A 72,089-nucleotide genomic window follows, 5' to 3' on the forward strand; every position below is an offset into this window, starting at 1 on the left:
ACTTTAATTTCATTTTTAGATAAAAATGAATAAGTCGGAAGTTTGGAATAGTTTCAAAAAGTTCGGGATAGACAAGGCAATCTGCAATCATTGTAATAAAATCTTGAGCTGCAAAGGATCATCTACGAGCAATCTACATAATCATTTGAAATCAGTTCATAAAATAATTATTGGAAAGAAGATCGTCGGAGAAGAAATGCCTGGATATTCCTCTTCTTCAAGCAAACAAACAAATATTTTGAATTTTATGAAAGTGAAATGGAGTAGTTTAGAAGAAATCATATCAAAACTTGCAGGAATGGATGATTTTTCTTTTAATAGCATTACAAATAGTTCATTCATACGAGAGTCTCTTCAACAACAAGGATATTTATTACCAAGAAACAACTCTAGAGTAATGGATCTCTTTCATGCGTTTTATAACAATGCTAAACGTGAAACTATTATTGAATTAGATTCAATAAAAAATTATAGGAAAAAATTCTCTATAACTTTAGACGAGTGGACTAGCAAAAGAAATCATAGATATTTAAACATTAATGTACACTACTTGGCAGAAGATTTCAGTTTGGGATTAGTGCCAATAGCTGGTTCCTCTGATACTCAGAGAACATTAGAATTAGTATCTGAAAGGCTACAAAATTTCAACTTGAATCTAGAAACTAGCATAATTGCAGCAACAAATGATGGTGCCGTTGTTATGAAACAATTTGGCAAATTATCACCTATAATTAATCAACTATGCTATTCACACGCCATCTATTTAGCAGTTACTGATGTGTTATATAAACATCGGACAAACTCACCGCATTGAGTTCATAGTCGGCCGATCAAAAATCGGAAACAAAATGAACCTATCACCTTGTCGATATCTTATTCATTTGTTAGCGTGTCGGTTATATGTCAAGTAATACAAATTATAAGCTGAATGAACGACATTTGAAACAGATGTCTGAAAATCGGCGAACTTAAGATACTGGGCATCCATTGCATTCAGTTCTTAGTTGGTCTATCAAAAATTGTCCGCAAAATGCATCATATTATCGACCTACCACTCCATAGATTATTTTGCCAAATAGTCAAAACATCTTAATCGTTACTTGGATATTTCGACTGTTTAGAATATAATAACTTCAAGGCTATTTTTAAATAATCATATTCGTTAATACTCATCTCTCTACAACCATCCTGAAGTGGTAAACGCTTTTACCGACGAAATTCTGAATTTCTCGCCGACGGGGGGGGGCAAGACGCTGCCGACAGGGGGGCAATTCCCGCCCCTTGCCCCCCTGCTACCGCCGCCTCTGGTCATGAACCTTTTTTTATTCAATTTTAAATGGATATTCACTCAATGCTTAGCAATGATAATCAAATGAATGTATCTGTCATCTTCTTTGATTTATTTAATAAATAATAATGTTTATAAATAATAATCATGTTTCAAGAAAAAGTTTGTAATTAGATATTTGTATATCAACTGCATGCTAACAATTAACCACCAAAGATCACCTTCTAATAAGTTATTTCATAAATAAAACTTGACTATATTTGCCAACTGCATGCAGTTAATATGCAAATACCGTATATTATATGTAGAGTTTACACAATAATTGGTAAGTAAATCAATATTTTTATATAATATGCAGTTTTATGCTATAGTTATAATTTATTTCATCATAAAATTGTTTGGGACATATTTAAAAAGAGAGTGCATCTTATATTTTAATGAATAATTAGTTTATGTCAATCAGAAAGATTGCTTATAACACTTTCTAGAGATCGACCAGATCGTGACTATAGACTATAACACATAATATAGGCCTGTGTGTTATAATAAAAATGTGAATGCAAAACTTGAAAGATTTCATTTTGAAATAACTATTTTGTTAAACTTCAGTTCATGGTAACGTCTTCTGCTGCACAGGAAAATGCCCCAAAGAAGAAGTATGAAGGAAGCAAACACATACATAATGTAAATTGGGAGTACCCATTTTGTAAAAGTTGTAATGTGTATAAAGTAATATCCTACGAATTGGATAAAAGCAAAGTAAGGTATATGATAATTTGCAACAGTTCTCAAGAAGAAAGATTTATGGCAAATGTACATTAAATATGACTATTTAACATATTTATCACATGTGTATAATAAATAAGATTAAGAATGATCAATTTTTAACATTATTTTTCTCACTGCATAATGTACACTGCATGGTAACGCCTATAAAAATATGTTGCTAAATTTTCTAAAATGAATAAAGTTCAAAGTAAGTTATTAGAAACTCAAAGTAAGCACAGTAGGAAACATCTAGTTTACTGTTGCTTATTTTACATAAGTACATTTTAGAATCAATATTATCAATCAATTATATTTACCGAGTTATCTCTGACTCAAACTTTTGATGAATCTATTCTGCTTTTACATTAATTCAAATAGTAATTATGTCTTACTTTTTAATAAATCCTAATTTTACTTTTCCATAACATTGCAAGACATAAAAAACAGTATTTATCATTTTTCTTTTTTAAAAAAGATTTTGTGTGTATTATTTGCTTTTGCTTTATCAAGCATAATGTATTGTAATCAGCTTATTTTCTAATGATTTTAATAAAAAATATTCTATTGTTAAGTTTTGATGTTCTATTCGTATTTACTTCAGCAGTATTTATGCACTTTTTTCCCCTGTAACTATTTATACGTAATATTGATTTCTTTTTTCATCAATCTTTCATAGTAAACTTATTATGTAAAACTCTTTTGAATTCAACAAAATATAATATGTAATCGTTACATGATTTATAATAATTATATTAAAAAGTTGTGTACTGTCTTTAGATTTTGAGCCACATATTTAGCTTTCATTTTTTCTTTTATTATATCATTTTATTTGTGTTTTTCCAGGGATTGTATCTACATTTTCTACATATATCATGTTCGCTACAAAAATGAATACATGTATTTATGTTTAATACTTATAAAATATCTTCAATAATTACTATGTATGTGATATGAGAGAATACTGTAATTGCGCATATTTACATAGAAAGTTTCGAAAGCATATTTACAACGAGAAAACGAAATCTGAATTAATTACATTGGAGCGGAGTTGAGTTGCAACTGGTATGACGCTTACAATATTGTTCAACTTGGGAACACTGGATAAGAAACTTGTTACAGAGACAAACGAAAATCCAGCCAGATCTGTGACAGACTAGATGATCTATTCATCTGTGATAGCAGTTATTTACTTGCATCACATTTGTGATAGATCTTCTTGAATGGATATGCCTGTAAACTATTCACATGCATCTTAGTGCTCTTGCTTATATATACTGCTCTTGATTTTGAATTTAGACTGTTAGTACTCCTCCCCACAAATATCTTTTTTTTTTAAATCTCAATTATTGCCATTTTTATCTATATATTCTATTTTATTAGCAAGAGAAAAATGAAATGCAATTATTTGATTTATTAAAAACTAATTCCAGAAATTTCAAGTATGCACAATATTTTGGCTAAACTTGAAAATTTATTAGGTTCCAAGATATGAAATTTTGTCTAATTTCTAACAATAGATTACATTGGTGTCCTGAAGTTCAAATTGTTTTCATAGTTTTATAAACTCCCTGACACAGAAGAAGGGAGGATTTAATTTATAAAGCTGTATTATTTATATATATGTTTCAAAGCTATTTTATTACTATGCAAAGAAAGTATTTCCTATAAGAAGAAAAAAAAAAGTTTCAACATTTAAATACATAAATATTTTTTATCAAGTTTTTTAAATTTAGAAAACAATTATATATCTTATATCTACATAACCTTTTGCTTTCTACAATTCTCCTTAAAAGAATAATGCAAATTGATAAATTGAAATATCAACAGCTTTTTAAAGTTAGGAAGCTGGAAATTTCAGTTGAAAATTTTTGCCTCAGCTAAGTGTTTCCTAGTCATGTAATTTCTCATCTTTTTGAATGAATTGAAACATTAACAGCTTTTTAAAGTTAGGAAGCTGGAGATTTCAATTGAAAGTTTTTCCCTCAGCTAAGTGTTTCCTAGTCATGTAATTTCTCATATTTTTGAATGACAATGATATAAATAAGTCTAAAATTTACTATAGACTGCCATACACAACTTCTTATATACTCCTTGGAGAAAAAAAAGGGGGAGGGGAAATGGAAAAAAATTCATTTGTATAAAATATTTTTGTTTCAGCAATTTTAAAAAAGCATTGACAATCATCGTTTTAACAAAAACAGAATTCCAAATATTCTGAATGTTATATTCTGAAAGAAGTTATTGTTTTCTTTGTCACAATATAATTATTTCTTGAGTACTAATGTGAAAATACTATAATATCTGATTTAAGGAATACCACTGATACTTTTGAGAAATGGTTTTGATGTGATTTATTGAAATTATAGTATCTTTTGCATAAGAAAAAATTATATATTTATACTTTTATTAAAAATGATTTTAATACACAAGCTTTATTTCAATTAAGTGGACACATGATTCTGTTTAAAACTATACCAATATAGAATAGTTAAGGATTTCTACAAGAAATTCACTTGAAAATATTATTTGTTTAAAATTTGCCCAGAGCATTATCTGGATATTTGAAAAAGCCAGATTAGTTCAATAGTGAAATTTATAATACAAATCTTTTTGCACATATACATATTGATTATTTATAAACTGAACATAAATATAGAAAATTTATATCAATATAGAATGTTTGTTTCAAGACAACTTAGATTATCAGCCAATTTAACTACAAACAAGAAATGACTTGAAATGAATTCTACAGTATTTTAAAAATTAATCACTAAAAGAAAGAATTCTACAGAAAATTTGTCACTAGAAGAAAGAACAGGATATGTATATAGAATACTGTGAATTATTATTATAGTACAAACCCTTCATTTGAGCTGATAAAAAAATTAATTTTATTAATCTACATGTAGGAAATAATAAAAGAAACAAAAAGAAAGTAAGTGCATGGTTTATTTCTATTCTGATTTAATATTACAAGCAGTATTCTACACAAATCATAATTATTGTGATGTTATTTTCAAATATATATACATGTAGTAATTTTCTTTTATGGATAGTATGTAATTTCTTTTTTGATAATTGTTCAAATAATTATTTAGCAAGATAACTTTATCTGTTTATTTTTAATATAAGTACAGCTACAAATCTGTTTATTTTTAATACAACTACAGCTACAAATCTGTTTATTTTTAATACAACTGACATATTTCAGTAACTTTTATAATAATAAAATATTATTATATAAAAATATTAAAAATAAATATTATATTCAGAAATAATTTCTTCTATCAGAAAATCATTGTAAGGAAAATTTTCAAAATACTGAGGGGAAAAAAAAAATAATAATAAACACTCAATATATGAATGCACTGTCAACTAAATTTTAAGAAAAAAAAATCCTTAAAAAAAAATCAGTTTAATTATAATTATGCCCTATAGTACACACACTAACTTCTTTATGAAGCAAAATTGAAGAGTAATAAATCTGTTAAACAGTGCAGGATCTTTATGTAAATTTTAGTTAATTCCTTTAATGATTGGTATGAAACACAAACTATTATTTCTATTTTCTACTGACCAATATTTATTTCATGAGAATTTTGAATATTTAGAAGTTACAGCAATTATTTTCTCTTTTTGTTCACTGAATTTTTTTCTGTTTTAATAATTTTAGAATTAAAAATTATTTAAAACAAAAATTTAATATTTCTTTTTGTTAGCATTAATTAAAATTATTTATTGATTATAAATTCAACTATTATTAATGAATATCTAAATTCAGCACTAAAATTAGATGAACATTAATTGCAATAAAATATAAAATACTTAAAAGCATGAGTGTTGGTCAAAAAAAAGTTAAGATAATTAGAGTGAATTATTCGTAAAAAAAATCCCTAAATTAAATAACTTTTTAAAACAAGCATAAATTTAATGGGAATTTTTTTTAATTACTACACAGTATTAATTATTACTAAATAAATAATTGCAATTGTTTTCTTAAAACCTTTTCGAAAGCTAGGAATACAGTAGCATTCATAACTTATTCTGAACTCGTTGTTTATATTCACTAAAATATTTTCTAAAATTTTCATAGACAATATGAAAATAATTTAAAAAAATGCCTGTTACGGCATTAAAGGTTCGAAAGAATGAGGGAAAAAAACATTTTCATTTCCCATCTCAAACTTATATAGGCAAACAGAAATTTAATAATACAAATTCCCCTCTTTATTTTCCATCTTTAATGTAAATAAACACGTAATTCTCTAACCAATCACAATCCACGAAACAGACGGAGAAAGAAAGCCAATGATTGGACTGAAAAAGGTTGACATACAAAGAGTCGATTTCTAGATTGTGTTTCTTTCGCCATCGATTGTGTTTCTTTCGCCATCGATTGTGTTTCTTTCGCCATCTATTAGCAGTCTATAAAACTAAAATCACAAAGTTGAAGTAAATATAATTACTATATTTTCTAAAATTATTTCCTTAAAAATTTTTTTGTTGTACATATTAATAATTTTTTTTAAAAATTAAAAATGTGAATAAAATAATAGTTATTTTCAATAAGCGTTTAAATATAAGAATAGCAAAAAGTATTTGTTATTCAGAAAAACAGGGATTAAACATCTCTACTTCCGTGTATGTTTTCTTTACCATCTGATTTGACATTTACCGGATTGTGGAGTTATCCATAAGGAAAATAAATATTTTTCTCAAATACAAACGATCGTCAAAATTTTCATATTTCATTACCTTTCACCTTAAAAATCATTTCTTGTTATAGGATTTTAATTTGTAAATACTGAGATTTATATAATTTTCTGGAAGATCAATGGAAGAGAAAAAATCGGCGGAAAAGAAGAACTCGATGGAAGAGAAACACTCGATGGATGATAAAAACTCGAAAGAGAAAAACTCGATGGAAGAGAAAAACTCGATGGCTGAGAAGAGCTCGATGGATGAGGAAAACTCGATGGATGAGGAAAACTCGATTTATGAGAGAAACTCGAATTTGCTATTGACACCGGTGCCAAAGGAAGACTGCACATTTAAAAAGGAATATCCTTTTCCGATCGTAACACCTGAATGTAAACCAAATGAATCTGATCCTGACTGGAAAATTCACGAGGGTTATCTAGAAGGTGATTACGTACTGGTTCATGAGGAGCGAAGCATAAAAATGTTGTATACTATGGTACAGTATTTTTTTTTACCATATAATTTTCGTATTTTAATTTTTTTTATAGTGCTGTTAATTATTTCGTTACATATTTCACATTTCTACAGTAAAAACGAAATACCATTGTATGGGATTTAGTAAATTTCAAAATCTCTTGAGATTGTACTACAGTTTGTCAGCGTTTCATTCTTTAAATTCTCGAAAAACTATTAGTAATGTATGGAAATCATGTAAAATTGACATAAAGTGCTAATTTTAAAAAATTCATTTAAATGCTTTATTACATGTTTTTAATTTTGATGCCTTTTTATTTTAAATTAGAATATCTTGCTTAAAACTGTTAAGCAAGAGCAGCTATAAAATTTCGTTATTTTTTGTACATAAATGATGCCAGCCTTGAATTCCTAGGTGTTCTGATTTTACTGTAGTAGATAAGCAGCAGGAAAAATTGGTTAGGTTTTTATTTTGGTGAATTTTATTACTTAAACCTTAAAATATGAGGCATTTTAAATGATTTCATTATTTCCCGTCATGCTGTTGTAATTCCAGTCCTTTTGTTGTGGTTAATATGAAAATCCCATTTTGGTTTGTAGAGAAATGCAGTTTTATGTTGAAACTTTTATTAAATTCCACAGATAAAAGTATAGTGTTATTTTATTGAATGTATAGAGTTATTATTAAAGTATAGTGTTATTTTATTAAGTTGATGATTATGTCATATTAGTTTAATAGTGAGCATATTTCTGTGTTCAAAATATTTTATGCTGTCCTAGTTGATCTATTACTGAGAAATTTTTAAGAAAGTTTTTTAAAGTATTTTAGTGGTGTCATAATATTCGAATGAATTTTGTTTATTGTAAGGATGTATTTAAAAATCTGTTTGAAAAAAATTACATTTGAAAGCTAATTGATGAGTAGAATTATATTTTTAAGAAACTGACTTTATGAATTTAGGTTTCTCTTTAGAAATTCTAATAATCAGAAAAATTATGTTTGAAAGTATATTGCGTACTTGCATATTAAATACATGCCATTGGAGAGCTTTAATATTAACTGCTTGCCATTGGCAAACTTGTTAAATTTTAAATATGAAAAAACCTATTGGCATGTGATCTTTAGTGATTGATAGCTGGCATTCAGTTAATACACAAATTGAAATTTTGTTTTAGGAAACTGGCTTAATGAATTTATTTTTCTCTTTAAAAATTCATTCCTTTTTAATTTCAAGTTAATTTGTTGTGCATTTTAAGTTTTACAAAATTTTTTATTTTAAAATAATTTTCTACTATAGATCATTTTCTGGAGTTTGGACTGATCGTGAGATACTGAAGCTTTGAGAACTTTCATAATGTCTACTTCTTTAAGGATGTTTAGTGTTTAAATGCAAATGCAGTTAAAAGAATAATTTTAATATAAGATATTTTATTACTTGTAAAAATTATTTTAATTCAATAATTATTTATCACAAATTTGCATGTTATTTTCCTATTTTGAGATTAAAATAGAATTCTTCAGAGTAAAATGATATTGTAAATGTTTCTACTCGTAGTAAAGGGATTTTGGATGTGAAAGAGTTTAAGAATCTCTGATAAAACCAAAACTATAATGGATATTATGTACCTTTTAAAAAACTTTTCTTGAGTTTTTTAGAGTTTTAATTCAATATTTTGATCATTGATAATATGGTTTTCTTCAACATAAGTTTTTATTTTGTCTCTGACATTATATTTTCATCCTGAAATTAAATCATTTTCCAGCATGATAGAACTGTATATAACATTAATATTTTTAGTTGGCATTTCATCTTAAAATCAACAAACAATTGAAGAAATTGTGAAATAGATTACATAATCTGTTTGAAAACCATAGATGGGATTTTCTTAGCCCAGTTTTAAATAAAAAACTTTACCCAATCATTATATTCAAAGATATATGTTGTCTTATTATTTGAGTTTTAAGTATTTTATCTCTTGTATTAAACATTATTATCCAATCTCTGCTCGTCTAAGATTTTAATATGTCATTCCATGCCAAATTAACCAGTCCTCAACCTGACTATTTTCAATTTACATGAAAATTTCAGAGATCATTCTCTCCAGTGATATAAATGAGAATGTATTTTTAGAATTTTTTTTTTGTCTTATTGGATTTTGGTATTAATTTTTAAATTTTGGTGACATGCATTAACTTTTCAAATCTGGAATTACTTAATTTCTATTATGTCTAGAGGGTTGTTTACCTTTTATTTTAAAGGGAATTTCTTAAGTTTTAAGATGATGATTTACTTAAATATACTTGATAAAAAAAATATTTCTTTTCAGTTTTGAAAAGAATTTTTTTTATGGTGTTTTGTAAAAAAAAAAAAAAAAAAAAAAAAATATGTATATGTTTTTTGCTATTTTATATGCTATAAATCCTGAAATTTACGGAGTGGGTTTTCAACGATATCAGGAGATATGACAATAATAAGTTTATTAAAATAATAATGAAAAAGAATATAAAGTGCTTTTAAAGATTTTTCATATATATATATGTATATATACTACAGTATTTTAAATCCTCAAATTTTTGAAGTAGATCTTAATGGGAATCTATGGTTAACATGATGAGAAAGTATGGGGATGCTTTTAAAAATCTATAAAAATCGGTAAATAAAAAAGAAAAAAACAACAACATAGGATAAGAAGTTACCTTTTTATATTATGACATATTACAAATAATTATTTACTTATCTTATATAAAAATTAAAAGTAGCATATGTCAGTGTGAGTAAACCATTTGATAATCACAACTATTCTGTTTATCTACAAGAAGCATGTGAAGACTTATCTAGACTTTCTTTTGCAGAAATGTGACTTATGCGTAGTCTAGTTCTTCCTTTGCTTAGTTTCATCTCATCTCAGTGGGTAAACAATTAGTTGGCAGAAATGTTGCTTAAAATTTTCACTTACAAGCATTTTTTTAAGTGAAAAAAATGTTTTTTATTTGTTAAGTAATTAAAACATTTTGTTATGTCATTGTTCTGATATATAAAATATCTCTTCTGCTGTCAGTTCAATTTAGTTTTTTAAGTCTATTACTGTGTGTTATTTTCTTATTATGTATGAAATAACAATTGGATGAAGACATTTTTACTTATCATTTAAAATTTTAATTTTGTTCTTGTTTAATTTTGTGACAACATGGAAAAACCAAGTATATCAAAACAATAATTGCTATATTGTTGTTATCCATTTTAGAAGCCTAGTCATGATTATCTTAAGAGGACTTTGAGATCTGTGAATGGAAATAGTTTCATACATAATGCCAGTTTAAATGAAGGTTTCTAGATATGTAATGTGTGTTGTGTAGTTTTACCAAACTACACTAAAGCTTCCTGAGATTTTAACTTGTCAAGGAGATTGGCATTCAGACAGCTTAGAATTGTAAAATGATTTGAATTTTCCTGAAATATCATCAATTTCAGAGAAAATAAAGGCAGTTGAAGCTTTGAAAAAAATCTGCCTACTATCTAAGAAATGGTTATTAAAAGAAAACATTTAATTGAAAAACATGCTTCAGAAACAAAAATTGGAAAGCTTATGTAAACTTAAAAAAAAAAAAAAAAAAAAAAAAAAAAAACTAAATTTAAGTCCCAATATCTCTAAATCTGACACTGTAAAAAATTATGACTGTGAAATTATTGACCAATTGAAAGAAAAGTGCAATCATACTACAAACAAAAGTATTAGAACACTTATTATAACTAGGCTTCTCAAAAGCTAGACTTTTAAAAAAAAATATTATTAAATTAAAATGGTATAATATTGTGTCCAAACCCAAAACCTGGGAGAATATTAGATCCTGCAATTGTAGACTTAGTCAAAGATTTCTATCAAAATGAATATAGTCATCCGATACATGGTAAACCAAAACTTTGTTTCTGTAAAAAATAATAAAAATAAATAAATAAATACAAAAGATGGCAAGCATTTACAGGTTCAATGGCATTTACTTTTAAGTACATTAAGAGATATATATTATTTAAGGAGTATTACCATCAGCAGACAATTGGATTTTCTAAATTTTGTGAGCTTCAATCCAAATATTGTATCCTTTTTGGATTCAATGGAATACATTCTGTGTATGTTTGCACAATATGTCAGAATGCCAAATTGATGATAGCTCAGTGTAAAATACAAGAACTGACAAATGGTGAGCTGCCAATTCAAACATACAAAGATATGACAAGCAGCATAATTTGTTTTAGTCAAAACCTATTCATTTTCCCAGGAATCGGCTGTAAAAAAAATAGTTGATCTCAGCCATGATGACTTGGACATTGATGACGTTGTTAGCTTTGTTTCTTGCCAATATTTAAATAAGTGTTGGTTAATTATCCATCTTTCAAGTATCCTCAATTTCCTGATATACTAGTTGTGCTTAAAAAGAAGGTTTTAATAAAAGTTGATCCTATAACAGCTACAGGAAGAGTTTATTGACTTAGAGATTTAAAAACAAATAAGGGAAACAGGAAATTATCTGTCAAATTTAAGAAAAAGTAAGAGGTTGCTCTTTAGTATATTATATATATATATATATATATATATATATATATATATATATATATATATATATATATATATATATATATATATATATATATATATATATATATATATATATATATATATAGTAAGAAAAAGTTTGAAGTTCCCTGCCTGAGGGTGACCCTTGAAAAAGTCTTCAGGCCGGATTCTTTTTTTTATATATATTTTTTTAGTTCAATTTTTATTTCGTTTTTTTATTTTCCTATTAACTTGATTTTAATACTTTTGTGTATATATATATATATATTTAATGATATTTTTAAATCTAAATTATGTCCTAATTAATTTGTCTTAATTCAGCAAATATTAACTTCATTCTAAAATATTCTCTTATTTCCTGATCTCATTCACTTTTTCTATTTAATTAATTCAACTGAAGCTTTGTAAAAATGTTTAAGTCTGCGGTTCCCACACTCCGAGTGAAGGGTTAAAAAATTGTCTAGCTATGCAAATTCTTCTAAACGGTACTTAGTTTCCCCTATCGAAATCGACATGTGTAAAGAAATCCCTATCAGAATCTCATAGTATATAAACATTGGGAAAAAATATTCTCGCTCTCTTGCCCCTTTTTTGCTGTCTTCAGCTCTTGTGCCGAACCGTGAGCCGACGTGTTTTGTCCGTGCTGCTTGCACATAAATCATGCCTCCTGGGATAGAATGAAACGAAGTTAAAAATTTGGAATTGTCTTCGGCCATGACTCTGCTCCAGAAATTATGTGTTACATATATAAAAACTTTTATAAATAAACCTATCTTCTCTCTTTTTATATTTGATTATGTAATAGTATACACAAAGATTTTAAAATTAAATCTCTGTTGATGTGCACTTATAATAAAATCGGAATTGTAATCCATTATTAGTTATGTAATAAACTTGAACTTATTTTCCATATCTTCTGATGCCAATGAGACCCCACTCTGTAAATTTCAGGATATTAGTAAATTCAGGATATTCAGAATCAGGATAAATAACATATTTTTTTAAAGCACCATCTTTAATTTTTTTTAAAAATTGAAAATTATAAAGAAATATTTTTTTTTTGCCAAGCATATTTGAATAGCATATCATATGAATTTCTCTTTAAAATGAGGGATCAAATATCCTTTTAGGTTTAAAAATTCAATTCAAGTAATTCAAGATTTAAAAAGTTAATGCATGCCAAGAAATGACTATTTTTCAAAAACATAAAAAAATAAGTACATCAAAACCCAATAAGTGTTAAAAAATGTAAAAATATATTTTCATTTATTCCATTAAAGAGAATGATCTCAAAAAGTTTAATTCAGATTTGAAATTATCAGTTGGAATTTCGAAATTTTTTAGTTCATTTGTTTAGATTGACCCTAGTATCCCTTTATAAATATGTTTATTTGAAAATGCTTTATTTGTTCATATGCTGTTCTTTCATAATTTTAAAGAATTATTTAAAATTATGAAAGAATTAAGTTCTGTGTCTTAAATTAAGTTGAAAGCAGAAAAACAAATTTAAATATATGTATTGTTATCATAAGATTTTAAATTCTTCTCGCTTAAATATCAAAAAATATATTAATTGGGTTAAGTACTCATAACCTTTGCAATCTTAGCTATTTAGAAGGAAATAAAACAATTCTAAATACCCAAAAATAAATTATTAAATTGATACTTATTGAATAATGTTAAAGCTAACTTTTTTGCAATAGAAACAATTAAAATGACTTTCATAAGAAGATTAACAATTTTGAGGTAGCAGAATATTATCTTTGAATCACATCTATCTGTCAAAACTGTTTACAAGTTTAAATACTGGGAAAAAAATAAAGATTTTCTAGTTTACCTTCAAGTTCAAATAATTGAACATTAATATTAGGCAATAATAAATCTTTTATCATGCTGCTTTTAAAATACCATGCAAACTTAATTAACTTCTCTTATTGGGCCACACCAAATCTGATATGATGTAAATCTATGTTGAAAATCATATATCCTGTATAAAAAATGCTATAATTCAGAATAAACGAATAATAGTAAATAAAAAAACCTTCAAAAAATATGTAATGGTGAAAAAGTGAATTTATGGTTTCTGTTAATAATAAAACGAAATATAAATAATCTATTTTATATAAAATGATCTGATTTTATTTATAAGAATGTCTTCGATGTCACTGTAAGCATTGATTATTAAATATTAAGCATGTAGAATTTTGAGACGTAACTTGCAGCGACCCATTTTGTTCGTACATCAGTTTTGTATACTTGGCCTAAAATTGTATCATCGTGCAGTATTCATGTTCTTAATGTCATCCATGAAAACTAGAAATAACCTTTAGATATCTTACATTATTGTAAAAGATCATCAATAAAAGAACTGCAGAATTTATTAAACTTATAATCTTAAAGCCCCTTACAGCATAAATAAATACAAATGAGAGATGGGATTTGTGTAAGGGATGCAAAACAAAGATTGGTCTATGGTCAATAATTATATTCTTCATTCCCAATAGCTTGTAATTTGAGGCATGTAGTAGTGACATTTTTCTTGCACTGTATGTTCGTTAAGTTATGTTATTTTCAAGTCAATGGTATTTAAAAGAAATTCATATTGTCAAATAGTCATATTTCTAATTCTAGTACTTGTGTATTAATTGCATGTGAGTGATTAATCTTCTAAGGTGTCATGTTTATTGTAACTAACAATTAATCACTAAAAAAGTTACGTTTATTTATGAGCTATGTTTTTTCTATTATATATGTAGTTAAACCTAAAGTTTGCCGTTCGCATGTGATTAATATATATATATATATATATATATATAAGCATAAATTTTAAAGCAGAAGACAGTGTCGAAGACACTTTGCACTTTTAAGTTCGCTTTAATCCATCCCGGGAAGGTATAATTTATTTACAAGAGGCGCGGACAAGGCACGTCCGTTCACAGCATGGCACAGGAGCAGATTAGCGTAAAAAGAGAAAGAAATAAATTATCCCTGGTCTTATATAACATGAGATATTGATAGGGAAAATATTTTTTCACAGTGCTTATATACAATGAGATTTCGATAGGGAATTCTAACACGTCTCAATCACAAGCAAGGGGACACACAGGATCTTTTTTAAAAAGAATGTGTTTGCGGGACATTTTTCTATCCCTTCACGCGGAGTGTGTGAAAGTGCAAATGTAAGCATTTTTAAAAAACTTCTCTTGAATTAATTAAGTAGAAAAAGGGGAATGGGATCAGGAAATAAGAAAATATTTTAGAATGAAGATACTATAGTCTAAATTAAGGTAAAACTTTGGAAATTAATTTGAACTGAAGTTAGAGTTTAAAATATCATTACAATTCCCCCCCCCCCGTCGCAAGACGTGGAAGTGCATCTGGGTCCTTCGACACACAGCCATACCTTACATAGGTGACCAAGTAATAAATTAAAATTTAAAGGCATATTAAAAGTGATACCTAAGTCTCCCTTACCTTTACATTAATATAAAAATCATTTTGAACAAGATTATGTAAAATATAAAAAAGATATCTTTAGATAAACTTAATATTCAATGACACCAAAAATAATAATATTAAAATGTGCAATATAAGCATGATTTTCTGCAGAAACTCAGTCTGTAAGAGTGTTTCTATTTGGTGAGGAATGTCTCTAAAGAATACTTGCACACAGTGTCCTTTAATAGTAGAAGGCTCACCAAAATCATCAAATTGGATGTAAAATAATGGAATAATAAATTGAACTTGTATAATAATAAAATGTCAACATAATTCTGATTTTTGTATGTAACATTTGAATCTGAAAATAATAAATATGAGATTCAAAATATTATTATTATAAACATTAATACTCAAAACAGATGGCATAAAAATGTGTAATTTTAAAAGAAAAAACTTTTAACCCACTAGTTAGCCAATTAGTGGTGATTATTTAAACCTTGTCCACCAATTTCTTGTAGTGGGTGAAATTTAATGACCTAAAATTAGGACATCAAGAAGGGGGATGTAATTCTTATTCTCTTTCTACTCTCATCCAGGAATATTTGTTTCCAAAGATGAGAACAAAATATCCAGGATAAAAATAGAAAGATAGAAATGTATTGTGAGATTGACCCTATACTCAAATCTCAATAAGACTGCTGTATTTGAATTATGTTGTGATGGCACCTATCACATCATCATCATCATCATGAAGAAAAGAAAAGAACTAACTCTTACGAGTGGAGACAAGGGCCAACCTAAGTTGGGGTTTATGTGGAAGAAACATGGAAAACAAAAGGATTTTTTTTTAATTTAAATTATTATTCATGACTTAATTTTAATTTTTCTGGTGGGTAATATGTTCTTAACTTTGGTACATAGACAATATCAGTAGCCTTGTTTGTTAATGCATTTGGTTTAGTTATTTCATAATTTACATCTGAAAGTTTAATTACTATTTCATATGGACCCGAAAATACTGGAGATAATTTTCTATTTTGTTGTCATTATTGACGGTTATTTAGGTTTATATAATATTTTCACAAATATAATTCTTTGTCTTTTATGCTTCTAATATAAAATGATTAATGAGATTTCTGTATTAATGTAAAGATAAGGAAAACTTAAGTATCACTTTCAATATACTTTAAGTATTAACCTCTTACTTGGTCACCACTGTAGGGTATGGTTGTGTGTCAAAGGGCCCTGACGCACTTGCACGTCTTGCGGTAGGGGAAAAATTGTAATGATATTTTAAACTTTAATTTCAATTGTAATTAATTTCCAAAGTTTTATCCTAATACAGTCCATTCTAAAATATTCTCTTATTTCCTGATCCCATTCAACTTTCTCTACTTAATTAATTCAAGAGAAGTTTTGTAAAAATGCTTACATTTGCACTTTCATACGCTCTGCGTGAAGGGATAGAAAAATGTCCAGTAAGCATTCTGTTAAAAAAGATCCCCGTGTTTCCCTTATCAGAATCAACATGTATGAAAAATCTCTATCAGAATCTTAATAGTATGTAAGCATCGTGAAAAAATATTTTCCCTATCAATATCTCATGTTATATAAGACCATATATATATTTATTTCGCTCTCTTCTTATGCCGAGATGTAAGCGGACGTGCTTTATCCACGCCTCTTGTAAATAAATTATGCCTTCCCGGGATGGATTAAAGCGAACTTAAAATTTCAAAGTGTCTTTCTTGTCTTCGAAACTGCCTCTCTGCATTCAAAAATTATGCTTACATATGTGTGTGTGTGTGTATTGCAATGTCACATTAGGAAGAAAAAAAAATACTTGTTGATTTCTTAATCAATAGTTAATGTCTGTCGTCTCACAGACACGAAGAGAAATATATTAAAATTATTCGTAAAAAAACAAAATTGATTTAAAAAAAATCTTTCTGTGTTTCATTAAAAAAAAAAAAAAGAATACCACTTGATAAAGATTTTTTATTTTGACCATATACTTTTTTTTTCTCTTCTTTTTTTATATATATAAGTGTACATAAAAAGACTGCTTATTTTTACTTTAATTGTTTATCTGATTGATTATCGTTTTAAAGTAATATTAAATTAACAATTTCTATTTTCTGACAGGGATTTTATGGGATAGGAACTTTAACGGGAGGTGCCCCAAGAATTTGCTCCCAGGAGTCCACAGAATCAGGAAAGCAAATGTAAGTTATAAATTAAATGTACAAATTCCCATATCTTTTTAGCTTATTTTGTTATTATATAGTATATTAGGCTAGGGGAGGTAGTAACTAGTTGTAAAAATATTTGTAAAAAATAAATAAATAAAAATTATTTTTAAAAATATAAAAATTTCTTGATGGTAACTGCTTTTTTTTAATAACATAAATATTCATCCAAAAAGAAAACATTTGGCAATTTAAATGATTTTAAAACAATAAATATTTTTTTTTTTCAAAACTTACCAACTGTTAGTACTTGCCTTGGCCCTGGAACAAGTTGTAACAATAAAAACATTATTATTTAAAAATATTTTTTTCATTAATATTCTTTTATAAATTGAAATAAAAAAGACATTGCAAATTATTATTACACAGCATAGTGATAATGAATATCAAGTAGTTTATAGTCAAAGAATTGTAAAGTTTCTTAATCAATCAACAGAAAAGTCAGATTTTAGCAGAATTGTAAATGAAATAAACTAATGACAGATTGTTTCCTTTTACAGATTTGCATATTAAATATTACACACATTCTTCATCAGATTCGATAGAGGTATCTCCATATGACAAATAAAGCCATTTTTGTATTCCTGATTTTATATTTGAATTCAAAATCTTTTATTCCCTTCTATAATTTTTTCCCCCTTTTCTTCTTGCTTTTATTTCTTATTAATTATCCAGTCATATTCTTTTCCTGATATGTCATTCTTGGATGTGTTATTTAGGACAGCGAATTTAGGACTTTTGCATTGACCTTTGTTAGACTTTTTTCCTAGGTAAAGTCTGAGAGAGAGGTCTAAGCTTTCAGGGGGAAATGAACTTTCTGTTTTAGGTGTGTGATTTCGGTAGAATCTTCTCAGCAGATATTTCACTAATGATCTGGTTTGTGTTCTCAATAACACTTGTATTCAGTTCTGACACTGTCTGTAGCAGCTCAAGACTTGCAGTTGGCTCATGACCAGTTTGTTTTAAAATCATTTCTCCTATTGTATCTGCATTAAGATTTAGGTGAATAGTGACATAGGATGGTGCAAAGCAGGGATCTTGAAAGATGTCAGTATTTAAGGGCCATATACCATTTGCTTTGAATCTATTCATGAACTTGACAGTGTATATAGCCAGTAGCAAATAATCTTTCATTTGTTTGAAAAGTCATAAATAATCATGGTTTTACTTGGATTGCTGTTCATCCAGGCTGCCTGATTTCTGTTTAAGTAGTTTTTGAGTAGATTTTAAATTCCACATCCAAGGGCTGCAAGTGATAGGAGTAGTGTGGAAGAAAGGATAACATGATTATATGATTATCCTTATCTTTATTTATAACTGTAATGTATACATATGAGCTGTGATTATCAAGTAACCAAACGACAGTTTGTTCCTTTGTAGGTGTAGATGTTTGATGCAATGATCTATGAATTTTACAAATTATTTTTCAATCATCCATCTTGATGAAATGCGAGCTTAGTTGGACAAACTTAATCAAATAATTCCATATATTGGATCGTAGCAAACATGAACATTAGTGAAAAATTGTTAAATTTTTCCACAGCATTTACAGTGCAAACGAGTGAATAAGCATTCTTCTTTGTGGATGTAATAGCTCCAACTTTTTTTTGGCCATGTGCAATCATGATTCTTTTCCATTTTTGAGCAATTGTAATCCCTGTCTCATTCATGTTCCAAGTTTGGAAGGATGAAAAGTTATATTTTTTTAAAAAAATCATCACATTAGTTTAGTTGTATGATGTTATTGAACTTGTAGGTGTTGCTTCTGGTGTTTTGAAGGATAATTGTGGATTCCTTTTCACAAATTTACTAAGATCGTCTGGAGCAGACATTTTATTTTTGTGTCAAGAAGAAGGATATACTGAATGGCAAATAATTACAGCACTGTGATAAGCTAGTTTTCTTACTTTTAATGCAAATAATCTGAAGTAAATATCTGCACATTTCATTGAACAAGAAGATATTTTCTCTTCTGCAAATGTAAATTGTAACCTTCATTTAGTATATTTAGCACAAAGAAAAACATTTTGCTTTTCCTTTTTAATATATCTTGCAACTATATGTGATAAATATGAATAATTGAAATGTGTTTCCAATGCTTAAATCATATTCTTAGAATTTGATTATAGCCAGTTCATATACATCTTGATTCTTTATGATAAAATTGTTCAGACTGATATTTTGTTTTGTAAACTTTTTCATTTCCTCTATTACTTTCACCAGTATATGGTGTAATTATCTCTTTTCATTTGGCATGTTTTAATCTGATTAGATAATATCTACTTGATATGTATGTATATGTGCGTTTTCTTTCCACTCTGTCATCTTTTCAAGTAATTTTTTTTTCTTTATCTTTATCTGCAACCATTCTTACATTATTTTATGTAGAATAAAATATTTGGCATTAATAGAAGTAAGTCTAACTATAAAAATCAAAACACAACTTGCCCCAAGATTTTGTTGTAACTTGTCGCATCATATGGTTTTGAACATTTTTTATTGACTTAAAAAATATTATGATTAATAAAAAATTTAAAGCTTTATTTTAGAATCTGATAATAGACAAAATAAACAGGAAACAAAATTTTACAAAGTCAATTAATGTACCTTAAATCAAAATTTCTCAAATATATATTTTTTTCCCCATTAATGAGTTGAAATTGAGCTTGAACAGAGTTTTTCGCTATCCATTTCAGCAAGGCACTAATCGTGCCTATTTAATAGATGTAATCATACAAATCGTATTTGATAGAATTATTCATTAAAAGTGTTAAAAATCACTCAATAATTCGCCTGTTACAACTTAACCTCTGTTACGACTAGACAATCTCTCTTTTCTACTTGGTGTATTGGATTGTTATATTATTTATTTATAACTCATGCTCACCCTGTCTTAATCTCACCCATCATAGGTACTTGCAGTTAATAAGTTAAATCAACACTGCATAACCAAAGGTTGTTATGGCTAAGAAAGGATTAATAGGAAAAGAAAAATTTTGAAGATTATATTAATGAATTACTTTTTTTAGATGGGGGTGGTGGTGGATGTGAAGCTCATCATTGTCTCTGACAGAATATTACACTTATTAAAACTGAGACTGACAATAAATTACAGTTTTTAAGTAATTTTTTTAAAAAAATATTTTAATTGTTGGCTCAACAATTTTTTTAGTCAGAATATTTAATTATTTCATAGTTTATGATCACCATTAAGATTAACATTAAAAACATTGTCTGTCTGCTTTCTAAAGTTTTCTTACTTATAAACTTTTCTTTAGGTTAATTATTTTTTGGTGGATTATTATCATTCTAAATTATATTAAAACTAAATGTATATAATTGTTTCTATGTATGGGGAAATAAATGCATGCTGTTTTTCCCCCTTATATCTCATTAGTTGGAATTTTGATATTTATTAATCTTTTTCATAAACAGAAAATGAATGAAATAATTTATTTGTAGTAAACAGTTGTTGAAAGTATCATTTTACATGTAAATGGAGTGAAAATCTAACGTATTTAAACATAAAAAGAAACTGTGCTTTATAAATATATATATATATATATATATACATACTATACAATAAATAGATATTTAATAATTGCTCAGTTTTAAACATCTATCTCCACTGTAATAAAAAAATAGAGTCGGTTTTTAAAACTTACTTATAGAATGAGCCTTTTTTTTTACACGAATCTGCTTACATATTAGAAATGTGATAAAGAAGTTTTTATTAAATAAATAAAAGGGATTTTAAATTGGGTTACTGCAGACTTATGTAATGAATTTTAAATACTTACTTTAGGACAAGTTCTGCAGCTAGTCAAGTGGATGATGTAATAGATGTTGTTTCCAGTGGTGATGAAGGTTCAAAATCAAAAACAAGCAAAGAAGAAGAAGAAGATGATGATGTTTTAATTGCCGAGGATTCACCTGATATTGGAAAAGTGTATCCAAAACTACCTGATTTTGAAGAAAAGGAAAGTTTACAACTTAGTTTTGAGGAAGTAAGGATTTTTTTTTTTTTTTTTTTGTGACAAATTATTATTCTAACCATATTTAAAATTCTTAAAAATAGCAGCAAAAATTTCTGCGTAAGTTTTTTCAAAATGTTTTAAAAGGATAAGTTAATGTTCTAACTTCCTTATAGAATATTATTTACTTATTAGCTGTTTCATCATAAATTTACAGTTTTTTTTTTTTTTTTTTTTTTTTTTAAACTTTTGAAAAGGAATATCAGATTTATCTTTAAGAACTAATGTGAGATTTTTTGAAGATTACGCAGAAGATTATATTTTAAAAACAATTCTTTATGTATGCTATGTTATTTAGCACATATTTCAACATCCTTCTTATCTTTAACTTTATTGTATTGTTATTGAAATTGCTTGCTTTAAGTATATATGTTATATTAGTCAGTGTGACCCTCCTCCTCCTTTTTTCTTTTCAAGTAAATTCAATGTTTTCCATAATTGTATTAAAAGAATGTATATGGATTTTGCACAAGGAGAGAATATATCTTTTCCCCCTGATATATAATTTTATATATTTATTGCCTTTATTTTGAAATGTATAATGCTTAAAATTTTATAATAAATTTTTAAAAACTTCTTTACCTTTTTAATGTAAATAACTTTTTTAGGCATTTTTCTTATCATACGCTTTAGGATGCTTGATGGTCAAGGAAAGAAACCAGGTAAATAGTGAATGAATTCTTCTTATTAGTTTTTATGAAATTATTTTTTTACTTAAGATATTTTGTAGAGCTTATTACTTAATACACAAAACCTTACCGACATCTAAATATATTTGTGCATTACATTTCATTACTTTTACAAGACATTTTGAAAATAAAAATGTTTTGTTTAATGCACCAATTTTAACTGTTCTTGTTGAATCGCGAAATTTAGGATATTATCAGCATAAGATCATATTATTTTTCTGGTTTTGCTGACAGGTATACAACATGCATTTCAAGTAATTTCCCTTGTTAATTTGATCTTTTTATTTTTACTTGAACAACAATTAGTGTAACTTTGCAGGTGCTTAAAAGATAATTTCTCATTTATAAATGGCAATTATAAACAGGAGATTTTTTGTAAAAAGTCCTATGAAGTTTGCATACGATGTTGAAGTTCAGTTTGATCAGGTTATCGTGTTCTTTATCATGTTTTGACTAAATCACTCTTATCTGGCCGTATTCACCATACCAGTTGCTGAACGACAGATTGTTCAACCAATGATCAACGAAAGATCATCAGCCAATGATTATTGGTATGCACAAACGGTAGTTTTACGATCAAGCATCAAGCCAGCAGGTGGCGCTGATGTAGCCAACCAGCCTTTCCTGTGTTTTGCCCCTATAGTGGATCCTCATTGGTTCAAATATGTCACGTGATTATCCCAAAGTTGACGTTTTATCATGTTTTTGTTATTATACGCTGGCTATTTTTTTCGTTCATCGTTTCTATTTACAAGAAATTAAATTTCCATTTACAGTCGATTAATTGCACTAATGTCTAGTGACAATCCCATAGAAATGCTTGTATGATATCAGCTAGGCTTTTTTTGAGGAGTGTTTCTCTGACGTTATTTATTAAGCAGCCTCCAACAATTGACTGACTGGCTCCTGTGTCAACACAAACTGTTCCTGTAGCTTCATATACTTCAGTGGCAAGTAAGGCTACGGGAGAAGTAAAACAAGTAAACATATGTATGGCATTAACCTGAGCATTGTCTTTCTTTGAAGAACAATTTGGACATTTCGATTTGATAAATCAGGGATGGCCACAGTATAAAAATAAACAGAATTTTCCACATGTCGTTAATGACCTATAACTTGAGTCAGAAATAGTATTGTTGTGAGTACTCCAAGGATCTGTTTTCTCAAATTTAGTGAATTGGCATTTCTTGAAGTCCTGACCACCGGCATTTCTAGGGAATTTTGGTTTGTGAAATTCTTGCGATTTGGAAGTTTTGTTAATTTTTGATGAGGCGACTTTATACTTTCATACAAATCCAGCTTTTCAGCTAAGAGGACAGGATCATTGATGGTTTCCCATTTATCTAAATAGTGATTTTTATATTCTGGAGGACATGTTTTCTTAATTTGATTAACAAGGATTAGTTCTTTTAATTTGTTAAATGAACTAATTTCTAATTCATTGAGCCAACCTTCAATGTAAGTTCGAAGCTCGAAAAAGAAATCTTTCCATGTGGGATGATCACGTTTTTGATGTCGTCTAAAAAGAATTCTAAATCGGTCTGCTGTCAGCTTAAGTCTTTGTAACGATATAGCACGGATGTGGGTGTAGTTCTTAAACATTTCTTCGGATTCTCTGGCTGTTAATTTACTTATATCAATTGGAAGTACACCAATTAAATAGGATACCCAATAGTCATTAGATACATTTAAAAGCTTCATCTGTCTTTCAAACGTAGTTAAAAATAATGTCATGTCATCTGTACCAGGGTGAAACGTAGGTAAGACTGTTTGTAAATCAAATCGCCTTGGGGTAGAATCAATTTCATTAGGATTTGACAAATTTGTATTTTGGAGCGTAAGCTTTTCAAGCTCAAATGCTCTGTCCTGAGCTAGTTTTTCTGCTTCCAATTTCTTTACTTCTGCTTCTAACATTTTCCGTTCGTCAACAATATTATTGAACGTATCAGTCACAAACTGTTTGTTATCTGTAAAGAATGTAGATTTGGTTATTTTAACGTGTAGGTCAATTCTTTTTATCCTGGAATATAACATCTAGGCCTGATTCTAATGCCAAGTTATAAATATCAACTTTTTTCCGCCTTAGAGAGAAAAGCCCTTTTTTTTTTTTTTTTACGCAGTTTCTGAAATAAAATAGGAAGTTAAAGAAAAGAAAAAACTTGAATATGAATGATCAGTTACACACCTACCTTCTCTTTTGATTATACTAAAAAAAAGTAATCAATAAAGTAGGCAGAATACAAATTATTTAAATCTCCGTTTTTTATAAAGAATATATAATATTTTATATTAATATTTTTATAAAGAATGCAAAATAAATAAATCAAGTAGGAGATAAATATATATATTTCAGCAATGGAAAAAGAAATTAATGTTCAAAACAATTTTATGCGTTTATGTTTTAGTTAGATGAAAGCAAACATGAAGACAGAAATTAAATTCGAAAATATTTCAATTGTTAATTTTAACTGCAAGTATATATACACACTTTATAAAAGAAAAGAAGATGCCCAATTTTAATATAGCAAACAAATATTCGTAAGTACTGAAAAAGAATTTAGCTCTTCTTAACCTAAAAATAACATTCTGAGAATCAGAAATAACTTTGCACATTTTATACGATTAAAAAATGGTATATGCTGAATCATTGCTCTGAAAATAAAATAAATCTATTAGAACAGTTCTTTTATACCAAAATACCATACAGCTGAAAAAAATAAGACATATTCAATACTTGTTTAAAATAATCACTTTAGGGGCACTGAATCATGAATGCGTAATAAGTACGACTGGTGTCACTCAAGGTCAAATGTTGCAATTTCGGTTTGAGGCAGGAACACATCAAATATGATAAATCAAATCTTGCTTGGATAAAATACAGAAATATACAACACTTGAAAACTACTATATGGAATAAACAGTTCTATCAAAACAGTTCTATACCTTAATATTAGGTTTAATATTATATATTAGGAATACCTTAATATTTAAAGATATGTTCCTACGTACTTTTCAATGATGAGATAAAGTAACAACACAATAAAGATATTTCAATATATAAACTTGCAACGATGAATAAGCAATGAAAACAATAGTAACTTAGAAATTATTTCGCTAAACTTCTTACGATATTTTGTAAAAAGATCTAATAAATTTCAAAATATAGCGCAATATTCAATTTAAGCAATACCTAGAAATTTAATCATTTAGCATTATGGAACAATTTCCTTTTTTATATACAATTGCAGAATAAATATTAAATAGTATAAAAACATTTCTCAGAAAACAAAGAATCTTGGTGGTATATTCAAACATGAAGGAATATTGTATTTCAATGGCTCAAATCATCCTGGATGCTGTTGAATTTGAACAAAATAAATAAATGCACAAGTGTTATGACACTTGTCTGGATCGATCAGGAACGAGCAAAAACAGAACTGATGTATGATGAATTTTTGTGCTGTAAATTTGAAAACACACACAAACACACACTTTCTTCACTGGATTTAAATACAGATTTTTGTTGGCGATGCACAAAAAATAAATTATACTCGGTGTAGGGGCGACGTCCAGTACGACCAACACAAGACAACAATTGTTGTCCGTTTAGGATTTAAAACTGAATACTGGAATATTCCTTAGGACATCAACGACGCGAAGGTGGCAAGCGCTGATTTAGTTTTGAGACTCCAGACTGCGTAGCGTCATGAAAAATGCTTAAAAAGTGCTTAAATTTGAAAACCATTTTTAAGCATCTTAAAAGTGCTTAATTTTGAGAAAAGGTCCTTAAAAAGTGCTTAATTTTCTCATGTAGAACGAAGATTTTCGTTTTGTCTCACGCCTCCCCCCCCCACAAGTTGATTATGATAATTCGAAATCATGATCGTAAAGGCTTGTTTACCGGATGTACCAAAAAAGAAAACAGAAGGGGAAAATTCGAAGGAAGAATCCAGGGGTTCAGTAAATATTAAGATAACGCTTAATGGCTCTTTTTCTTTTTTTTTTTTTTTTTGCACCATTTTTCATCAACAATTTACATTGCCATTTTTTAAAATACTAGAATAGTTATCCGGAAAGGACAGTTGGAAATACGTACTGTGTCTTACTTTATGCGATTCGAAAAACGTACGAACTTCAATTTTTAATGTTTTAGATGCTGATGAATTTTTTTAAAGTTCTATCTGGTAAGTAAATATTTAAACTTTAATGTGTTGTTAAAGAATATGCAAATTGGTCCGATTAACGTAAAATAAGAAAACTGAAAGATGAATTTGGTGCGTCTAAAAGATATATTGAACATGAGAGAAGCTGCTCTAAAAACACTTATATATTCTATCATCATTCTCATTAATATGTCATTTTGGAACAATCGAACTACATGTTACAGGTATTCAACTGCACTATAATGAACTGTAATTAATTGCGGTATGTAATTACGGTAGTCAGTCGTGTAAAATCTAGTATGATAAAATTTTAACTTAAAGCCTTAAATTTTCAGTGATCCTGATATCTTTCGTGGTGTTTCTTGAATGTCCCTATCCATTTGAAAATTTTTATTTGTTGGGCCAATCTCGCCAAATTTTAGTTTTGACCAAAGGGGAAAAAAAAAAAAAAAAAAAAAAAACCTTGGGATCTGGTACTTCAAAATTTTAAAAAACATTAAAAAAAAAGTTATTCGAGATTATTATTTTTCAGGGCTTAAATTATATCCTTTTATAACGATTTTTTTTTTTCTTTTAATAATTTTTATAGGAATTTCTTTTTTCAATGACGCCTCTCTTAATATATAAAGGTTTGTCCTCAGCACAACGCTCAACACTGAAATTCGGGAAGTTATTTTGGGGGTCATTAGAGGCACACTAAGAAGGGATTTCTCAAACTTTTAATTCGAAGTTTAATTTTAAAAATAAAAATAGTGTTTTAACGTATTTTCATCATAACATTATCGCACAAAAATTATTTTACCGCCGTTTTATAGGTTACAAAAATAGCTTTTCAATTATAAAAAATTTGTTTGTTTGAATGATTTTTTCTTTAGTTTTAATAATTTTTGAGAAATTAGTTTGGACACAGTTTATACATATACGTAGTTTATAGAAAGTATAGTAATCGCAAAAAAAAAAAAAAAAAAAAAAGTCGAACTTAAGATTTTGACGAATCTTTACGTTTTAGCTCTCCCCGAGTTCGAAAAACACATTTTTGGAAAATGTATGTCTGTTCATCTGTCTGTGACAAAGATAACTCAAAAAACGCTTTGAGCTAAACGGCTGTAATTTGGTAAACAGCCTTTACATTAAATTTCTAGATTTCTATCAAATTTTGAGTAAAACCTGTTCAGAGGAAGTCCGACTGTTCGAATATTAGTTAGCACCGTAATTACAAAACGAAGAGAGCTAGATATATTAAAGTTGATACACATATTTAATATCTATAGTGTAGGCACATACCAAATTTTGAGCCAAATCCAATTATGGGTTGACTGTCTGCCGGTCTATATTTTAAGAAACATGTAAACGAGATAATTCAAAAACGCAATGTCTTAAATATATCAAATTACATATGATATTTTGTGACTACAAGTGCATTTTTGTGTCAAATCTTTATTCCAAACATGAGAAAAACGTATCCAAAACACAAATTCGATTTTTGGATACCATTGGTGAATGCCAGGGATTAATCGCCAAATAACTCGCCTAGGATGGCACAATAGATTCAGTAATAATGTTAAATACACGCTAAAAGTTAATATTTCGTAACTATTATATGGCAATGCCATGTAAGGCGTTGCCTGGCTTGACAAGTTTATTAGAATATGCGAGAAAGTTTTAGGGAGACCATTCCTGCTGCTTATTATAATGAAAAACTAAATAATATCATTGCTTCGTTGAATCACTTTATTCTGCGGGTGTTAAAATTGAGATAAAAGAAAGAAAAACGCTTTCTTTGCTTTTATTTAAACTTGGGAAATTTTAAGGAAGTTCATTGAATAAAATTCTTTATTTTATGAGTTTTTTTTAAATTTTGAGGCAATGCGATTTGTTGTCTCGCGCTGCCTTAAAAATAAATACTTTAAAAAAATGCTCTGCTTGCATTTTTACTTTTTCGTATACGAAATATAGAGAAATATTCCAGATTTTGAGAAATCTCCACGTTTCAAACCTCCTTGAATTCGAAAAACGCATTTTCGGAAATGTCTGTTTCTCTGTGAGAAAGATAACACAAAAACACTTTCAGTTAGACTGATGAAATTTAGTATACGGCCTTTACACCAAATTTGCAGATTTTTGTCAACATCCGTTTAAAGGACCATTGCTTATCTGTCCGGCTGTTCGAATATACGTTAGCATGATAACTACAAAACGAAGAGAGCTAGATAGATGAAATTCGGCATACAGATTTAACATCTATAATGTAGACATCTGGTAAGTTTTGAGCCAAATCATTAAGGGGTTCATCGTCTGTCGGTCTGTACTTTCAGAAACGTGTAAACGTGATAACTCAAAAATGCATTGCTTTAAATATCAAGTTTGGTATGTAATTTTTGACTGAAAGTGTAGCTTTGAGTTAAATTTTTGTTTTAATCAATTTAGAAGAATGCATCTAAAACCAAAATCGCTTTTTGGGTACTATCCACGGCATGTCAAGGATTAATCGCCAAAACACTTGCCAAAGATCACACAACAGAATCGGTAAAAATGTTTTATTCACGCCTAAGGTTAATATTTCTTAACTTTTGTACGCAATCACATGCAAGGCATTTTCTGGCATTACGTGAGACAGTTTTTAGGAGACATTCCCGATTATTTATTTTCAATTTGCTTCTAACTGCAGAGCGTTTTTTTTTTTTTCTTTTTTTTTTTTTTGCCAAAATTAAAAAAAGCATAATTTTACAATGAACGGCGGAAAACCGAAAAACAGAAATAGATATTAAAATGCCAATAATAAGCGTTTCAACTTAATTTTAAAAATTATTTTTCATTAAAATGTATTGTTATAATATAGAAAAAATAAAAGCCGTTTGCTTAAAAAATACGCTGTTTACATATGAGTATTTATGCAAAGGTGCTTAAAAGTACTTAATTTTTGCAGCAGTTTTACACTTCGCACCCTGGATTCGATGTCTAGAACACAATAATGAACCGTTCCCGGGATGGGTAAAATTTTGTGATGTGTTTAGGACAATACGTTTCACATTCGTTTCATAATTTGCCGCTGGCGGGAAAGTTTTCGTGCGATCGTCGGAACGACTTCACTTTCATTTCATCATTTGCATCAGAAATTCTTTTTAGTTGGGCGCCAATGTGGTGGAATGAAGATCATTATGATCCTTGCAATGGAAGCAAGAGGACTATGTTTTCGGGAACATTTCTTTAATGAACACATTTCACATAAGCGAAACATAAACACGAAAGACAAGACAAAACATTAATGCACGCACATGTTACAGAATAGCATCTCATCTCATTATCGTAATAATGACATCGCAGAGCACTGTGGGATGCGTAAGTAATTAGGTATCGCCATTCACTATCCAAAGAGATAAGATAGAGTAATGCAATTGCTACAATACAATATATTTAATATATAATGATACAGTAATGCATCAGAGAAAAAAGCTTTGCCAAAATATCCATATAGCACCAAAGTTGAAAATAAGAAATCTCTGCAATTTTATATTAACTAGAAATGAAAAAGATATAATAAAGCTGATACAGAAATTGATTTTCCATAAAATGATCGATATAATTTTTTAAAACACTAATCAATGAAATGCTCTGTGATTTAACTGATATTAAATTCAAAGAACTTATTCATTAATGTCAGAAAAATTATAATTAGAGGTTACCATGGAAATAGATCGTGCAGGAAAGTTTTTATAGTGCAAAAATTAATCCTGTAAATCCATCAGCAGACAAATTCATTTATCGCCTCCAAAATAATGGAAATCCACAAAATTTGCTATTGATAAACTAAAAATTATACTGAAAGCAGTATAAATATTTAATAAATTTTATAGCTGAAGTATACAGTACTACAAAATATTTTTTAAAGTTTTGAATAAATAAATATGACTTCATGTTTTGTTTATATACTGCAATTGATGATTTTTTTTTATATAATACCTTAATACACATTTTTTCCATTTTGTCTATACAAATGACCCTTTAGGACATATTATAGCATTTGAATTCATTGTGAAAAAGTGTTATTCAAAATAATGATGTAGAATGGCAAAAAATTGCTCTTGCTCTATAAAACACAATACAAACAACCTCTTTTATTAAAATTTAGCTTGCTATATTTTGAGAAATGACAATAAAAGACTAATTACAATTCTAGAATTTACTTTCATAGTTTTAATCTAGCATATAGATTATTTTTATGAAATTTTAAGAACGAAAGTTCATAATGTCATTCAAACTTTTCATTATCATTTATCAGTTTCTTTTCTTTTTTTTAATCTTTAGTTTTTTTTTTAAATCAAGTATTGTATTTAATCAATTTCTTAACATGCTGCTATAATTAATAACAGAGAGAGGGAGACTAAAAATAAAAAGGGAAGGAAATTAATATTCATCATTTTAAATGTTTTGTAATCAATATGCTGTGTGCCTACATGATACAAGTATGTGTGTGTATGAGAGAAAGAAACAAAAGAGGGAGCACTGCATAATGTGTTTTGCAAACAATCGAAATTGGTATTAAAATTTATGTTATCTACTTCCTATTAATGTTTACTTTAAGACAAAATATGAAATTGTTTAAATAACTTATAACAATAAAATTAATGATTTCAATCATTCATCTGAGCAACTTAGTTTTAAAGGTTTTACAGAACGTATAGGATAAAATTTCATATAAATTAAATTAATGTTTTGGGCTTCCTATCATTTATAAGTTTTTCTGGAGTGTTTATATTCTTATATGAGATGTTTAGTTTATTCGGAAGTTTTAATTATTTATTTTATAAAATATTAAAGAAAATTGTGAAGGATATATATAGATTTATGATTTAAGTGTCAGGTTTATATTTTGAGTGTGTAAGAATAGTACAAGGGATGTTCAAATGAAAAGGTACGAACCGACACTGTGGTTATGAAGACTTTATTCAAAGTAAACACCATAGGCCTGAGCACAACGATCCCATTGAGCACATTGATCCGAGCCGAAGGATTCCTTGTTCCCAGAATTCCTGTGGCCGTGACGAGACCAAGTCCTCCACAGCGTCCTTGAGTTCGCCGTCCGAATTGAAGCGCTTCCCTTTTAGATATTTTTTTCAGGGCACCAAACACATGAAAATCGCAGGGCGATATGTCCGTTCTGTAGGGCGGATGGTCGACCTGCTGCCCCTTGAACTTGGCCAGTTCCGCGTGTGTGACCCTGGAGACGTGTGGACGCGCTGTATCATGGAGCAGAACCACACCCTCCACGAGTAGCCCCGGTCTTTTGTTCTTGATGGACCTGTGTAGTCTTCCGATTGTCTCACAGTACACATCGGAGTTAATGGTTCTTCTGTGCTCGAGGAATTCAACATTATTAGTCAATTGGACGGCGCTCTTTAGAAGAGCCACTGCTCTCTTCTGCGCATGCGCGAGCTCGCGCATGCTCCGATCTACGCCGGAGACTCCAATCGCATCCCTAGATATCTCGCTACGTTCTCCCATAGCGGCCTAGGCAAATATGTTAACGGTTACGTTGTTACGACGTTTCGTACCTTTTCATTTGAACACTTTTTATAGTTAGTAAATAAAACATTTTAATGAAGTTACTAGTTAAAAAGTTGATATCAAAGTTTAGTAATTGTTCTACTAATAAGCTTGACGTCTGTGAGAGCGCTGCACAGTTTTGTAATTTTCATCTTGTTGATGTTGTTTCTAATGGCTCTTGTCAAGACAAGCCCACTGACTTTAAGAAATCATTTGTGGTTTAAGCCAAGGGTACGTCTCTTGTTTTTTCAGTAGCGCCATCTAGGGCCAAGAGAACGACTTAGCTACGCACATGTCACAACCCTTTTTACGGGGCGGACTTCATTCACGCATTTCATTCACTCATCCACAGATCGTAATTTAGACCTGAATTAGAGAACGATCACCTCTGGTTCAATACCCCCAGTGGTATTACTCTCGACATGGAGGACTTTGTGACCACGACAGAAATATACGCGCGTCAGCCACCACTCCCGCGGGGAGTCTTCGGCCGGCGAGGTTCGAACTCGCAAATTTCATCTTAATTCGTAAGGTTATTCTATTTAACAAAATTCATTTAAATTTGTATTATTATAATTAAGTGAGCTTGGACATATAATCTGATTAAATTGATGATGTGCTTCGCTGGCACAAAGCAGATATATATTCAAAAAATTAATTATATATTTACTTTTACCTTGCAAGGTAATGGATTATTTTTTTCACTGTCTTAAATTTGTTAAGTGTCCCGTTTTGCATTTATTTAATAGTTTTTCTTCATCGTAACTTTATGATGAAGAAAAGCAGCAGATATATAAGCAACTTTAAAATTGAGAATATTGGGATTTTTATAGACATTAAATACGGTCCGAAATTTAAATATTATCATTATTTTGTACATTAATTTTATTTTCTCTTTATATAAGTATCAGTTGAAGTTTACTTTTTATATAATTATTTAGATTTAGAATCTAATATATATTAATTTTTTAGCCATTACCGATAGCATGTCTATGGAGGAAGTTCATTGATCGCACTGAAGCTGCCAATTTTCCGTCTATGTATACAGCATACCATCATTTTAGAAGTAAAGGATGGATTGTTAGAAGTGGAGCGAAATATGGAGTTGACTATAGTAATTAAAATAAGTGATTTATTATTTTCGATAATTTCTCTTGATTAATGTTTTTTAAAATTATTTGATTATTCCTGATTATTATATTATTATATATGTTCATGTTATATTATTTATATGTTTATTACCTGTGCTATATTTTGAATATGTAAATTCTTTAATTTGGGATTTCTTTATTATCCTCCTTCTTTTTATGAAAGGGATTTAATTTTTTAATTATAGCAAACAGACATTGAATCAAAATAGCAATGTCTGTACAAGCATTACAAATTTATTTTGATGTTTTCTTTTTATTGTATTTTTTGGTATCATCCTTAAAATAAAATATTAATCCTACTATTTTATGTATCCTGGAAATTAGAATAAAGTAGGATTCCTTTCCTTTCCCATTCTTCTTTGAAACGAAAAATCATTACATATTTTTACTTGCCTTGATTCTTTAATGCACTTTGCACAAATAAAGTTAAATTTTTCATGTATGTTGGGCTGATTCACCACAAATATTTTTCAATATTGATTAAAAAATTTATACAAATATACTACAAAATTGCTATAAATACTAAACAAATTTTAACTGCATGCTAGACAAGTTACGCAATTATTTTAAAATACATGGAAGATGTAGGCTTATAATAATTTATTTTTGTTGTTTAATATTTGTAATAGTCTGTTGTTTAATAGTTGTTATTAAGCATAATATATTATCATACTGTGATTATATGATAACTCATGTTCATCAGATTTCTTTAAATTTTTTATCCTCTAGTTATTTTAAATTTTCTGGAAGTTTAAAATAACAAAGTATTAACACCGGTCAAATGTACAATAAAAAATCTTAGATCTTGTTACATATTATAAGCAAGTATTGATTTACACAAGTGCACGCAGTTAATATCTGACGTAAATGCTTTTACTTACAGTATTTCTATGTACTTTTTATGCCATTTCCTAATCAGGATTCATGATATTTAGAGAATTATTTCTAAATAACAATTTCACATTTCTGAAATTATCCAGGTTCCTTTGTGGATGGAACTGGCTTTCATCTCTTGAAGTAAAAGACACTTTACTCAAAAAGTGTCACATCCATGGTTCTGGGTTGATAAACAGAAACAGACCTTCAGAAAATCTGCTCCTCATGACCAAAGCATTTCAATACAGCTTCCTTACCCCTTCAGAATCAGATCGTGAACCATTGTTTTAGCATAATGTGTACATGCATGCTTACACTCATAAAAAGTATATTTATTTCAAGAAGATATAAAAATCTAAGATTGCAGATAAAATAACATTTTCAGTCTATAATCTATCCTTATTTTGCATATCCTCTCTGCCTACCATTATTTCTAATATGGAAATCAACAATTTTGACTTCTTTAATTCACTCATATCGAATACTAATAATTCTACATCTTAAATGTGCTCTTACAACATTGTGTTTTGTCTTTTCAAGAAATTAAATAGTTATCCATACTTATAAGCTATATCAAATTTGGAAAAAATTTCATGTAATGCTATTCAAACTTGATTTATAAATATTTGCATATTCAGATGTCTGCAGCACATAATTTTGCCAAAGCAGGAATGGTTTTTATTTATTTAACTCCATTCACTTAATACTAAATTCTGATTCTAAATCTGCAGACAGAATAAAAGAAAATGAACATTTAAAAAAAGAAATCTGCAAATTTTTCTTCAGATTGAGCTTGAAGATTTAAAAACATTTTCAGTGTATTTTTAGTGCTATGTTAATTGGAGGTAAACATGATTTATTCTTATTATGTTAGCGAGTGCTGTATTTTCAACTACTCTCCAGAAAACTTTTTTGCCTTTGTATTATAAGGAGAATATGAAATAATTGCTTTTTAAGTTACTGAAGATAATGTTTCGAGATCTTAAAAAATTTATAACTTTTCTAAATATTTGCCTATATACTTTTTTAAATTTATTTTTGTATATTTTAATGGATGATGCAATGAAAATGACAGTTTAATATTAAATTCATTCATTTTTTTTTTGTTTTATAATCTAATGTTAGTAAACATTCTCTTTAAACATTAAAAGAAATCTCTTTCTTCCTTTTCTCTTTCTCAAGTGAATTTTAATGGAAATTTATTGAAGTTTTGCAGAAGTTCTTAGGTACATTTAAATATATCTTGTTCAGTAGAGGAACAGCTCAGATGTAGCAGCTGCAATGAAAAAATAATTGAAAACTATGCCAGCTTAAAGGAAAATAGTTGAATTATATTTCTATATGTACTCATATCACATTGCACTAATGTCATAATACATTGATAACACTGTAATTATTCAATATCTTTTATGGTAAAAGGCTCCAACAGGCCTTAAAATGGTCCTAAATATCAGAATCCTTTTAGGGGGGAAATGCCATTAAATCTAAAAATGCCATAATTTCTGTTTCAAATCCCTTTTCTTTTTTTATGCCTTAATTTCCTCCTCACTTTAGCTCACAGTATGAAAAATTACAAAAATGAAAAATGATTAATCTGCATTGAAGAATCGAAATTCTGGGACAAATTGTGGCCTTCATAAAAAAGAGATTCACAGAAAATGCATCAGTCTAGTAATAAAGTTGGAAGGGGTATTCATTTTATTCCTATGATGGGTGCTTGAAAGTCATGATAAAGCACTACAGTCGTTGAAATGAATGTATATTGGCTGACAAGGGAGAAGATTGGTTTTGATATCATTGAAATATAGTGTACTTGTCAAATCATGCTTAAACAAATTGGACTGTTTCCAAATTCTTAAAATTTCTGACATATGATCCATCAGAAGTAGTATTTACAATTTTTTGTATGGGTATGTAGCAAAAAATAAAAATTTTAGCATATTGTGGAATATAATACAGACCCTTTTAATACTTTCTCATGTGCAAGCTAATATAAAAAGAAAAGGATTTTCCTTGTAATAAAAGAATCAAAACTGAAAACTTTAAAAAAAATCTTTTATTCTTTACATATTCTAATTAATAATTTGAATTATTCTGACAATTCAAATTGCCTTGAAATCACAAAGTAACTAATATTGTGACACAAAATTAATTATATAAATTTGACACAAAAAAGGAAATGTCCTCCCCCCTTTGACAACGATAATGATGATTTAAAGAAATAAAAAAGCTTATAACACGCAGTTCAAGAACTGGGGGAAAAATTTTGAAAAATTTGCAGAGAAAGTCAAACATGAAAAATGACACTAATGAGAACTAAAAAATAAACAAGCTTATAACACGCAATTCAAAAACTGGGGGGGAAATTTACAGAGAAAGTCAAACATGAAAAATGACACAAAATATGTCTATCAATAAAGTAGTTTCTAATCTACATAAATAATTAACATGTTGAGTAAATTTAAAAAATACATTTAAATCTGAAACTAAATTGACTAGCTTATTAAAAAAGGTGTCTCATAATATAAGCTGCCTACGGCTGCAAATGCCTAATTCACCATTGCCTTTATTATTTGCATAAACTGTTGTTTTGAAAAACTCGCAACTACTTAAGATTAAGTGAGAAATGGGACTCCAAATTGGGACCTAGATAACATGGTAGATCTTATTACAGATTCAAAGAGCAGAAGCTTGAGAGGTTAAGATAAAATGAATAATTAAAGATAAAGTTGAGGATAATAGGGAGCAGATTTAATTTGGGTTTGCTGTGTTTTGGTAAAAAGCAGAAATGGGAAGTATTGAGTAAAAATTAAATACAAGGCTTAAATAGTTTTAAAAGAATGTTAATGTTTACCTCTTGTGATGATGTTTTCTGTACTAGAGCATTTCTGTATATTCAAACATAAAAAAAAATTCGTATTGTGGGGGAAAAAAATTATGAAGAGTACAATTTTGATTAAAACATAATGTTCAAACTTTTAAACGTTATTCATAATTTATAAATTTTTGAAAAGTCAAGTTGTATATTTACTTATAGTTTAATTTTTATTTATTTATTGTAAAGACAAACTCAAAATGTTATTGTGATCTCAATGGAGATTTCGTAGTCAATTATTTTTATAATAAACTAGTTAAATTGTTTATAGTGTATAAAATCATTATATTCCAAAATGCTTTGAAAATAGTAAGAGTTTCCTTAAAAGGAAACTTAAAAAGGCCTTTAATTTTTATTCAGTAAAAGAAGGGGAATCTTGTGGTAAGAATCTTAATAAATAATCATGTATAGTGGGAAATTGCACAAATCTTTAGACCTAGATTATATTAGTAATATTGTTCAGAACTTTCTTTTATGCTTTTTTGTGGAATATCAATTTTTCTGACAAGTCTAAGACTTTGTATTTACATTCAATGAATTGATTATCTTTCTGCTCAATGTCATTGAATAAAGAATATTTAATTGAAATCAATTAATTAATTTCAAATCTAATGATTTCAATTGATGCTAATTTAATATATTTTATTTAGTTTTGTATAAGGATGGTCCTCCTTTTTATCATGCAACTTATGCTGTAGTTGTTCAAATTTTGAGGGAAGACTCCAGACCATTCAGGAACAGTAGACAACTCACTTGGGCTAGTTTGACTGCTATTAATAGAGTGATTAGTGCTGAAGGCATGGTAAATACAAGTTTTCTTATTCAGAAACTGTATTTTTTCCCCCATAGAATATTATTAAGAATAGAAATTGTTATTGTTTTTGAAACTCTGGTGAAAATTCATTTTATTTAAGAATTTACTTTGATGATACAAATTAAAAATAATTGTTGTTATATTAAAATAATAAATAATTTAAAATTAATTTTAAAGAATGTATCTATGTATAAGATAGCTGAATATGCATTTTTTTTTATTTGTGAATTAATTTTGTAAAATACAACCTTTCATAGTTTCTATTTTTAAATTATTTCAGAATTTATTCCAGGCTTACATGAAAAACCAAATTTATTTAGACAGCTGGTTAATTAAAGCCTTTTAAAACTATTGCTTTAAAAGGTATACACAAATTTCAGATAACTTTTGTAATGTTTTGATATGGAAATGCCTTTGAAAATACAAAATTAAAAAAAAAAGTCTAAATTTTTCAGATTATATTTATTTTAATTATATTTTAATCTATTATTGATTAAGTTTCTTTTTAAACTATCTTAATTTTTGAGAATGTTATGAAAATATTAATTAATTGAAAACTATCTTTTATGTCTCTAATTTAAATGTAATTATCAATACATATATATTCTTTGCTTTCAATGAAAACAACATCTAGGTGACATTTGCTTGCAATTTTGTAAAGTTGTAATTTATAATTTTTTTTTTAAATTATAATTTTTGTTCATTTAATTAGCTGGAAAATAAATTAAAAGAAAAATCTTAGAATTTTTTAAAAATAACTTTTGATGTATGAAAGAACATACATTTCAAAATAACAATATATTATTTATTTTCTCACTTTCTATGATTTACAGTTTTTTTTTATCTAATTATTTTTTGTAGGGTTTTATAATCTTGAATGTTTATAAGCCAGACAGCATGATAGGATTTATCCCTCGTACCCCAGCATGCATACCAGATCTCAAAGTAGAGGTTTGTTTTTCTTTCATATCACCATTATTTTTGTGTATATTTATATATATAAATCCATTTAAAATGAGGCTTATATTATTTTAGTTATATATTTAAAAAAAAATTAAATGTTTAATATAGTTCCTTGATTTTATAGGAACAGAATATAAAATTTTGTATTTAGTTCAGAAGTTTATGGTTGAGTCATTATAATGTATAGATATTGTATATTTTTGATGAGAAAAGTTTCAAATGCTTTTAGAAATCTATTAAAATAACAGTGTGGCTCTGTAAAACAAATGTTATGATCTATAAAATGAAAGTTCCATTTTACTGATAATGTACAATTTTCAATATTTTTTGAATATTATTAAAATTTTGTCATATATAATATAGCCTTTAATAAAAAAAAAATTGTAATTTTAAAGTTCCTGAAATACAGGTTTTATGCTACCTAATTTAATTAAATGTAGAGATTAATAAATATTAATTTTATATTTTGGAGATTAGTAGTAAATGAATTTATATAATGACATATTTATTTTATATATTGAGGATCAATAACAAACAATTTTATATAATGATATTTTGATTAAAACTTTAACTTTTTTTAATTCCCTTAGTAAAATTTTGGCAGAATTGTAAAAAAGAAAAAAAAAAAAAAGCATTTTTGAAGTCTTCACAATTTTTTTATATGTTAAACTACATGATGGTATTATGTAATTTGTAAGTAGATTTTTTTCTTGAAATTTCAAATTTGAAATAATATTTTAATTCTTTTTTTTCTATTTATTTATTTATTTTCAATTTTATTTTTGCATCATTAGATAAGTTTTGGTGCAAATTAACCTCAGGAAAGAAGAAAAATGTTTTTAAATGGTTAAAATAACTTAATGAAATCAATAAAGATTTTTAATTTCGGCCATTAGCTGATATCTATTGATTGCTATCAGAGCTGTGCTCTTCATATTTTGAATGCTGTCAAGAAAAAAAAAAAGCTGTATTTCGAAAATGTTGGCATGATTTATAAATACTTTTAAATTAAAGTTAAGTAAACTGTTAAAATTTTGCAATTATAGCTGACATTCTAAAATATTTATGTTGAAGAAGTTACAAATCACTTTAACATGGTAATTAAAGCATAATTTTTAAAATAAACAGTTAATTATTTTGGCATTATTTTATATTTCATTAAATAAATTTATTTTTTAAATTTCTATATTGCCTGCAATTGTTAATTAGATTCAAAATTTACTGAAAAATGTTTAATTGGTTATTTAATGATTCATTCTCTTCCAATGTTGCAAATTTTAAAAACTGTTTAATTTGTAAAAAGTAGGATAAATTTTTAAAAAAATTCCTGAAATTCATAGCCTTGTTAAGAGAAACTTAGGAATAAATAAATTCATTGGGCTTATTAAATTGTCCATGAAAAATTTTTAGGAATTCTCATTAAATGTTTGTAAATTGGTATAAAACCAATTATTAATCAAATTATTTCTCATCAGTGTTTAATACACTTTCCTAAATTTGGTATAAATGAAAAAAAAAAGTGCATTAAGCTGCATATTACTAAATTAGTGTATAATTCAAAAGTTACAGTTTCATTTAAAATATTTCATAAATTGCAAAAGTAGCGGCATTTATTTGAATTATTTTACAAGTGATTATTATTTTATTTTTTAGAAGTATTGAATTCATTTGACTTTTGGTAATATACTTTTGATTTCATTGCTTATAATTTTTTGCTTATTTTCTAGGAAATACTTTTCAAAGAATGCGTGATAGGAGAGGACACTGCAAAAAAGGACGCATTAGAATCGCTCGCCCATTGTAGTAGAAAATAATTGCAATGGGTTTCTTCAGAAATGTTCATTTTTCATGCACATCAATTCATTCAAATGTTCATCAAAAAAATGTTTCTTTTTGTACATATGTAAAATTCTTTGGCCACCATTTGTCATGATCATGTTTATTTATCTTCCCATTATTTTTAGTTTCTTCCCGTTCTTTCCTTATTTAAAATAACGTTTTTTTTTTTTTTCCCCCCCATATATTTAATTTTTTTTTTTTTTTTTTTTAAGAATTCTTCAGCATTTTTTTTTTTTCTTTTAAAAATGTGTTGCCCAAAAGAAAATGATATTGTAATTGTTTTTTGCTTAGTAGAGTCTTATCATTTTTTTAGACAATTTTTTTTTTTAATGAGTTCTATAATTTACATTTGGGCAGTATATTTATGTAGTTATATCGGATTAAAACTGCAGTGAAATAATCAGTAACAATTCTTATGGGAATCTGCCTACATAATGTATATCTACAAATATTTTTAGATGCTTGATTGTGTTGTAAGATTTCTTGATTCATTTCATTTACGATCCCCCACCCCCAATTTTAAGCCTATCGAAATTTCTTTTTTTCTAAAATAGTTACTTTTTTAAAACTGACATTTATATTTAATTAATGTCTTGCATGATTCTGGAAATGAGGGGGACAATTCTTAAACATGAATAACTGTTTTGATATTTTTAAATACAGAAATATTCTTTGCTTCATATTAAATAATTGCATATGTATCATGATTATTTCAATTATCTGGAACACTTTTATTAAATTCATGAAATAATTACTTTTTATTAAAATATTTATTAAATTCATAGAAAATTTATTACAGTTTTATGAATTTAAAACTTATACCATTACTTTGGAATTAAAAAAAGTTGCTCATCTTTCTCATTTAGAAACAAGTTTGTTCATTGCAGGGGGGGGGGGAGGAATTCTAGTGTTATAGAAATATTTCATTACTGTTAATGAAAATTTCAGGAACAGCTGATTTTAGCTGTTGAAAAGCTGATTTTTAGTTGTTGAATCCATTGGGAAAGTAGTTTAAAATACATGATAATATAGTAATTAGTTGGAAAAAGATTCCCAACTAATAAAAGAATAAGTTGGGTGAGGTAGAATTTAATTACCCTATTGATATAACTTCTGAATGATAATTTGTTATGGAGAAGAATTTTTCCTTTTTAATTGTTCTGTGCTGAGTATAAATATAGCAATTCTTGATGCATTTTGCCCATATTTTGGTAGTATTTTTTAGCTCTAATTATTTTCCCAGCTTTAGAAATTTTTAGCAGATAATTCCTTTTGATGAGCACCAAACTCTAACCACAATCTCCTTTTGGTTCAGCTTTGATTTTGGGAAATGTTATGGCGTTTCTCCAACCACTGTTCAGTGCATCTTCATCTGGTGAACAGATTCACGATTAATCACATAAAACAGCATGATGCAGGATTAATTATTTCTTTTGCATAGAAGAACATTGTAGAATTTTATAATGAAGAGTCTTTTGTATGTCTCCAGTTTTTATAATCTTTTTACACTTGGCAATTTTTAATCTTTTTACCCGTGCTCGTGTGTGTGTTGCATGTTGCTTCAAAATTGGTTTTCTCATCAGTTTACATAAATCATTTCCTTTGAACCAAAAGCATTTCATTTCATATAGATATGCAGAAATAATGTCATGTAATTTTCCTGTAAATGTAAAAATTTTATTTTCTGATTTCTCGTTTAAGTTCATTGTTATTTAATATTATAGAGTAGCTTAGATACAATAATGTCAATGCTTTCATATTCCATCAACTGAACTATGCTGAATCTTTATTACCCTTAATGAGAAATGGAATAAAACAAAATGTTTAACAGTTGTGTATGCTATATTTTACAATGATATATTGCCTTTTACTCTGATATTTTATACTAAACTCTAAAATACACTTCTGTCCTTAAATAAACCATTAAAAGGTTCATAGTTTTAGCAAAATCAAAGGGATTGCAGTTGATTAATGTTCGATTACAAAAAATAGTCATTAAAATAAATTTTTTCATTGTAATTTAGATTACATGGAACCCAATTCTATCTAAATATTTTAATTCAAATATCATATCTTCAATTGAGTTATTTTAAAATTTTAATCAAAACAAATTGATGTAAAGGCACATTACACAAGTAAAGTAAGTATATTAATGAAGTTACTATATAAATTTATTTAGATTTTCAGAACCCTGTTGCCTATCAGAATGTTTTACAACTACTATATAACAGTTCACATATGAAAAAAAAAAACAAATTCTTTATTTATATCTAGGATGTAAAAATCAATAATATAGCATTTAAGTGGATAACATGTTAATAAAAACTGCTTACTGATAAAGAAATTTACTTAAATACTGTAAAACTAACAACTTAAATAGTCTGATGAATTAAGTATTTAACTTTACATAGATAAATTTATTAATATATAATCAGTCATAAATATTTTTCATATGGAAATTTAAAATATTTATAAACATAAATAATAAGGATATTTTTTCTTGCACTGAAGTAACTGTTGTATTTTAAAAATTAATTTCACAATGAAAAATATAACGAATAGCACTAAAGTAATACGCTAAATTAGGATGAAAAACATAATTATTTAACTCACCACAGCAAAAAGTTTCATTAAATATAGAGGCAATTTTCTAGGGGCATCATTAAGAAAAGAAAATAATAATAATAATAAAACCTTTATTGATTAATTTACTGAAGAGCAGTTTTCTTTAAAGAATGCCCATTCATTTTTCTTTGATGATTTCTATTGCATATGAAACAAATTCAAATTACAATATATATATATATATATATATATATATATATATATATATATATATATATATATAGAAGATTGTTATTTAAATTTACCTGAGCAATAAACAGTTTTTGTTGGAGTAAAAATCATATGAAGAATTTAAAAATTGATCTTGCGTGTTTCTTCAACACATTAGTTTATCTACTTATAGTTATACCTGAAATAACTATAAGTAGTTAAAATTGATGAAAATTAGTCTGTATTTGTTGGTGCCATGTTAATCACCTCTAAAAATCGAAATATTTCTCTCATGTAGTTTATTTATTTTGAAGAATACTTATTTGTTTGCGTGATCAAATGACCTTAGTGGATTGAAAATATCGTACTTTACTAGATGCTGAATTCCAAAACATGCGAAAAGAACAATTTCGGTTGTACTGTTCATGTAAAATCTCATAACTCGAAATTTACATTGTCGGATTTGTCGAGACAAAATACAGAACCAATGGGTTAAATTTTACTCTCTGTTTCAGCATGGCGAATAGCAAATCTGTGAACAAACTCCCAAATCAGAGTTAGTTTGTGTTAGTGAATATGGCTATGGAAATGCAAACTGTTTCCTTCTACCAGTTTCTAGTGGTGTTTGATATTTATTGATATCAACAAATACAAACTGATTTTTATCAACTTTTAAGCACTGTAAATACTGGTGGGGTGGGTTGCTTGAAATTTGTGCTTGGTGATCTGTTTTTTTTTTTTTTTTTTTTTTTTTTTTTTTTTGTCTAGCTAAGAAGCTAACTAAAAAGAAAACTCTTGGAATATTACTACTGTAAAGTAAAAATACCAAACATGTATAATGTAAATGGTAAACTAACGAATTCCTATGTAAGCATTAATTTTCATTAAAAAAATTAATTAGACGATTCATAATCTTTTTACTGGACACAGCCAAAAAAATAATAAAAAGTAAAGACATATGCTATGAAAATTATTATTTTTGCTAATACTGATTCCAGTAAATAAAACTCTTCAAATAATTTCTAAAAGGTTTACCATTGATATATTTTTCAGATAATGAGGAAAGTTTTTATTTTTGTTTCATTAAATATAGAAGAAAGGAAAAAAGAAAATTTTCTTGGTACTGCTTAACAAGAAAAACATTTTTCATTTATCCAAAAAAGTCTTTTTGGGATATTTCGATCTACCGATCTTAAAACTAATGCGGTTTTTTTTGTTAAATAAACAATGTTTTTTTTTTTTTTTTTTTTTTTGGAATAATGCAATAATTAATATTTCAATGCTGTTTGCAGCTGCTGATTTAACTTTATATATATATTTGCAATTGAAGTATTTAATTTGATGTGCCAATGCTGTGGAGAGGTTTTGTTGATCATCTTGATGACCTATATTTTTGTTGTATCAATGCCAAAAGTAGTATTCATTGCAATAAAAGTAAACAGAAATTTCCTGATTTGAAAATATAGTACCATATAGTAAGGATATAACTCATCCTTACTGTATTCATGAATGTTCATTATTTTATCTGCACTTGCTTCTGTTTTCCGTGTGTGCCAGAGCTGCTGTAAATTTAAGCTTTTAATGAGATCCAATGCACTCCAGAATGATAAATATACTTTTTTTTATCATTATGATATAGTAATATTAATTAATAATATTCCTTTGTCAGACAAAGATAAATAGTCTATATTTAATTATGGAAGTGAATTTAAGTAAACTTGCCAACACTCAGTAAACTTCAAAAAAAGAGAATTCACTGTTTGATAAGAGTATTTGGACTGCCAAAGAAAGGTTCAGAACTTTTGCATCTACAGGGCTTCCACGCCCCCGGGGGAACCTGGAAGACCAGAAAAACACTGGGAATTTAAAAATCCTAAAAAACTCGCTAATAGAAAAGGAGACGAATTCACACCAAAAAGAACACGATTGTACCTGTACACTTCTACATTGTCCTTATCACTTGCAACGAGGAATCTCACTACATTTTTGTCTTTTGGAGCCAAGAAAATTTGAAGAAAGGCTTTCTCAATGTCTGCATTACAAATTTATTTAACCCTGCTGTTCTGTTCGTATTTACTTCACGTATGTAGCGTTCGGGTCAATATGACCCGACTCAGAAAACTAACCTTTCTTGCAATAATTGACAGGTGTCATTTAAGAAATGGTTTAAACAATAGTAATCTAAGTTTAAAAATAGATCTAATAATATAAAGCATCTATAAAAATAACAGAAAAATATTCGAAATTGAAACTTACTTTTATTTACAATTTGAACAATAATATTTTACATGAGATTTGCAAATGTGGCTCTTACAATTGAAGCATAACATATTAGTGTTCCAATCATTGCTTGATGGACAGAGCTTGCACCTTGCACGTTTGACACACAATGAAGTATTCTCAGCAGATCCAGATGGTACGTTTTCCTTTTTCTCTGTATTCGTTTCACTATTTTTATTGAGTTCTCACTTTTTGGTAGGTGTGGCCTTTCTTCAATGTGTGGAAAAATGAGTGATTTTCCCAAAATAGTCTTCGTTTAGTTAATTTGTTTTCATTCCATTCTATGTATTGAAGTCCATAGAACAAATGCATTATACTTTCTGCTGGAATCTGTGTTGTTAGTATTGATGTGGATTCCATAAATTATCATCCTCACTCAAGCCGGGTATTTCCATTTTCAATAATGTCAGACCACTTGAATTAGTGAGAATAATATTAAATTTTATTCCTAAATTAGTTTAAACATTCTAAATGCAGTGAGTTACAAAGGAATTAAATATTTAAGTAAAACTTCTTTGATTGCTTTTTATTTAGTTTTCTCTAAATTGAAATCTATCTGAAAGCCATGCAGAAATTGTAATGAAGGGTAGAGATATCGTTTTCTGCTATAAAATAGTTAGAGAACTATTTATAGAATATTATAAGTCAATTATCTCACTTATTTATTGAAAATGGTGTTATCGAAAATTACAGACACATTATCCAATTTTTAATCAGGAAAGATAACATTTTGATGCCTTTCAATTTCTGTTTCTATGTTTTTAAAATTTTAATCCATTTTTTTTATTATAATCTCAAAAGTACAAATTGAATGCTACTCATTACGCACTTTTGTACTTCCCTCTAGAATTAAATTAATTTGGTTTATTATTTGGTATTAACATTTATATCATTTACTTTTTTAAATGTTTATTTCACTTTACTTTTTTATCTGAAAATATGCTAAAATATAGAATATGCCGTGCAGTCTTCGGGGAATAGAATGTTGGCAATATTTATTTCAGTTTGAAGTTCAGAAAATATATTAATATGTTCCCTTAATAGTCCTGTCTTTGCAATAAAATTTGTTACAATTCGTAAAAATTTAGTGATTTATGAACTCAAGCTAATGTTTCTTACGCTTATCAACAAGATATAAAAAGAAAGTATTCTAATCGCGAAGAAATTCGAAATCTAGATTTTGATCAATTTCATCATTTCAAACTAAGCACAATCAGGGAATGGCTATATGTAAGCTCAAAAAACGCCTTGAGTTAGTTGATAAAATTTGGTTTGTGATCTTTACACCGAATTTATAAATTTCTATCAATTTTTGAAATTTATTGGCATGAAGTATGTCTGTCCTAGTACTAGTGAACATGATAACTACAAAACCTTAATACTTATATAAATAAAATTTTGTAAACAGATTTAGCAGCTGAAGTGTAGATATTTATCGAATTATTAATTCAATTCATCAAAATGTTGTCCATTTGCTATTTTGTATTTTTACATGTATGTGAACGAGGTAACTTAAAAGCACAACGACTTAGATACAGTCTGTCAAAAAAGTATTGGGACACACTACTAGTTCATAGATTTTTATCATAATACTTTACTTAAATGTACAAATGAAACTCAAACAAAGAAATGGATATTATTTTGATATATACTAATCATAATAATTCAAACAAAACTCTCATATTAATGTAATTATGGTTATAATTGAAAATAAAAGAAATCAAGTAAAACAACGTACTCAACAAAGTATTGGGACATTTCCAAATAAAATAAGAAAAACAATTCAAAATAAAAAGTTAATATCTTGTTGGGCGTATTATGACTTCTCATAGTCTATTTGGCATGGATTGGACCAATTTTTTGCAAAATGATCCTTGGATGTTGGCCTGCTCTTTACCAAATGTTTTCTTAAATCCTGCTTTTTAGAAATTTGATATTCGTACAGTTTTTGCTAAAAATAATCCCATGCATGCTCAATGGGATTAAAGTCTGGACTTAGTGTAGGAGTCTTAATAACTGTAGAACAGTAGTAGAGGACTCATAACTTGCAAATATCAGCAGAAGGTTTCGGGTCATTATCTTGGTACAGATTAAAATGTCTTGAGATTCCCAGATTGCTAGCACTTTGCTTTAAATTTCGCTTATGTCAAGATAGACATATTTATTCAGTGTATCATCAATAAAATGCAAGTTCTCGACACCAGTACTTACCATATAACACAAGACTATTTTATTGCCACCTCCATATTTGATAATAGGCCGTACATTTTTGACATGCATTGCTGCATCTGGTTTCCACCAAACTTTTTGATTGCCATCTGATCCGAAAATGTGATATTTGCTTTCATCAACAAAAATTACATTTTTCTAAAATTCTTTTGGTTACTTAACATACATTTTAGCAAATGTCAGCTTAGCTTGTTGATTTGTTTTGCTTATGCAGGGCTTTCTTTGAGGTACTCTGCCATGATATTTAGGTTTTCTTAAAACATTTCTAACAGTTTCAGGATTTACAGATTTTCCGAATTAATTTTGCATTGCAGAGTCAATTTTATTGCACTAATTTTTGGATTACAGTAAACTTGTTTCACAATCCACCTCTCTTCAAATTCATTAAATGTCTGTGAACGCCCTAATCTTTGCTTGTTTTGAGTACTATTTGTTTTCTTGAATCTGTGAATAATGTTAAAAACAGTAGGCTTGCTCACTTTCAAAATATGTGCTACACAGTGAACTGATTTTTCCAATGACATATTACAAGATATCGCACATTAACCGATATATTTTTGTTTCTCGACATTTTTTCTATAAGAAATATTATCTGTTGAAATTTTTACGTTTAAAGTTATAGTCTAAAACAGTGGTAGTAAATTCTATTGATGTTTGTTGAATTTCTCATTTCAAAAGTGTCCCAATACTTTTTTGACTCCCATTTGCCTTTGAATTATATTTGAAAAGCTAGATGAAATTATAATTTTAAAATATCAATAAAATTTTCCTTACAAACTGTACTAGAAAGGTTAAAATATTTCTTGATTCATCTTGTTTTTATTTTAAGGTGATAAATAGTTTTATAAATAGCTTTGTAGTTATTCATGCTAAGTGTCCCAATACTTTTTTGAGTGAACTGTAAATGAAATTTGGTATGTAATCTCGATATTGAAACTGTAATTCCGTTTTAAATTTTGATTTCAATCGGTTGAAAACATGGCTGTAACAATACATATTTAGTTTTCTTCTCCAGGATTTAGGTTAACAGGAGTATTTAGGCAAGCTAAGTTTCAAAGTTCCCTTCAGCTCAACTTCAAAAGCCAGAAAAAAATTATTGATCTTTTTTTAATCTCTATAAAGCAGTTTTTAATTTAAAAAGTATTAAAATTAATTGAAAAAAATTCATTCAAGTTTCCTTCAAGATAACCGGATTCTGTCATTCTTGTATAAAATAAATTTACAATTTAGAAGTAATTTTTTAAAATTTGTAAAACCTTTTTAAATATTGTCTGATTATTTTAATGACAAGTTTGTCAGCGTTATTAATATGTGAGTTGCAAAAGAGATTGGATCATCCTTATCTATAAGCGGATTTGCATCACAAAAAAAAATCATAAGAATCGTATTCTGAAATTTCTTCTTCGTTTAATTTGAGTAAGATTTAACGGTTCTTCGTTTTAATTTGAGTAAGTTCGAAAACATGATCCTTGTAAATCAAATGGAAGCATGCTTCCAAAATTAATTTCGATGCGTAGATCCTACTCCCTTCCAAAGTCGGAGGGCCCTTAGGCAAGTTTTCTACTTTGTCTATTTGATAATCCGCCACTATTCTTCATTATACTATAAAGCACAAAACTCTCATGTGCGAGTGTCTCAAAATAAAACTCTGTGCACTTGTATCCTTCATGTCCTTGCCCAAGGTCCACTATTTTATGGGGGGAGGGGGGTAGTACCACCGATAGAGAGTATACTAGATATTTTCCGAGAGACCACTCCGCTAGTTAGATTGAATGAAAAAGCTTCTATTCTAAGTGTATAAGTAAGTATTCTAAAGTGAAATAAAAATGACTTATTTAGTAAGAATATATTCTTAAAAATAATTGCTTCTATTTTCTATAAAATTTGAATGCCTAAACATTGTTATCTATCCGATTTAGAAGAAGGCAAAGGTAAAAAAACCATTGTCAATTCATTCTTTTCCATTATTTTTAAAAAAAGTTCAGAACAACAAATTATTGCATCTTTTATATATATATATATATATATATATTATATTATATATAAAAAACAGAATGTGTATCCAAGATTTAAAAAAAAAATTCGATCAATCCATGTATCCATAATCCAGTATTTGATCATTTGGATGCAGATATAAATATTCGTAAATTTGCACAATCATCTAGAGAACAAAAGTGTTTATTGACTTTTCCTTAGAGTAGTAAACAGCAGATAATAAATTTCTGTACTTTTGTGATGCTAAACGAAATAATCTTTAAAATATTGAAATTTGTAGATATTTTGCACTTTATTTTAAACGGATTAAAAAAATATCAATATAATTTCGAAATATCAATGCGTTAAACATCTATCAAAAACTAATATAAAATTTAATATTATTTTGCATTTATATTTGTTATTTCTTACTTAGTAAATATGAATATTATTTTATATTGTATTTAGTAATATATCGAACATATTTTTTAGAAATTTAATTATATATATGTATGTATATATAAGCATAATTTTGCAGATGTGTGGTCGGAAAGAACAAACTTTTGGCATGAACTTCAATTTATTTCACCATAGGAGCCATAATTTGAATGCAGGGGACGAAAGATGGTACACGTATGCTCGCTTTAGAGCACGAGAGGGAAGTGATGGAAATTTTTCCCTTCAGTGATTTTATAGTGAGATTCTTTTAGGGTTTCTGACACTTGCTGACTTCTTAAAGGAAATCTTAAGTATCCTTAAATGGAATGTGTGGGTGTTGGGGATTTTTCTCTTTACGCTCGTGGCATGAAATTTGTCAACTCAGAAATTTTTTAGAGCTCGTGTTAGAAATAATTAAATAAAAAGCGGAATTTGGATCAGGAAATAAAAGAAAATTTTAGAATTAAGTAACATGAGTGAATTTCAGATAAAAATTTGGAAATTAATTAGGATTTAAATTAAATTCTGTGAGTGTATGTGTTTGTGCATGTATGCTTGTGTATGTGAGTTTGGATGTGTCTGTGTGTGTGAGAGGGGGGGGGGGGAGTGAATGCCTTCCGTTGCCTCCTGGCAACACTATTTTCAGATCCAGTCCACCACTGTTCACAATTTCAGGGTGAGTATCATGAAGTCTATTTAGGTCTTTATTGAGCAACCTTGAAAGAAAATCCGCATTCAGATGTGCAACATCTTTCTTTTGTTTAATGGTATAATTATACGAAGATATTAAGAGTAATGCCAATCTTCGTAAGAGAACAGTAGCCGTTTGCTAGAACAGCCTTATTGATAGAAAATATAATAACCAAAGGTTGATGATTAGTGTATAATAAAAAAAGTTCCTATCAAACAGATAAAACTTTTACATTTTATGAGAAGTTGACTTCAGCCTTTGTTAATATTTGTGGGGCATACGTTGCAAATTTTTCTTCGTCATTTAAAATGTATGATAACACTGTACCAAAACGAACCAAACGAACACTGTGCCAAAACGAACCGCAAGTTTGGCTTGGTTTGTTTTGTTATATTAACGTCCCGTTTGAAGCAACACTAGGGCTATTTTGGGACGGACCTCGTAATTTTGAAAAACGGTCAGATGACGAGGACGACACCTGAGCTGGCAGCCCCCTCTCCACACCACACCAGCGGGAGGACGTTTGGTCATGACGGATTTAACGTGCAACTGACCCCCTTACACGACGGTTCTTCGGTGGAATCGGGTCACGAACCTGAAACCCTCCGGTTCCGAAGCCGAGACCTTACCACCAGGCCACCGCGGCCCCCCACGAACCGCAAGATACTTGTAAAGGTAGATTTTCATTATAAAGAGTCAATACAGCATCAGATGTTAGAAGTTGTTGACACTTTTCTTTATACTTCTGTTTATATTTAGTTGCATTCTTCAGACAATGTCCGCTGAGTATTTTTGTTCAGAAAGTTGTATGAAAGAGACAATAAAGTCGATAATTTTCTTATGAATGAGTAGCTTCATAACCTTAATTCCAAATATGTGTACAATACACAAAATTCCAAATATGTGTATTTAAGCTGATACACATATTTGGAATTTTGATCTTTCTATATCCTGTAGTTTCTTCTGGATGGGAATAAATTATGTCCATAAAATGAATTTTCTCTGTACAAACGAGGAGAAATAAAAGCGTAAATGACATATAGGAATTACGTTCAAATTATTGAACGATATTCGAAAATAATTAAATATTTAAAGTTATAAGTTCAAACAAAAGTATAACACGTTACTTTCTTAATTTTCACAAATATACAGTTTTTCATCAATAGTAGTTTAGTTTTGATTCAATAAGTATTTTATTTTTTATTTATTTTTTTGTTCAATAAGTTTGTTTGTTTTTTATACATATTGAATAATACAACATAACAAAACTAACTCGCATAGTTATTATTTTGCCCATCCTTGATGACGTCATTTATTGTTCATATGGTGCCTAAACTTCATTCAGTTTTTAATTTCTGCTTTGAAAATGCAGCTTTATTCAATTGCAATATAAAGTGTTCTCACCATGTAGTTTACATATTCATTTGATCTTGGAATAAAAACTGATGTTCAACACACATTTTCGTTTTCCAATTATTGATATGAATAACATATTCCCACTGTATTCAAACAACAGTTTAGTAGTTGTATTAATATTTAAGAAATTATGTGCAAATTATTTTGATTTCATCTTATTTACAGCACATATGATTCAACTTTTCAATTTTTAATTTGAATTTTCTCTTCAAATTCAAGTCAAAATTTCTCTTGAAATTATTCATGTGTTTTATTTTATGTTGTTAAATATTTAGAAAAAAATTCTTCTCTCTTTTAATGGATTTGACAACTTGTTATATTTTATTTCATAATAAGGATCATAAATGATTTACACCAATATCAAATTGGACTTTATATCATTGATATCTAAATAATTTGATTGACTTTGCATCTATGTCAATAGATTGAACTAATATTTTTAAAATATATTTAATTTTGATTTACTATGTATTTAGAATATTGATTTTTTTGCACAATAAGCTTATTTCTTTATTACATTTTGATTGATACAACATAACAAAACTAACTTGCATAGTTATAAAATCGAACATCCTGGATGACCTCATTTATTGTTCATATGGTGTCAAAACTTCATTAGTTTTTATGTTTTAAAAATTCAGTTTTATTCATTTGCAAAACAAAGTTTTCTCTCTATGTAGATTACATATTCATTTGAAATTGTGTCACATGAAACAAGTTCCAGCAAAATTCACTTACTTGTTGGAATAAAAAAACTCATATTCAAAACACATTTCAATTTTTAAATTATTGATGTAAATTACATTCTGACTATTTATTTCAGCATTTCTTTAAAGTTTCTATGAATATTTAAGGAAAAATTTGCCAATTATTATTATTTCCTTTTATTTTAGAATAATGAGTCATTTTAATGCTTGGAGACTAAATATTCTTATAATACTGCAAATATGGCTTTATTTAAATTTTCCTTTGTCAAATATTTAAATTCCTATATCCCATTTTTTGATGGATTTGTCTGCTTTATTTTATATGATACCAAAGTACAAATAATTTACATCAATAATAAATATTAATATAAGAGTGTAACTGAGATTATAGCTAAAATTAAAATTCAAAACGTAATATCAATTTGTGACGCTTTTCTTAATCTCAGAATAACACTTTACATTTTTTAATATATTGCAGTCTAAGAAGAAGTATTTTCACAGTTTTTAATTTACTAAAAGCTGAGAAAAAAAATGTACTCAAAGGAGAAACTTAATTTGTCTTAATATCGCATAGGAATGATTGAAAATTTGTCCTAAAAACAAATAGACTTAGAAGTATTTTCTTTAAATCCAACATTTGAAGCGAACAGTACAATTAGAAATAAACTATTAAAATGAGAATAATGAGATTCAATATTCTGTTGCAGCTACATAAAGAATGAAAAATACAAATAGTAAATGGCAAGAAGCAAACAACATTGATTCTATACCATAACTTCATGACTTGTCGTATCAAGACACATTTCTTGAATTCATGAGCAAAGATCCAATTCATAATTCATGTTACTTTTTTCTGATCCCTTACATTAGAACACATTTAAATACGAACACAAAGTGGTAATAAAATTTTTAAAAAACTTGAAAATATGTAAGACAACCAAAAATATACACACCTGATTAAGGTCTTAAGATTAGTTTAGCTCCTTTAAATTACAACTTTCATAACTTTCCATACATATAAAAGGAAATGCAAAAATAAAGTTTAAATTCAACATGCAGTATTGTTCAAGAAATGTAAAACAAAAACACATTAGGCCAAAAATAATTATTTTTAAAAATTCATACAATTAAAAATTTACACATTAAAATTACAATCTTAGTTTTTCAAAATACAGATTAATTATTAAATTCAGCATAAAGAAAGCAGATTTCATTCTACATTGACATTAGTAGGCAACAGAGATTTTAGATATAATTAAAATTAAAATGTAATAACAACTGAGCATACTTTTCGTGATATGCCAAAAAAAATCAACTTTACATTTTGAAATATCTTATATTCCAAAAAAAAAAAAAAAAAAAAAAAAAAAAAAAAAATCAGTTTTTAATTTTATAAGGCTGACAAAAGAATATACTGGAATGAGGAACATAATCAATCTTAATTACACACAAAAATGTTCGTATATTTGGAATTAGAACAAATAGTCTTAGAAGTATTTTCTTAAATACGAACATTTTAAATTAACGGTAAACTATTTAAATGAGAATAATGAGATCTAATATTCTGTTGCAACAGCAAAAAGCATAAAAAATGAAAAATACATATAGAAAGTGGCAAGAAGCAAAAAACATTGATTTTATACTATAAGTTCATGACTTGTTATATCAAGACTTATTTCTAGAATTCATGAGCAAAGGTACAATTTATAATTCATGTTACTTTTTTCTGATCTCTTACATTAGAACACATTTATTTATAAACAAAAAATGGTAATGAAATTTTAAAAAAAAACCCTGAAAATATGAAAGACAAACAAAAGTATACACAACTGAATAATGTCTTAAGAAAAGTTTAGCTCTGCATTACCACTTTCATAACTTTTCATACCTCTAACGGAAATGCAAAAAATGTTTAAATTCAACATGCAGTATTGTTAAAGAAATGTAAAACACAAACACAATAGGCCATAAATAATTATTTTTAAAAATTTACACATCAAATCCCAATCTCAGTTTTTCGAAATACAGATAATTATTTTCATCAGAAAGAAAGCAGATATCATTATGCATTGACAATAGTATGTAACAGAGATTTCAGATATAATTAATATTTAAATGTAATAACAACTATGCATACTTTCCATGATATGCCAAAAAAATAAACTTTACATTTTGAAATACCTTATATACTAAAAAAGCAATATTTTCAGTTTTTAATTTTATGAAAAGGCTGAGAAAAGAATATACTGGAACGAGAAACATAATCAGTCTTAACAACACACAGAAATGTTCCAATGTTTGAAATCCAAAGACATAGTCTAAGAAGTATTTTATTTAATACAAATATTTTAAGTGAACGGTACAATTAGGATTAAACTATTAAAATAAGAAAAATGAGATCTAATATTCCGTTGCAGCAGCAGCAGGCATAAAAAATGAAAAACACAAATAGAAAGTGGGAAGAAGCAAAAAACTTTGATTTTATACCATAAGTTCATGACTTGTTGTATCTAGACACATTTCTTGAATTCATGAACAAAGGTCCAATTTATAATTCATGTTACTTTTTTCCGATCTCTTACATCAGAACACATTTAAATATGAACACAAAGTGGTAATTATATTAAAAAAACAACAGCTTGAAAGTATGAAAGGCAAACAAAAACATACACACCTGATAAATGTCTTAAGATTAGTTTAGCTCCATCTTTGCATTACAGTTTTCATAACTTTTCATATCTATAAACGGAAATGCAAAAAAAAAAAAAAAAATGTTTAAATGCAACATGCAGTATTGTAAAAGAAATGTAAAAAACAAACACAATAGGCCATACATAGGTATTTTTAAAAAATCATACAATTAAAAATTTATACGTGAAATCCCAATCTCAGTTTTTCGAAATACATATTAATTATTAAGTTCATCAGAAAGAAGGCAGATTTCCTTCTACATTGACAATAGTATGTAACAGAGATTTTAGATATAATTCAAATATAATAACAATTGAGCATAGTTTCCGTGTTATGCCAAAATAATCAACTTTACATTTTGAAATATCTTATATTCCAAAAAAGCAATATTTTCAGTTTTTGATTTTATAAAAAGGCTGAGAAAAGAATATCCTGGAATGAGAAACATATTCAGTCTTAATAACACACAGAAATATTTGAAATCAAAAGACATAGTCTTAGAAGTATTTTTTTTAACACAAACATTTTAAGTGAACGGTAGAATTAGGAGTAAACCATTAAAATGAGATCTAATATTCCGTTGCAGCATCAAGCATAAAGAATGAAAAACACAAATAGAAAGTGGCAAGAAGCAAAAAACTTTGATTTTATACCATAAGTTCATGACTTGTTGTATCAAGACACATTTCTTGAAATCATGAGCAAAGGTCGAATTTATAATTCATGTTATTTTTTTTCTGATCCCTTAAATTAGAACACATTTTAATATGAACCCAAAGTGGTAATGAAATAAAAAAAAACTTGACAATATCAAAGAAAGAAATATACACACCTGCCTCTTAATGTCTTAAGATTAGTTTAGCTCCTTTTTTGCATTTCAACTAAGTTCCTATCATAAAATTTCATACATACAAAAGGAAATGCAAAAAATGTTTATATTCAACAAGCAGTATTGTTAAAGAAATGTTAAACATAAACACATTAGGCCATAAATAATTATTTTTAAAAAGTAATACAATTAAATATTTACACATCAAACCTCAATCTCAGTTTTTCGAAATACAGATAAATTATTAATTTCATCAGAAAGAAAGCAGATTTCATTCTGCATTGAAATTAGTATGTAACAGAGATTTTAGATATAATTAAAATTCAAATGTAATAACAACTGAGAATACTTTTCTTGATATGCCAAAAAAATAAACTTTACATTTTGAATTACCTTATATACTAAAAAAGCAATATTTTCAGTTTTTAATTTTATGAAAAGGCTGAGAAAAGAATATACAGGAACGAGAAACATAATCAGTCTTAACAACACACAGAAATGTTCCAATGTTTGAAATCCAAAGACATAGACTAAGAAGTATTTTATTTAATACAAATATTTTAAGTGAACGGTACAATTAGGATTAAACTATTAAAATAAGAAAAATGAGATCTAATATTCCGTTGCAGCAGCATCAAGCATAAAGAATGAAAAACACAAATAGAAAGTGGCAAGAAGCAAAAAACTTTGATTTTATACCATAAGTTCATGACTTGTATCTAGACACATTTCTTGAATTCATGAACAAAGGTCCAATTTATAATTCATGTTACTTTTTTCCGATCTCTTACATCAGAACACATTTAAATATGAACACACAGTGGTAATTATATTAAAAAAACAACAACTTGAAAGTATGAAAGGCAATCAAAACCATACACACCAGATCAATGTCTCAAGATTAGTTTAGCTCCATCTTTGCATTACAATTTTCATATCTATAAAAGGAAATGCAAAAAAAAAAAAAAAAAAAAATGTTTAAATGCAACATGCAGTATTGTAAAAGAAATGTAAAAAACAAACACAATAGGCCATACATAGGTATTTTTAAAAAATCATACAATTAAAAATTTATACGTCAAATCACAAACTCAGTTTTTCGAAATACATATTAATTATGAAGTTCATCAGAAAGAAGGCAGATTTCATTCTACATTGACAATGGTATGTAACAGAGATTTTAGATATAATTCAAATATAATAACAATTCAGCATAGTTTCAGTGTTATGCCAAAATAATCAACTTTACATTTTAAAATATCTTATATTCTAAAAAAGCAATATTTTCAGTTTTCAATTTTATAAAAAGGCTGAGAAAAGAATATCCTGGAATGAGAAACATATTCAGTCTTAATAACACACAGAAATATTTGAAATCAAAAGACATAGTCTTAGAAGTATTTTTTTTAACACAAACATTTTAAGTGAACGGTAGAATTAGGAGTAAACCATTAAAATGAGATCTAATATTCCGTTGCAGCATCAAGCATAAAGAATGAAAAACACAAATAGAAAGTGGCAAGAAGCAAAAAAACTTTGATTTTATACCATAAGTTCATGACTTGTTGTATCTAGACACATTTCTTGAATTCATGAACAAAGGTCCAATTTATAATTCATGTTACTTTTTTCCGATCTCTTACATTAGAACACATTTAATATGAACACAAAGTGTTAATTAAATAAAAAAAACCTTGAAAATATGAAAGAAAAACAAAAATATACACACCTACCTCTTAATGTCTTAAGATTAGTTTAGCTCTGTAGCATTTGGTTATAGCGAGGACCAAATCATGATTTGTTGTATCATTTCTTGAATTCACAACACAAAGTGGTAATTAAATAATTAAAAAAAACTTAAAAATATTAAAGAAAAACAAACAAAAAAATACACACCTGCCTCTTTATGTCTTAAATTATTTAGCTCATTCCCTGCATTTCAACTAAGTCCCTATCATAACTTTTCATACCTATAAAAGGAAATGCAAAAAAAATGTTTATATTCAACATGCAGTATTGTTAAAGAAATGTAAAACACAAACACATTAGGCCATAAATAATTAATTTTAAAATTTGATAAAATTAAATATTTACACATCAAATCCCAATCTCAGTTTATTCAAAGGCCCGCCAAGGTAAAAAAGAAGGCATAAGTGAAAACACACAAGTCCGAAGTGATTACCAGCATCTAAGAAACGTAAAGTAAGCAGAAGACCAAAGCGTTCACCCACACCTAAGAAACGGATATCCACAACTCCTCCAAGAAAAAAAACAACCATGTACCAGGAAACCATCTAAAAAAAGTTGCCAAAATCAAGATTACTGTAAAATTAATAAATCAAGCTGATAAATAATAAGCCAATAAATAAATCAAGCTGATAAATAATCAACCAAAAAATAAATAAATAAAGCTGATAAATATTCAGACAATAAAAATTGGTAAAGCGCAATAGCCAATATCACCACTAATAACAGCAAAAAACAGGACAAAATATCGTTCGTTTCACCTCCGATTCACTGGAGGATGAGTAATGTGGTGATCAACGTTAATCAAAACTCGAGTCCAATATCGAAGAACTCATCTTTAATTCCCCAACCTTAATGGCAAACGATTGCCACAATTGTGGCGAACGTACTCTATTTCGAAAGAAATATTAAGCAAATCCAATCTTAATATCACAGAGATATTACTCAGATACAATTTATAACTGTCAGAGTTGCAGCATGCCCATCTAAGCTGGAAATAAAAATAATTTAAAATTGTAAATGTATACAATAAATATTTCATTTTTTCAGTTCACTTCGCTATCCTGAAATTAATATCTTTCACCACAAATGTAAGTTACATTTTTTTTTTTTTTTTTTCTTATTCATCGCTTTGCACCATATACATTTGTATAAATTTACTTATTACTTTTTTAGTTAATTCTCTTAAAGTTGCTATTTCAAACTTCACCATAAATTATTAGTGCTTATAAGAATATTACAACTATGATAAGTAATAACGAACATTGTTACTTTTCCCCATATTTCACCATTTCAGGCAAACCATTAAGAATATGAGGGTATTAAGTTATTTCCTTACTCCCTGATTAAACATTTAGAGTCCCTTAAGGTAATATAAGTTTCTTGGGCCTTTGATTTGGCAAATTCGAACTTCCTGAAAAGTTAGAGACTTAATTAAAGAAAAGTTAGACAAATAATTTTACTATTGTTATTTTTAAATTTTTGTTCCAAATATCTGTTATTTCAATCATATTTTTAATTAAAATTTATTAATTAGTATTAAATGCAAAATGTATTAATTGTAACTAATATTTAAATAACTAATCGAAGTAACGTGTGATTGAATTAATTTATCGATTTGAGCTCACTTCTTGAATATGATTTTTAAAACTATTTATTTCATTTCTTTATTGGAGTAAACAATTTTCTGAAAAAATTTGAATTATAAATACATGTCATTTCTTTAAAATGTCGACTTTAGTTCTCTATTCTACCTGCAGATGGCGCCAGCAGTAAACAGAATATATGCAATCAAAGTCATGTCATAAGGAATGGTTTATGGAATAGTGCATCGTCAAATGCGAGTATCGGAAAGTCAAGGTCACTCCCATGAAGTGGAGCGGTGTCTTCGCACTTTCCTGTGAAGCCTCACACTTTCCAGCGAAGTCAAGGCTCCGATAAATTTCAGTGATATGCAATACAACGATACGATAATTCCAAGAATAACCGGTCCGTTCACTTCAGTGGGTAAGGGACTTTCCCTATGCATGATTGAACTCTTGTTAGAGAGCTTCCATTGGACAGATCGTATCGATTGTTACTTTCTAACGAGATCCAAGACCTGTTATCGGAATATCACCAGTAAGATCGTATCAAGAATTTGAATCACACTCCGCTTTGAAAAGTATTGATCACTGGTATTTGTGACTTTTTGACATTGGTTACATAATAGCCGGTCGTAAAATATTCGTCATCCCTACTAAAATCAGGCAATTTTCTTTTATTTTAATTATTTGTGTGAGCAGTTTTATGTAGCAAATTCCCATAATCTGACAAAACATTTTATTACTGATTATATATATAATAATGATATTTAAGTTGATAATCAATAAAACAGTTTGTTAAAATATTAATAAACGACAATATTATTATATTTAGTTCGAAATTATTTTCAGAATTTCGAATTAAATTTTTAAAACGTTAAAATGAAAAATAATTGAAAATGCCCCTCTTTGTTAAATAAATTTTAAATTGTTGAAAGTGATTAAGGTTTCAATCAGCTCCAATAATCAATATTATCATGTACATAGTAAATGTTCCATTCTTCTTTCTATTCAGGTGATATTAATTGGCATTTACCATGATCTTTCATGGCGGAGAAAGAAAAGATTTTATTTCGTTTTTTACACAGAAAAAAATGAAAGGAGTTGCTTAGAGGGGGAAAAAATGAGGAGGCCCAAGTCACAAATATTCCTATTACTTTTGTTTTCAGCTAACATTAAATAGTCATTTAGACCGTACGATATAATTTTCGATATTAATAAGTTTTGTATGGATTGCGGTGTTCCTCAGGTATCGTTCTAATCATTTAATTATGGTTCAAAATTCCTAGGTCCATATAAAAACAGACATAGGATAAATTCTAAATGGGATGTCATTTTTACTAAATGAATATGAATCCCTTTTTGAATCACGAAATTTTAATAATCCTGTTCTGATGAAATCGATAATAGAAATCTCTGTGTCATATCTTTATTTGGAGAATTTCTGATTAAAAATTTATTGAAATTTCAAGAGGATGATCCATTATTTACGGCAACATATATTTAAATTATTCGCTCTAAAATTTGGGATGCCAAGACACCTGGTATAAAAGTTGAGACCATTGCGAAACTGGGAAATAATTATTTCGCATTTTCATATACTATTTTGTATCATTTGTTTCTGGTTTGCTTTTGTTGTATTAAATTATATCTGTGTTCGCAAAAAAGGAATTAGAAAATTTTGCGATCCTTCTTGATATTTGTACTTATAATTTAATATTCCCACATCTAATGAGTTAAACATCGGTTCAAATTGAAATTAATAAAAAATGCAATCATTATGAAATCCAATTAAAAATAAATTTTTTTTCTGAACCAAACTATGGTCTGTGTAATTTCTGTAAGCGTTTCAAGGACACTCGTTTTCCGTACTATTCTCCTTCTCAGTTGCCCTGGTTTCGTCAAAGCTTGTTTTTTTCCACGTCAGTACGTTTCAGTAAGGTCGTTAAGCTGACAGTACCTTAACAGCCGTGTAAAAAAAAAAAAAAAAAAAAAAAAAAATAAGATTGACAGTGTTATCTGCCTCAGCATTACGACGCAGACAACCAGTACCGAGGTAGAAAACCTAACCTTGAACCGCCCAGAGAAAATACATAGATTATAATATTTTGCGGATTCTTTGCCTTTATTTATTGAAGGGACTCTTAAATCTCCTCATTTTTCTCATGACATACAGCATTAATATAAATACTTTGAAATCCACGGGGTCATTATAGTCCAGTTTCACAAAGCTTTATTTTCAGTTCATGGATTGCAGCACATGTGTGCGGCACTATTTGAAATATATGTCTCATTAAGTGGAAGATATGAAATGAATGCTTTTAGGGAAGTTAAGCCAAGACAGCATTCAAAGTGTGTAGAATGATATTCCTGCTTGTAAATGATAATTTTTTTTTTTTTTTTTTTTTTTTTTTCTAAAATCATAAGAAATCTGCTTTCTGATCACAAGAAAGAGTGATAAATAAAAAATATTGAAAAATGTTTTCTATATTTTGAGCAAAATTATTTAATACATTTATTGTTTAATTTTTTATATATTCCAAATTACGATTGAAATTTCAAATATTACTCTAATATTTGACATTTTAATGGTAAAAATACAATATTTACATTACGGATCTTCATCGGGAATTCGTTTAAAATGCCGAAGGAGCAATTTATAATTAGTCAATGTTGATCCAATTTCTCATCAGAATGTTAGCTTCTATTTCACGCTGCTCTCTTACTGCTAAGAGACGTATGTCTCTTTGCTCTAATTCTGCAATGGATGATGATGAATAGCTTTAACAAAGGCAAGATGGTGAAAAATAAATTAAGACAAAGAACAACAACAACAGCAAAATAAAGACAAAAAATCAAGACGATTAAAAATTCCAGACATTGCTTTTTAAAGTGAAAATTAACATCACTTGAAGAAGCAGAATCCGAATTTTTTACAATAAAACTGTCTAAAGACATTGGTCTTAGGATAGATACACTTTGAAATTTGGCGAAAATGAAGCAAAGCATTATTCGTAAATTAATTAGTGTGTATAGCTACTACCTTATCAGGCTGATAAGACAGTAGCTTTCAGCATTGCCCTTATTTCACTGGAATGCTGCTGCTCTGTTGAAGCTATTATTTTCTTTTTTCCAGATCAAATCTCCTCTGCAACTTCTTGGTACGGTACAGAACACACTTCCATAAATTTTTCCGGAGTTCTTTCTATATTCTTCCGTCAGCTCAATGATGTCGTTGCTATCAATCTTTGGCTACATAATCATGCCTTCTATTTTTCAGAAGAAAAAAAATTGAATTCGTATGCGTAAAATATAGTTTATACCTTCTTCCATAATTCAAAGTCAGACGTATAGGAAGATACATAAAAATTCCATCTGAATACCATTAAGATCTAGAAGAATATCGGCATTGAAGTAAGTTGAATTCAGTACTTCTCTAAAAGAAGCTGAAAGACGAGAGGTTTCCTATAAGAATCTGTTTAATTTTGATGTACTAAGAATAAGGAATTTTTTTTTTTTTTTGCACTATAATTTTGTTTCTTTGTTACATTTTGTCGATACCACAAAACATATTTATGATATCACACATCATAACTAAATCTTTCATTTGGTGTCAAATCGTACTTGGTTTGTAATTTCGCTACAATTCAACTTCATTTTATTGAAACATAAAGATATCTCTCTACAGAGATTACATATTCATTTGAACTTGAAATAAAAATTGATGTTCAATATACATTTTCATTTTTCAATTATTGAAAAAAATTACTATCTGCATTTTATTTACAAAACTGTTTAATAATTGTGTGAATATTTAAGAAATTATTTGCAAATTACTACCATTTCATTTTATTTATAGCATGATAAGTCTAATTTTTATTATTTGGAGGCATTTTTTTTTAATTGTTAGGTGTTTACTTTTATTTTGTTTTGTTAAATGCTTAGAATGAATTTGATTATTTGTCACATTTTATATGATACCAAGTATCATAAATGATTTACATGAATATTAAATTGGACTTTATGCAACTAATAACTTAAACAATCTGATTGATTTTGCTCCTAGGTCAGCATATTGGCCTAATATTATAAAAATATGTTTAATTTTGATTTACTAAGAATTTGGAATAATTAATTTTTTGCACAATAAGTTTGTTTCTTTGGTACATTTCGACAGATACCACATATCAAAGATAATTTACTTAATTATTATATAACATATTTTCAGTGAATGTCTCGTTAATTCTTCATTAGCTGTCAAATCATGTTTAGTTTTTAATTTCACTAAAATTCAACTTCATTCCATTGCAATATAAAATTTCTCTCTATGCAGATTACATAAGCATTTGATCTTGGAATAAAAACTCATGTTCAATACAAATTTTCATTTTCCAATTATTGATTTAAATTACATACAGCCATTTTATTCACAAAAGCAATTAATAAATGTATATTTAAGTAATCAGTTGCAAATGATTATCATTTCCTTTTGTTTATAGCACGAAAATTCTGGGTAGTTTCAGGCTGTGGAAAATGTTTTCCATAAAAGTTAAGGTTTGTATATTTTACTACTAAAAATATTCTCCATTTATAAATTTGATTTTCTGTTATTATTTGTTATTAGATACCAAGGATAAGATACAAGAATATTAAAATGGAATTCATACCATTGGTAGCTTAATAATAATTTGATTTATTTTGCTTCTAAGCTAACAAATTGAACTAATATTATAAAAATATATTTAGTTTTGATTCAATAAGTATTTTATTTCTTATTTATTTTTTTGCTCAATAAGTTTGTTTGTTTTTTATACATATTGAATAATACAACATAACAAAACTAACTCGCATAGTTATTATTTTGCAAATCCTTGATGACGTCATTTATTGTTCATATGGTGCCTAAACTTCATTCAGTTTTTAATTTCTGCATTGAAAATGCAGCTTTATTCAGTTGCAATATAAAGTGTTCTCACCATGTAGTTTACATATTCATTTGATCTTGGAATAAAAACTGATGTTCAACACACATTTTCGTTTTCCAATTATTGATATGAATAGCATATTCCCACTGTATTCAAACAACAGTTTAGTAGTTGTATCAATATTTAAGAAATTAGTGCAAATTATTTTGATTTCATCTTATTTACAGCACATATGATTCAACTTTTCAATTTTTAATTTGAATTTTCTCTTCAAATTCAAGTCAAAATTTCTCTTGAAATTATTCATGTGTTTTATTTTATGTTGTTAAATATTTAGAAAAAAATTCTTCTCTCTTTTAATGGATTTGACAACTTGTTATATTTTATTTCATAATAAGGATCATAAATGATTTACACCAATATCAAATTGGACTTTATATCATTGATATCTAAATAATTTGATTGACTTTGCATCTAGGTCAATGGATTGAACTAATATTTTCTAAATATATTTAATTTTGATTTACTATGTATTTAGAATATTGATTTTTTTGCACAATAAGCTTGTTTCTTTATTACATTTTGATTGATACAACATAACAAAACTAACTTGCATAGTTATAAAATCGAACATCCTTGATGACCTCATTTATTACTCATATGGTGTCAAAACTTCATTAGTTTTTATGTTTTAAAAATTCAGTTTTATTCATTCGCAAAATAAAGTTTTCTCTCTATGTAGATTACATATTCATTTGAAATTGTCACATGAAACAAGTTCCAGCAAAATTCACTTACTTGTTGGAATAAAAAAACTCATATTCAAGACACATTTCATTTTTTTAATTATTGACGTAAATTACATTCTGACTATTTATTTCAACATTTGTTTAAAGTTTCTATGAATATTTAAGAAAAAATTTGCCAATTATTATTATTTCCTTTAATTTTAAAATAATGAGTGATTTTAATGCTTGGAGACTAAATATTCTTATAATACTGCAAATATGGCTTTATTTAAATTTTCCTTATCCCACATTTTGATGGATTTGTCTGCTTTATTTTATATGATACCAAAGAACATAAATAATTTACATCAATAATAAATATTAATATCAGAGTGTATGTAACTGAGATTATAGCTAAAATTAAAATTCAAAACGTAATAACAATTTGTCACGCTTTTCTTAATCTCAGAATAACACTTTACATTTTTTAATATATTGCAGTATAAGAAGAAATATTTTCACAGTTTTTAATTTACTAAAAGCTGAGAAAAAAAATGTACTCAAAGGAGAAACTTAATTTGTCTTATTATCGCATAGGAATGATTGAAAATTTGTCCTAAAAACAAATAGACTTAGAAGTATTTTCTTTAAATCCAACATTTTAAGCGAACAGTACAATTAGAAATAAACTATTAAAATGAGAATAATGAGATTCAATATTTTGTTGCAGCTGCATAAAGAATGAATAATACAAATAGTAAATGCCAAGAAGCAAACAACATTGATTCTATACCATAACTTCATGACTTGTCGTATCAAGACACATTTCTTGAATTCATGAGCAAAGATCCAATTCATAATTCATGTTACTTTTTTCTGATCCCTTACATTAGAACACATTTAAATATGAACACAAAGTGGTAATAAAATTTTTAAAAAACTTGAAAATATGAAAGACAACCAAAAATATACACACCTGATTAAGGTCTTAAGATTAGTTTAGCTCCTTTGAATTACAACTTTCATAACTTTCCATACACATAAAAGGAAATGCAAAAAAAAAAAAAAAAAAGTTTAAATTAAACATGCAGTATTGTTCAAGAAATGTAAAACAAAAACACATTTGGCCATAAATAATTATTTTTAAAAATTAATACAATTAAATATTTACACATCAAACCTCAATCTCAGTTTTTCTAAATACAGATTCATTATTAATTTCATCAGAAAGAAAGCAGATTTCATTCTGCATTGAAATTAGTATGTAACAGAGATTTTAGATATAATCAAAATTCAAATGTAATAACAACTGAGCATACTTTTCTTGATATGCCAAAAAAATAAACTTTACATTTTGAAATACCTTATATACTAAAAAAGCAATATTTTCAGTTTTTAATTTTATGAAAAGGCTGAGAAAAGAATATACTGGAAAGAGAAACATAATTAGTCTTAACAACACACAGAAATGTTCCAATGTTTGAAATACAAAGACATAGACTAAGAAGTATTTTATTTAATACAAATATTTTAAGTGAACGTTACAATTAGGATTAAACTATTAAAATAAGAAAAATGAGATCTAATATTCCGTTGCAGCAGCATCAAGCATAAAGAATGAAAAACACAAATAGAAAGTGGCAAGAAGCAAAAAACTTTGATTTTATACCATAAGTTCATGACTTGTTGTATCTAGACACATTTCTTGAATTCATGAACAAAGGTCCAATTTATAATTCATGTTACTTTTTTCCGATCTCTTACATCAGAACACATTTAAATATGAACACAAAGTGGTAATTATATTAAAAAAACAACAACTTGAAAGTATGAAAGGCAAACAAAAACATACACACCTGATCAATGTCTTAAGATTAGTTTAGCTCCATCTTTGCATTACAATTTTCATAACTTTTCATATCTATAAAAGGAAATGCAAAAAAAAAAAAAAATGTTTAAATTCAACATGCAGTATTGTAAAAGAAATGTAAAAAACAAACACAATAGGCCATACATAGGTATTTTTAAAAAATCATACAATTAAAAATTTCTACGTCAAATCCCAATCTCAGTTTTTCGAAATACATATTAATTATTAAGTTCATCAGAAAGAAGGCAGATTTCATTCTACATTGACAATAGTATGTAACTGAGATTTTGGATATAATTCAAATATAATAACAATTGAGCATAGTTTCCGTGTTATGCCAAAATAATCAACTTTACATTTTGAAATATCTTATATTCCAAAAAAAGCAATATTTTCAGTTTTTGATTTTATGAAAAGGCAGAGAAAAGAATATCCTGGAATGAGAAACATATTCAGTCTTAATAACACACAGAAATATTTGAAATCAAAAGACATAGTCTTAGAAGTATTTTCTTTAACACAAACATTTAAAGTAAACGGTAGAATTAGGAGTAAACCATTAAAATGAAATCTAATATTCCGTTGCAGCATCAAGCATAAAGAATGAAAAGCACAAATAGAAAGTGGCAAGAAGCAAAAAACTTTGATTTTATACCATAAGTTCATGACTTGTTGTATCTAGACACATTTCTTGAATTCATGAACAAAGGTCCAATTTATAATGCATGTTACTTTTTTCCGATCTCTTACATTAGAACACATTTAAATATGAACACAAAGTGGTAATTATATTAAAAAAACAAAAACTTGAAAGTATTCATGTTATTTTTTTTTCTGATCCCTTAAATTAGAACACATTTTAATATGAACCCAAAGTGGTAATGAAATAAAAAAAAAAAAAAAAAACTTGACAACATCATAGAAAAAAATATACACACCTGCCTCTTAATGTCTTAAGATTAGTTTAGCTCCTTTTTTGCATTTCAACTAAGTTCCTATCATAACATTTCATACCTACAAAAGGAAATGCAAAAAATGTTTATATTCAACAAGCAGTATTGTTAAAGACATGTAAAACACAAACACAATAGGCCATAAATAATTATTTTTAAAAATTTACACATCAAATCCCAATCTCAGTGTTTCGAAATACAGATAATTATTTTCATCAGAAAGAAAGCAGATATCATTATGCATTGACAATAGTATGTAACAGAGATTTCAGATATAATTAATATTTAAATGTAATAACAACTATGCATACTTTTCACGATATGCCAAAAAAAATAAACTTTACATTTTGAAATACCTTATATACTAAAAAAGCAATATTTTCAGTTTTTAATTTTATGAAAAGGCTGAGAAAAGAATATACTGGAACGAGAAACATAATCAGTCTTAACAACACACAGAAATGTTCCAATGTTTGAAATCCAAAGACATAGTCTAAGAAGTATTTTATTTAATACAAATATTTTAAGTGAACGGTACAATTAGGATTAAACTATTAAAATAAGAAAAATGAGATCTAATATTCCGTTGCAGCAGCATCAGGCATAAAGAATGAAAAACACAAATAGAAAGTGTCAAGAAGCAAAAAACTTTGATTTTATACCATAAGTTCATGACTTGTTGTATCTAGACACATTTCTTGAATTCATGAACAAAGGTCCAATTTATAATTAATGTTACTTTTTTCCGATCTCTTACATTAGAACACATTTAAATATGAACACAAAGTGGTAATTATATTAAAAAAAAAATAAAAAAAAACTTGAAAGTATGAAAGGCAAACAAAAACATACACACCTGATCAATGTCTTAAGATTAGTTTAGCTCCATCTTTGCATTACAATTTTCAGAACTTTTCATATCTATAAAAGGAAATGCAAAAAAAAAAAAATTGTTTAAATGCAACATGCAGTATTGTAAAAGAAATGTAAAAACCAAACCCAATAGGCCATACATAGGTATTTTTAAAAAATCATACAATTAAAAATTTATATGTCAAATCCCAATCTCAGTTTTTCGAAATACATATTAATTATTAAGTTCATCAGAAAGAAGGCAGATTTACTTCTACATTGACAATAGTATGTAACAGAGATTTTAGATATAATTCAAATATAATAACAATTGAGCATAGTTTCCGTGTTATGCCAAAATAATCAACTTTACATTTTGAAATATCTTATATTCCAAAAAAGCAATATTTTCAGTTTTTGATTTTATAAAAAGGCTGAGAAAAGAATATCCTGGAATGAGAAACATATTCAGTCTTAATAACACACAGAAATATTTGAAATCAAAAGACATAGTCTTAGAAGTATTTTTTTTAACACAAATATTTTAAGTGAACGGTAGAATTAGGAGTAAACCATTAAAATGAGATCTAATATTCCGTTGCAGCATCAAGCATAAAGAATGAAAAACACAAATAGAAAGTGGCAAGAAGCAAAAAACTTTGATTTTATACCATAAGTTCATGACTTGTTGTATCAAGACACATTTCTTGAAATCATGAGCAAAGGTCGAATTTATAATTCATGTTATTTTATTTCTGATCCCTTAAATTAGAACACATTTTAATATGAACCCAAAGTGGTAATGAAATAAAAAAAAATTTTGACAATATCAAAGAAAAAATTATACACACCTGCCTCTTAATGTCTTAAGATTAGTTTAGCTCCTTTTTTGCATTTCAACTAAGTTCCTATCATAACATTTCATACCTAGAAAAGGAAATGCAAATAATGTTTATATTCAACAAGCAGTATTGTTAAAGACATGTTAAACAGAAACACATTAGGCCATAAATAATTATTTCTAAAAATTAATACAATTAAATATTTACACATCAAACCTCAATCTCAGTTTTTCGAAATACAGATTCATTATTAATTTCATCAGAAAGAAAGCAGATTTCATTCTGCATTGAAATTAGTATGTAACAGAGATTTTAGATATAATTAAAATTCAAATGTAATAACAACTGAGCATAGTTTTCTTGATATGCCAAAAAAATAAACTTTACATTTTGAAATACCTTATATACTAAAAAAGCAATATTTTCAATTTTTAATTTTATGAAAAGGCTGAGAAAAGAATATACTGGAAAGAGAAACATAATTAGTCTTAACAACACACAGAAATGTTCCAATGTTTGAAATCCAAAGACATAGTCTAAGAAGTATTTTATTTAATACAAATATTGTAAGTGAACGGTACAATTAGGATTAAACTATTAAAATAAGAAAAATGAGATCTAATATTCCGTTGCAGCAGCATCAAGCATAAAGAATGAAAAACACAAATAGAAAGTGGCAAGAAGCAAAAAACTTTGATTTTATACCATAAGTTCATGACTTGTTGTATCTAGACACATTTCTTGAATTCATGAACAAAGGTCCAATTTATAATTCATGTTACTTTTTTCCGATCTCTTACATTAGAACACATTTAAATATGAACACAAAGTGGTAATTATATTTAAAAAAAACAACAACTTGAAAGTATGAAAGGCAAACAAAAACATACACACCTGATCAATGTCTTAAGATTAGTTTAGCTCCATCTTTGCATTACAATTTTCATAACTTTTCATATCTATAAAAGGAAATGCAAAAAAAAAAAAAAAAAAAAAAAAATGTTTAAATGCAACATGCAGTATTGTAAAAGAAATGTAAAAAACAAACACAATAGGCCATACATAGGTATTTTTAAAAAATCATACAATTAAAAATTTATACGTCAAATCACAAACTCAGTTTTTCGAAATACATATTAATTATTAAGTTCATCAGAAAGAAGGCAGATTTCATTCTACATTGACAATGGTATGTAACAGAGATTTTAGATATAATTCAAATATACTATAAATTGAGCATAGTTTCCGTGTTATGAAAATTAATCAACTTTACATTTTAAAATATCTTATATTGCAAAAAAAGCAATATTTTCAGTTTTTGATTTTATAAAAAGGCTGAGAAAAGAATATCCTGGAATAAGAAACATATTCAGTCTTAATAACACACAGAAATATTTGAAATCAAAAGACATAGTCTTAGAAGTATTTTTTTTAACACAAACATTTTAAGTGAACGGTAGAATTAGGAGTAAACCATTAAAATGAGATCTAATATTCCGTTGCAGCATCAAGCATAAAGAATGAAAAACACAAATAGAAAGTAGCAAGAAGCAAAAAACTTTGATTTTATACCATAAGTTCATGACTTGTTGTATCAAGACACATTTCTTGAAATCATGAGCAAAGGTCGAATTTATAATTCATGTTATTTTTTTTTCTGATCCCTTAAATTAGAACACATTTTAATATGAACCCAAAACGGTAATGAAATAAAAAAAAATTTTGACAATATCAAAGAAAAAAATATACACACCTGCCTCTTAATGTCTTAAGATTAGTTTAGCTCCTTTTTTGCATTTCAACTAAGTTCCTATCATAACATTTCATACCTACAAAAGGAAATGCAAATAATGTTTATATTCAACAAGCAGTATTGTTAAAGACATGTTAAACAGAAACACATTAGGCCATAAAAAATTATTTCTAAAAATTAATACAATTAAATATTTACACATCAAACCTCAATCTCAGTTTTTCGAAATACAGATTCATTATTAATTTCATCAGAAAGAAAGCAGATTTCATTCTGCATTGAAATTAGTATGTAACAGAGATTTTAGATATAATCAAAATTCAAATGTAATAACAACTGAGCATACTTTTCTTGATATGCCAA

The 72,089-nt window shown here is 27.5% G+C and overlaps 1 protein-coding gene and 1 long non-coding RNA gene across 3 annotated transcripts; one reads left to right on the forward strand and one right to left on the reverse strand.

Annotated features, from left to right (window-relative positions):
* Positions 1-6,720: 6,720 nt before the first annotated feature.
* Positions 6,721-40,624, forward strand: LOC129960897 (tRNA-splicing endonuclease subunit Sen2-like). Its single transcript, XM_056074615.1, has 8 exons — positions 6,721-7,253; positions 17,393-17,472; positions 21,302-21,503; positions 22,139-22,192; positions 32,899-33,040; positions 37,479-37,630; positions 38,504-38,593; positions 40,333-40,624. Exons 1-8 carry the CDS (start codon positions 6,891-6,893, stop codon positions 40,417-40,419), a joined length of 1,170 nt encoding a protein of 389 aa, XP_055930590.1. The 5' UTR covers positions 6,721-6,890; the 3' UTR covers positions 40,420-40,624.
* Positions 40,625-45,514: 4,890 nt separating this feature from the next.
* LOC129961090 (uncharacterized) lies at positions 45,515-59,261 on the reverse strand. Of its 2 annotated transcripts, XR_008783765.1 has the most exons (6): positions 58,569-59,261; positions 58,371-58,444; positions 57,358-57,412; positions 55,629-55,693; positions 53,908-53,959; positions 45,515-45,913 (listed from the first exon to the last, which is right to left on the reverse strand). It is a non-coding gene; the product is annotated as an uncharacterized LOC129961090 (long non-coding RNA). The 2 variants fall into 2 exon arrangements; XR_008783764.1 differs by having other exon boundaries at positions 58,371-59,261.
* Positions 59,262-72,089: the final 12,828 nt, after the last annotated feature.

Source organism: Argiope bruennichi, chromosome X2 (genome assembly GCF_947563725.1).
Source record: "Argiope bruennichi chromosome X2, qqArgBrue1.1, whole genome shotgun sequence".
Taxonomy (NCBI): Eukaryota; Metazoa; Arthropoda; class Arachnida; order Araneae; family Araneidae; genus Argiope; species Argiope bruennichi.

What these genes read in the sequence shown, in the direction of transcription:
- LOC129960897 (XM_056074615.1), top strand. Translation starts at nt 6,891, where the DNA reads ATGGAAGAGAAAAAATCGGCGGAAAAGAAGAACTCGATGGAAGAGAAA. An exon ending in TAAAAATGTTGTATACTATG is followed by an intron (nt 7,254 to 17,392) that starts GTACAGTATTTT and finishes ATTTTCTGACAG; the next exon opens with GGATTTTATGGGATAGGAAC. An exon ending in TGGTCAAGGAAAGAAACCAG is followed by an intron (nt 22,193 to 32,898) that starts GTAAATAGTGAA and finishes TTAATTTTTTAG; the next exon opens with CCATTACCGATAGCATGTCT.